The following is a 72,089-nucleotide window of genomic DNA, read 5'->3' on the forward strand; positions in this document are numbered from 1 at the left end:
TTTATAAGGGCTATTACATTTACTACCTTAATAACACTAAGGATTTATGAAACATGGAAAACCATGTATTAAAAAATCTCTTCAATGCCTAGGCAACGAGCTTCGGAAAGTTTGCAGTACCCTCTCCCCTCCTCTCTGGACTGCTCCTAAACTGCTCTTAGGATTCAGGAGAAACAGCACCTACTACAGGAGCCTCCTCTCTCCTCACCCCCCTCACTCCATATGTCTTTCTGACTCACACTCCCATACACCTGCCTATGTCCAAATTATTGTCTGCCTCCCCAGCCAGCCTAGGTTACAAGTGCTATTGAGTGCAACCATTTGTTTTACCTACTGCATAGCTTCATGTCCTAGTGCAGGACATATCTTTGGTGCCCAAGAAACATTTTTTTTTGTATAAATTGTACAATTTATATATGCTTAACATATGATATGCAAATAACGTTGGAGCAGTTGCCACACGATGTGGGAACACAGGTATAGCAATTAGTCAGAGGTTCCTTACTCTCAATCCTGGGGTCACCTGCAAGAGAGGAATTTCTTCCTCCCACCCTCACCCTCTGTCACACGCCACTGCCACGTTTTTGGCAGCTGTAACCTTGGCCATTCAATTCTGTTCCCACTTCCTTTGCCTTCCACTTCTTACCACTCACAGGAATATGATGCCTTGTCAATTACATATCACAACTCTGGCTCAATTCTTAATACATTTATAAGGTTCCCCGATATAGTTTTGGCAATAAACACACTTCTATTTCCAAATTGGAAAACCTATCTTTTATAAGAGGAATTGTGCCCCCACCCCCACATTCATCTGTTACAGGCATCACCCCCAGGACCTCAGAATATGACTGTATTTAGAGAGAGGCTTTTAAAGAAGTAATTAAGTTAAAAGGAGGCTGTTAGGATGGGCCCTACTTTAATCTGACTGGTGTCCTTATAAGAAGGGGAAATGTAAACACACAGGAAGACTCCAGGGGCTCATGCACACGGGGAAATCATGTGAAGACACAGCCAGAAGGTGGCCATCTGCAAGCCAAGGAAAGAGGCCTCAGAAGAAACCAAACCTGCCAACACCTTGATCTTGGATTTTCAGCCTCTAGAACTGTGAGAAAATAAATTTCTCTTGTTTAAGCCACAGACTGTATTGTGCTGTTATGGCAGCCCTGGCCGACTAATACATCATGAAAATTTAAAATATCTCACCTGTACTTTGGAACTGTAAATCTATCCTTATCATCATTGTTTTTCCATTGTTAACTAAGTGTTTATCTCTGAGTCTAGAAATAAATATAAATATTCAGGAAGAACCTAATAATAATAATTTATTGATCACCTAATAGTGCCAGGCACTACTATACTGGGAGTTTTATGGAATGTCAATTTATCCCCCACTTAGCAGGAAACCTAGGAATTAGCCAAGAGGAAGAGACTGCATTTAACAACCATTTGTCTAAGACAGCTGAACGTAGTGGAAACAGCAAAAGCTTTGGAATTACATGAAGTGGGTTCGAACCCAGGTGTGTCGCTAAATTTCAAAGTGTGACCTTTGGGTAGCTCACTTGTCTTCCATGAGCCTCATCTTCAACTGTAAAAAAAAAAGAATAATAATATTTACCTTGCAGGGTTGGTAAAATGATGACATTAGATAACATAGAAACAAAAACATACAAATAATCAAGAATAGTCAGCTCCTCTGTTGTAACTTGTGGAGGCAAAGCCAAGACAAGAACCCTGCCCCAATATTAGAAGAAATTGCCTTATTTATGCAGGTTTTGTTTTTGTTTTTGTTTTTGTTTTTTTGTTTCAATAAAGAAAAAAGCCTAGCCCGGCCGGCATGGCTCAGTGGTTGAGCATCAACCAGTTGGATTCCCAGTCAGGGAACATGCCCGGGTTGCAGGCTCAATCTCCAGTGTGGGGTGTACAGGAGGCAGCCAATCAATTCTTTTCTCTCATCATTGATGTTTCTATCTCTCTCTCCCTCTCCCGTCCTCTCTGAAATCAATAAAAATATATATATATAAAAAAGAAAAAAGCCTATTTCTGTATTGATTTACATGTTATTACTTAAAGATTAAAAACGCTTATGCTTACTAAGTGACTAATGTGTCTGTCTGAGCTGGGCCTGTGACTAGCTGACACTGGGATGTCTGTGCTCACTCCTGGGCACAGGGTGAAGGAAAAGCAGGCTCTGCCTTAGCAGGTCAGAACTGAGTCAACTGAGACTAGCGTGTTTGTGAAAATATATATTTGATCCAGAAATTTAATTTAAAAAAAAAAGTGCTACTCAGGAGTCAGTCATACGTTGAGTCAAAGCCACCTCCTTCAATATTAGATAAGTGACCTTGGCCCAACTCCCTCACCTCTTTAAACCTGTTTGCCTTATCTGTAAAATGACCTCAGTAAGAACTACCTCACAGTTGGGTTGTAAATGCAATTATATACGTATAGTGCTTAGTGATAATAGCATTTACATAACATTTGCTGTGTGCCAGAAACTGGTCTAAGCACTTGACTTGTATTTATTTAATTCGGTATAGTCTTCATAACACCGTTATGAAGTGGGTACTATTATCATCCTCATTTTATGGATGAGGAAGCTGAGATTCAGATAAGTGAAGTAACTTGCTCAAGGTGACACAGTTTGGAGGTGGGGGAGCTGGATTCAAACCCTGGCAGTCTCTCTGTGCCAGGCTGTGTTTTTAACCCAGGATGTCTGCTCCTGACTGTTCAACACCCAGTACCTGCAATAGCATGGCAGAAAAATAATCATCCCTCTTAATTTGTCTGTCGGTTCATTTTGCTTCATTTTATTTGTTTTTATCTTTAAAAACTTTAAACAACTAAACAAAATACAACCTGTAAATAGGAATGCTTTCACAAAATTATATATGGATGGTGGTTTGTTTCAGATTTAACTTAGTTTTAGTTAAGAATCATGTTTTTAATAACTCTAATCATGTTGAGGATAGAAATATATAACTAATGTAAATGAAACTGAGTAATGCTGTAAGAAATGTATATCAAACTCTATCTCCGAGCCCAGCTGGTGTAGCTCAGTGGTTGAGAGATGACCCATGAATCGGTTTGATTCCCAGTCAGGGCACATGCCCAGGGGGTTGCTGGCTCAGTCCCCAGTAGGGGGTGTGCAGGAGGCAGCCAATCAATGATTCTCTCTCATCATTGATGTTTCTATCTCTCTCCTTCTCCCTTCCTCTCTCTAAAACAAAAACACACAAAACCCCTTGGTGTGTGTGTGGTTGGGGGGAGAGGGGGTTAGAGATGTGTTTACTGGTATACTATACATAATGCCCTGTAGAAATTTTTAAGTCAATATGGACATTTAATATAAAATATAATAAAATGTCAAAACATTCTTCTTCATACCAATGAATTTTTTCTTTTTCTCTTTGGCATTATACTTATGATTACAGTGTTATTATAAATGATACACATAGGATGAGGTATGGGAGGGATGCAGGGCTTCTGTGCCCTCTTCATGAAGTCAGGGCATATCACTCTTCCAGCATATTGATGTGTTCACCAACCATGAAGCTCCACTGAGTTTTGGTGCCCAGGGTCCTTAGTGAGGTTTCATTATATAGGCATGATTGATTATATCATTGGCCGTGTGATTGAACTCGATCTCCAATACCACCACCACTCCCCAGAGGTAGGACTGGCCCAAAGTTTCAACCCTCTAATCATGTAGTTGGACTTTCTGGTGATCAGCCCCATCCTAGAGGTCCACCATAAGTCACATCATTAGCATAACAAAGACATCACTCAGGAAATTCCAAGGCCTTTCAGGCAGTCCATGCCAGAAATCCTGGACCAAAAGGAGACAAATTCTTTGTCATAGCACAGTTGGGAAGATTGCCTAGAAGTTCAGTAGATAGACATTCCAAGTGAGTCAACTATTTTAATATGACTGAGGAGCCACTGCCAACCCTGGCTCCAGGAATCATCTCTCCTCACTCTAGCTACCGACCTCCCTGTGAGCAAAGCATTGTCATGTGAACAAAACAAGCCCCTATTTCTCAGAGACCCTGTTAGTTGAATCTTCTGTCATATACATTTGACCCCATTCCTAATGAATATGAGGTTTCTACAGGTCTAGAATTCCAAATTCTTATTGAAGACTAATAATGTATAAAACACTGTGCACGGTGAACAAATATTGTTAAATATAGTCCTGCCTTCCAAGAATGCACAGCACTGGGAGGAGAAGAGCTCAGGATCCATGGGCATGTTGCATTCTTTGTGACGTCAGAATGGTTTGAATCCACGCTCTGTAACCTTGAATGAGCTCCTAAGCTTGGTAATCTCATTCACAAAATGGGGGAAATGATGCATTACTTATTGTGAACTGAAGTGTGGAGGGTGAAAGTTAATCTTTTCTAAATTTTATTTTTTAAATTAAATTTATTGGGGTGACATTGGTTAATAAGATTATATAGTTTTCAAATGTACATTTCTATGATATGTAATCTATATATTTCATTGTATGCCCACCAACCAAAGTCAAATCATCTTCCGTCACCATATATTTGGTCCCCTTTACCTTCCTTCTGATAACCATCATACTGTTGTCTGTGTCTATGAATTTTAGTCTTATATCCCACATATGAATGAAATCATATAGTTCTTAGCTTTTTCTGACTGACTTATTTAGCTTAGCATAATATTCACAAGGTCCATCCATGTTGTTGCAAATGGCAGTATTTCATTTTTTCTTATGTCTGAATAGTATGCCATTTGTCTTAGAGAATATTTTATGACTCTGACCCCAAAAGTAAGGAAAGTAAAGGGAAAAATAAATTAATGGGACTATATCAAACTAAAAAGCTTCTGCACAACCAAAGAGACCGATAAAAAAAAGGAAAAAAAAAAAGGGAACCAAACAAATGGGAGACAATATTTGCAAACAACAGCTCCAACAAGGGGTTAATATCCAAAATACTATATAAAGAACTCATACAACTCAACACCAAATAAACAACGCAATTAAAAAGTGGGCAGAGGACCTGAACAGACACTTCTCCCAAAATGGCCAACAGATAAATGAAAAGATGCTCAACTTCATTAGTTATTAGGGAAATGTAAATCAAAACTATGAGATGCCACCTCACACCTGTTAGAATGGCTGTGGTCAACAAGACAGATAATAGCAAGTGTTGGAGAAGTTGTGGAGAAAAAGGAACCCTCATTCACTGCTGGTAGGAATGTAAATTGGTACAACCACTATCAAAAACAGTATGATGATTCCTCAAAAAATTAAGAATAGAGTTACCATATGACCCAGCAATTCCTCTTCTGGGCACTCACATGAAAAAATTGAAAACACTTATTCGCAAGGATATATGCACCCCTATGTTCATTGCAGCATTGTTCATGTTTCTAAGACATAGAAACAACCAAAATGTCCTTCGATAGATGATTGGATAAAAAAGATGTGGTACATATATCCAATGTATTTTTTTCAACCTTACTTTTAAGTCACATTAAAAGGAACCACAGTATATAGAAAATCTCATCATCTGGTTCAAATTTTCTGACTTCTCTTGATTGAACACCCATCTCATGTTTATCTGAACTTCATTCATCAAGTACAAGCACATACTTTGAGCTGGATGCTGGAGACATCCAGAGATAAAGACACAGGTCTCCTTGCAAACACTCAAGAGATAGTGAGATAATTACAATGTGATTGGTGTATTCACTGTAGAGTTTTCCCAGCTGAGTTGGAAGACAAGTGAAGAAAGTGGGAGATGAAGGATAGTCAGGTGAGCAGATGCTGTAAGACATAGGCCTGATGCTGGGAGAGTGGGGAAGGTTTTAACCCACAGGGTTTCCCAGTGTGCAAAGAGGGGCTATGGCAAAGACATGGGCATAGAATGCCTCCCAAGTTTAAATATCTTAAGGATTTAAAAATGAAGATATCTACATGTGATCAGATCTATGTTTTAGAATATCTACTTGGAGGACTGTGGAAACTGAATTGGGTTTAAGAAATTCGGGGGTAAAAATTCAGAAGGCTAACTGCTATTGCTATCATCACAGGAAAATGTCTAAGGGTATGAATAAAGACAATGGGAGTGGAAAATGAAAAGAAAAGGTTAAGAGGTACAAACTCTGCCTTAAATTCCAGTCTTTTCTATGTGCTGAAAACAAACAAAATAAAACAAAAACAACAAACAAGCAAAACCTCTCACATTTTCCTCTATCTCATGTATTTTATATGAATCCAGAAGTAATTAGTTAGCACTAATTAATATGTACTGTGCCTTGTAAATTTACTAACACTAATTATTGTCACGAAAATTTCAAAGCATTTCTTTTCCTAGCCTTCTTTTCCTTATGTTCATCGGAGCACTTTGCATCATTAACTGCTTCTATCTTCTCAAGACTATTTTCCCCATATGTGCTGCAACCCTTTGCTATCCCAACACGTTCCTCCTGACTCTCTCTCTCTCTCTCTCTCTCTCTCTCTCTCTCTCTCTCTAAGTATGTCCATGTTCTTTTATTTTTTTTCTTTATTGATTAAGGTATTACATATGTGTCCTTATGGCCCCATTGCACCCCCCACTTTCCCCCCTCTCATGCCTTCACCCCCTGTTGTCTGTGTCCATTGGTTAGGCTTATATGCATGCATACAAGTCCTTTGGTTGATCTCTCCCTCTTACCCCCACCCTCCCCTACCTTTCCTCTGAGGTTTAACGTCTGATCGATGCTTCTCTGTCTCTGGATCTGTTTTTGTTCATCAGTTTATGTTGTTCATTATATTCCATAAATGAGCGAGATCATATGATATTTATCTTTCTCTGACTGGCTTATTTCACTTAGCATAATGCTCTCCAGTTCCATTCATGCTGTTGCAAATGGTAAGAATTCCTTCTTTTTTACCACAACATAGTATTCCATTGTGTATGTACCACAGTTTTTTAATCTACTCATCTGCCGATGGGCACTTAGGCTGTTTCCATTCTCCTGTCTCTTTTGTTAGTTCTTTCCTGACAAAGAAACTGTTCCTGTTCTTCTCCTGTGGTCTGTGCATGTGCTAGAGGTGTTGAGCTTTGTTTGTTTCCTCTTATTTCTGTCCGCTGCTGTTCCCTTTCAATCTGATACCTCAACTTACTCTTCACATTACAATTTTAATTATCATGATAGAATATAAATATCTCTCTCCTTGTCTTAATTTCTCAATATTTTTTCAAGACTCATTTTCTTACTCTTTTAAAAGAAAAATATTTTTATTGATTTCAAAAAGAAAGGGAAAGGCGGAGAGAGTTAGAAATATCAATAATGAGAGAGAATGGTTGATCAGCCGCCTCCCCCAACAGGGGCACATGCCCTGACTGGGAATTGAACCCTTGATCTCTTGGTTCCTAAGTTGAAGCTCAACCACTGAGCCACACCAGGCTGGGCAAGACCCATTTTAAAGCCACTTTGAGGACCTGCTTCAGCGGCTTACTGACAACATCCATCTCTCTTATACAGCATCCCCAGGCAGCCTTCCCCACTGAGCCAATCCCCTTCCTTCTGTCTCCTGTAAACAGCAAAAAAAGTACACAAAAGTCACCTCCCCAGCTGCTTAGATTTCTTTGTTCTTGAAAATAAATGCCAGCGGGTATTAGGCTTACGGACAATAAAACTGAAGCCTGCGGGTGATAACATGAAACAAAGGGAAAACAAAGAAAGAGAAAAAAAAAGTGACTGGCTGAGCGCATCTCAGCACACAGCTCCCACTCAAGTTCCTGGAGGACAGGGAGCCTCTGTCCCATACTTAAGTCCGAGCCCTGAAGCAAGCATGATTCAATGGGTAAGCATTCCATTGAAGCCACAATTCACCGGGCTGACAGCCACCTGGAAGTCCCGTGCAAGGGAACGATGCACATTCTTGCAGGGAGCTCTCAAGACAACGCGCAGTTGATACTGATCTGAAACAGAAGTGCCAACAGGGTTCTTAAAGAACCAGCCGTGAAATCATGGATTCAAGTTTGTCAAAAACACAACGAAAGTGAAAAACAGCGGTGTTACTGAACTCGGCTCGCCCCATCCCCGCTCCGAAGGCTCAGAATTCAGACAAAAAAAGTAGATTGGGACAAAAGAGCAACATCCTTAAACTTGTGCTTTGTTTGCCTTTTTCATTCTTTGGGGCGGAGGGGGGCAGTCGGGGAGGGGAGGCAGTAAGGGAGTGGAGAACCCGGTCGCAGGAGTGGGGAACGAAGCTCCCAAGCCTTTTCTCCCACGCCTTTTTATGAAGGTGGTCTTCAGCGCACGTTAAGGGACAGACTTTTTATTTTTATTTTATTCTTCAATGGCAGTTGACATTCAATATTATGTTGTATTCATTTCAGGCGTACAGCATAGTGGTGGACAATCATATACTTTACCACGTGTCTCCCCCTCTCCCCCAATTTCCAGTCCCCACCTGGCACCCTACATCGCCATTACAATATTAGTGATGGAGGGCAATCTTTTTCAGAAATAACCTCTCTGCTTTCCCCGTCCGCTGGCGGCCAGTAACGCAGCCAGAGGTGGAGGGAAGGCTGCGTGACCTGGGTTCAGCGAAGAGTCAGGAAGGCAAAGATCGCGCGGCTCGGCTCCTGGGAGCGCTCGGGGCAAGGTGACACAGCCCTGGGTGCCCTGGCGTTGGCTTGACAGTTTCCTCCCCGCCCACTCGCAGGAGGGCGCGGGGCCGGGGTGCAGGCGCGCGCCCGGGAACATAAAAGCTGCGGAGGCGCGGAGACGCCGAGCAGCGGCCGCACCATGCACGTGAACGGCAAAGTGGCGCTGGTGACCGGCGCGGCGCAGGGCATCGGCAGGGCCGTGGCAGAGGCGCTGCTGCACAAGGGCGCCAAGGTAAGAGCGGCGCCCGGGCCGCGGGAACGTTCTCTGCTAACCCGGAGGCTCACCTCCCACCCCCCCACCCCCACCATCCCGCCTGCCAAGCCGAGGGGGGGGGGGTCCCAGGGAGATAGGGACGTTGCGCCCCCAAGTGCCCACCGTGCCACTTCCCAAAGCTGCCGAGGCCGGTGCCCTGGAGTAGACCTCCAAAAGCGGCTGGGAGAAAATCCGACCTTGAACCTCTGAATGTCAGGTGCCAACGGGGAGCGTCCTGTTGTTTATTTACTGTTCGTCGGCGCGTCTAATTCTCGAGCAGCGCGGGACCTGGGCTCCTCTCTTCTTTCCCCGTAGGTAGCGCTGGTGGATTGGAGCTATGAAGCAGGCATCGAGTGTAAAGCTGCTCTGGATGAGCAGTTTGAACCCCAGAAAACTCTATTCATCCATTGCGATGTGTCCGACCAGGAAAAACTGAGAGGTAAGCGAGGAGATCTGTTCATCAACGCGGGACGGACGCTCCTGGAACAAGCGATAACCTGAAGGCAGCCGGTGCCAGAGAGTCCGCGTGGGGCAGGCAGCTGGAGAGCAGCTCCCTCCCAGCTCCAGGGGATAGCTTGGAGTGTTATGCTTCCTACTGACATCCCAACAGACACTAAAAACGAAGAGGGAGGGAACCCAACCCTGAGAAATCCTTTTATTTTAGTCATTTGGCAGCGCATAATGTAATCAAAATCCCTTTGTGTATTCAAAGACAGTGCTGCTAACAGTAATTATTAAATGATTGAAACTGCAGATGGAACCTGGAAAGTTAAACACAGGCTAAGGGACTGTGGCAAACAACAACTTCTCCCAGAAAGTTGGAAGACACAGATGACGAATGTGGCAGTGTTTCTCTTTTAAAAAAGTACTAGAGTGCAAGGTCGAGGGTCATCATCACAGACATGCTAGATGCTGTTAGCCACGTGTTCTCTTTGGTTTTTCCCCTATGAGATAGTAGTTTAAAAATAATAATAGCTGTGCTACAGTGTTAGAATGGCAGAAGAAAAGTTTCTATCAGACTTTCCTCAATGCTTTCCTGTTTCCGTCTACTCACTTAAAATAGAACAATCTACTTGTGAAATACGATATTGGCATATAAACGGATTTGGTCATATAGAGGTCCAATAGATATGCATGGAAAAAATGCTTTTCTGGAGAAAAAAATAGAAAAATAAATATTTGTATCTCACAAAGTTTTATTGAAACACTGAGTACAAAAACTTTCATAAAAGTCACTCTGGCCCTAGCCAATTTGGCTCAGTGGATAGAGTGTCAGCCTGAGGACTGAAGGGTCCCAGGTTCGATTCTGAGTTCAGTTGTGGTCAAGGGCACATGCCTGGTTGGCTCGATTCCCAGTGGGGGGCGTGCAGGATTCTCTCTCATCATTGATGTTTCTATCTCTCTCTCCTCCCTTCCTCTCTGAAGTCAATAAAAATATATATATTTTTAAGTCACTCTGCTACTCCTGTTCTTAAAGGAACACTGAAGTATGGCTTTCTTTGAAAATGTTGGGCTATTCTGTAAGAGATTAGAAATAAAATAGCATGTTAGAAAGGAGTGTTCCCCTACAGTTAAGGGAAATTATTTTAAAGGAAGATATGTAATTAAAATCTGAAAATGCTAATAAAGATTTATAATATGTATTACAAGCATGAGTAGAAGAGAGCTATAAACACAGTGCTGGTGGAACATATTTTGCCAGAGGATAAAGGTTTGTTGATTGCACATGACATTTTGGATCAAGAATAGAGGCATGTCAAATCTCAACATCCATGCAGGATGGAATAATCCACGGTATAGATCATCTGGAAGCTATTTCTGTCTGAATTTGTGTAGTTTCACATGTGACATTTAACCTTAATTGTTTTTGCTTTTCTGTATTTAAAATAAGTACCTTGGCTGTAAACACATTCCTTAAGGATAAGTGATTGTGGAGGAGGAAACTTAGACACATAATGAGTGACCAGGAGGAGAAGGCATGTGGTCATGAGAAATCCACATGTTGTCTGGACATCAGCACATATTTGCACTTCAGGAAAACACGGCATTGACTCTTCCAATTTCAGGATTTAGTGCTGCCTTAATTTTTCAAATGGTCTAGACATGTGGCCAAGGGAGACTTCATTGAAACCATGCAAATACAGAGGTGAAAATGTTCTTGGAGAAGAACAAGACAGAACTCATTTTATAAATGAAGAAATGCAACCCCATGGTGGTGGTGCTGGGGGGAGTAGGTAAATTATAAAGAGTACCACATCATATAAACATCACCAAGAGCTAGATTGTAAGTTGGTGGGGCCCAACATTTAGTGGTATGTCAGAAAGAAGATAGTGTATTATACATTGGTAAGGTCAGAATATAAGAAATGCAATGGAGACTAAAATGAGAAAAGAAAATTAAAAAGTAATTTGACGTACATATTTTTTGTTTGTTTTATGATAACTCTATAGACAGTTGATTTATTTTGAAAAAATTCAGTACACTATTAAAGAGTATCAATACATCTTAGGATTTTAATTTACTAACTCTCTTCATACAAAACACTGGACACTTTATACATTAGCTCAAATGATGACTAATAGACATACATATTTAACAACCTAATTTCCTATAAGGTGGATGTGGAGTTCTGAAGGGAACATTCTTAGGATGGAATGCAAAAATAAATAAACAAAAAGAAAAGTTCTTAAGTGTTTTCTACTAGAGGATCTTTCCTAGAATCAATTTGAGCTCTTAAGATTAATTGTAAAAATTCCATGAAAAAGGAAAACAGTTTTTATTTTGTTGTTTTCCATTCCAGTATGGTAAAGGGTACTGGAAAGGGCACATATTAAAAAATCTTGTCACTATTTTTGACAATTAAGTTGCATAAGGAATTATCTTTTGGGGAACTCAATATGCCTGGTGGTTGTTAACAATTCTATGATTTTACTTGGATGTACTTTTTTACAAGGAACTTATAAGTTGGCCCCAAGACCTGAAAACATATATTGTCATTTGGAAGAGCAACCACAATTGTTATTTATAGTCTCAAGTAATAGAACTACTACCAATGGTACAAGGCCCAAGGAAACAGTTTAAATCAATAGAACTATGGAAAAGTCAACACTGAGGAATGTGTTTCTCACACAAGAGTAGGAAAATCTACTATGAACTGGCTAAGGAGGGTTTGCAAGAACTGGATATGTAGTTGGACCATGGAATGAGTGACCTTCAGGCTTCAGAATCTATGCAAACTATACCTTGCTTAAACACAGTGGAGGTTTTGTGTGTGTGTTTGTGTGTGTGTGTGTGTGTGTGTGTGTGTGTGTGTGTGTGTGTTTTAAAAATATATATTTTATTGATTTCAGAAAGGAAGGAAGAGGGAGAGAAAGATAGAGATAGAAACATCAATGATAAGAGAGAATAATTAATTGGCTGCCTCCTACACACCCTACACGGGGTATGGAGTCCACAACCTGGGCATGTGCCCCGACTGGGAATTGAACCTGGAACCTCCTGGTTCATAGATTGATGCTCAATCACTGAACTATACTAGCTGGGCAAAATTAAGGTTCTTGATTCAGTAGGTCTGTGGTGGTCATAGATTCTGCCTTTCTAATAAGTTCCCAGGTGATGCTGACTGATGCTGTTGGCTCACAAGCCACACTCTGAGGAGCAAGGCATTGAGTCACTAAGAGTGTAATGTTCGCTATCAGGGTGGATACATAAAAATGCATGCCATGGCATAGGATATGACTTACATGTATATGTGGAAAGTAAGAACATAACTGTAATGTCTCTTTTTTGATATTAGATACTTTCAGAAAAGTTGTAGACTACTTTGGAAAACTGGACATTCTGGTCAATAATGCTGGAGTGAATAATGAGAAAAACTGGGAAAAAATGCTGCAAATTAACTTGGTAAGCCATCTTAGCCATGTTAATTGCCTAAAAGTGTTTAATAATGTGATTTTTCAAGAAAAATTGTTCTTATATTCATAGAAACAATACAGTGACTACAGAAATCTAGAAAAAAAGCATTTCCTTTTATAAATAGGAAGATATTTGAGATTTTTAATTATGAAAATATATGTCTTAAAATAAGAAAAGAAAATATGAAAGGGAACATAATTTATTGCATAACTTAGGAGTTGGCAGACTATGGCCCACAGGCCACACTAGCCTGCCACCTGTTTCTGTGTGACCTGCAAGCTAAAAATGGCTTTTACATTTTTAAGTGGTTGAAAAAGTGAAAAGAAATGTAAAAAAAAAAAAGATAGCTATAGTTATTCATTTACAAACTAGAGGCCTGGTGCACGAGATTTGTGCACTGGGGGGCGTAGGAGGGTCCCTCACCCCGGCCTGCACCCTCTCACAGTCCGGGACCCCTCGGGGGATGTCTGAGTACTGGCTTAAGGGTTTGGGCCTAAGCCAGCAGTCAGACATCCCTCTTGCAGTCTGGGGTTCTTGCAGTCCAGGACCCCTCACTCCTTACCACCACTGCCGCTGCACTCGCCAGCCATGACCCCAGCTTCTGGCTGAGCGGTGCTCCCCCTGTTGGAGCACACTGACCTGTATTGAGCATCTGCCCCCTGGTGGTCAGTGTGTGTCATAGCAACCGGTCGTTCCACCATTCAGTTGATTTGCATATTAAGGTTTTATTGTGTAGGAGGATTATCTCTGGCTACTTTCATGCTACAGTAGCAGAATTGAGTAATTGTGACAGAGGCCTATGATATGTAATGTCTAAAATTTTACTATCTTGCCCTTTACAGGAAAAAAAAATTGCCAGCCATGACTTAACTTATTTATTTAAAAATAAATCTTAATTTAATAAATCTTAACTTATTAAAAATAAATCTTAATCTTAATTCTAGGAATATAACAGAAAACAAAGCCAGTGACTTTTGAACTTTGTAGTTACTAATAATTTTATCCTGAAAGTTGGTGGGTGTATGCATGTGTGTGTTTGTATGTGCATGTAGTATATTGTGTAAGTTTTACAATGTTTGATGATTCTTTCACTTTTACTTAAATTATAAAAATGTAAAATTTGTTTCATCCATTGTATCACACATTTGTTGGTTATCCCATTTTATATACACACCTGACATAAGATATTGGGGTTTAATAAAACCCAAACCTTAGCTAAAGGAAAATGTCCCAGCTGAGCTGTGCATGAGGCCACCCTGGCCTTGCTAAGGTCACTCTCACTTGCTAAGTGGGTATGGGTAAAGTACAGGGAGTGTCCCCTACTTCATGATATCCAACTAGGAGATTATAAACTCCTTCAAAAAAGGAACTGAGTATTCCTCTCATAATCAGCCCAATATCTTGAAAATAGTGCTTGGTCAATAAATGTTTGACTTGAATCAACATTCCCAGAAGTAATTACTTAATTGTATTAATAATTTGATGGGTGTAATGAGAATTATACTAATTCACAAAAGAGCTGAATCTATAAGCATCACTTTGATAAGGGTACAAAGTTGCTCCCCAAATTTGATAGATGCCTGAACTCCTTTAAATGAAAACAAAAGCTTCCATTTAAAAGTACAAACACCCTCCTTGAAATTCTTTTTAAATTTTGTCTCAAGTGTTCCTGGATTATCATTATATTCAAAATAATTTAAGACCTATATATCAAATTTCCTCCAAAGTCTTTCTGGTGTGTGTGTGTGTGTGTGTGTGTGTGTGTGTGTGTGTATGTGTGTATGTAGAGATACCTAACAACTGCTTTTCCTGAATTAAGACAATTCTATGATTTTTCTTCTATTTTAAACTAGTAATCTATACTAATAAAAGGGTAATATGCTAATTAGACCGGACATCCATCCAGATGTCCTTCCGCACAAAGCCACGGTGGCAGGGGCCAAGGCAGTGGTGGTTAGGGGCAACCAGGCTGGCAGGGGAGGGCAGTTAGGGGCAATCAGGCCAGCAGGCAGGTGAACAGTTAGGAGCCAGCAGTCCTGGATTGTGAGAGGAATGTCTGACTGCCAGTTCAGGGACTGGGCCTAAATAAGCAGTCAAACATCCCCCAAGGCGTCCTGTATTGGAGAGGGTGCAGGCCGGGATGAGGAACCGCTCCCCCACCCACACGAATTTTGTGCACTGGGCCTCTAGTGTAAGTAAAATAAAATGAAATATTTTCTAATTGTGAAACATGATTATATCTCTTGGCTAAATAATGCTTTATCATGGCATATCAATGTTTAATGCACCATTGAGTTTGCTTAGTTATACCTAATTTAATTTTGTATTTGTGTCTCTACTTATACATGATTGTAGCTTATAATTTTACTTTCTTGCAATATTTCTATTTTGTTTGAGTGGCAATTATTTCTTTGCTGACTTTTATCTCTTCAATCTGTCAGTTTTTGAACAGAATGAAATCATATCTCAAAGGAGAGATGTTAATCTGCCTGCCTTTTTCAGTAATTCTGTTAGTTTGGACTTTATTTTATAAACCTATAATATTTGGAGCATAAATTGCTAGTGATTATAATTCATTGATATTTTATTTGATTTTTAAGTTGTATATCTTTTTGCAACCTATGATGTTTTGATCCATCCATATTCCATATATGAAATCAGTCATTTACCTAGACATATCACCTTGTATTACATTACTTTGAAAATATAAGTAACATTTTATGTTAAATTTGTCTCTTGCTGACAGTATAATATGAGATCTTATTTTTTAAATCCCATCTGGGAACATCTGCTTTTTGTACTTGTAAATTTAAACCACTTATATTTATTTTTATTTTTTTTAATATATTTTTATTGATTTCAGAGAAGGAGGGAGAGGGAGAGAGAGATAGAAACATCAATGATGAGAGAGAATCATTGATTGGCTGCCTCTTGCACACACCCCCACTGGAGATTGAGCCCGCAACCCAGGAATGTGCCCTTGGCCAGAATTGAACCCAGGACACTCTACCCACTGAGCCAAAATGGCTAGGGCTATTTTTACTTTTTTATTAAGATTTATTTCTTCCATTTTACTTCATATTTTATATTTACTAACTTTCCTTTTTTTTTTTTTTGTTCTTTTTCTATTTCCTTCTTAAATTCCATTGGATAGCTCTAATTTTCTTCTGCTGGTAAGAAAACTGTATGTTTTATATTTAATCTTTGGTGGTTACCCTGACTTATTATGAATTATATTTCATTGTATTCTTTGGTTGAAGGATAAAAAAAAAAGATAATACAACCAATTTAGAGCTTCATGAATTTTTAAGAATATATTTTTATGAATTTATGCTACTCTCCAGAACCACATAGTGACAAGAATTTTTATTTATTTATTTTTTTGCTTCGAGCTAACCTAATGAAAAGCACAAATCATGCTACAGCAGCTTTCTCCCTTCCAGCTCTGATCACTGGCCAGGCTGAGGAACCCCACCCATGCACAAATTTGTGCACTGGGCCTCTAGTGTATTCACAATAGGCACCTACTGTGTCTTACCTCTGAGAAAGCAAATGTCAGAAAAGTGTGCAACAATATAAGAAACATGGAAATAGTAAAGAGATTGTCACAAAGGATTCGAGTTGTCTGTCTTCATCTAGCTGAGAAAGCATGTTTGCTTGAACATAGCCTAGGTGAATAAACATCTATTCCAAGCTTGGAAGTTTCCTAAACTACCTGAAAATAGGAAATTCTGGAAGACCAAGGGCATTTTATTTGACTCCTTTAGTTACAATTCACTGTCCTGGATTCTTCCTCATTGAAATTTAGCTGGCCTGTATTTTTCTTTGGACTCTTCTAACATAAGCCACTCCTTGGCTTAACACCAGGGGCTGGTGGCATTTGTTTAATCTTACATAGAATAAGACATAACCTTTGTTACCCATATATAACTAAAAACATGTTACTGCCCCACCTACTTAAAACACTCATTGCAAGAGTAGATTAGCGTCTGACCAATCATTGTCCTTCCAACTTGATTATCTCTGTTAGTATAATGCAAATATTTGCGTGTGTTTTATATAATAATATTTTAGACACTGTTCTGAATGTAATTTGCCACACACAATTCTGTGTGTTCTTCTGTACATTTTTCTATATTCTGTCCTTGTAAGAAAGTAACCACTTAGTTAAAGAACCTTACTACATCTCTCCCTCTTCTGAAATCTCACACAACATATTTATATGATGTACCAATTTTAATTTTTTATTATTTTAATTTTTAAAAATCTTTATTGTTGAAAGTATTACATATGTCCCCTTTTTCCCCCATCAACCGCCTCCAGTCCCCCCAGGCCGTCACTGCCCCATTATCTGTGTCTATAGGTTATGCATATATTCATACAGGTCTTTGGTTGATTGCCTCCTACCCACCCACCCTATCCCACCTTCCCTCCAAGATTCCACACTCTGTTCCATGCTTCCATGTCTCTGGATCCATTTCATTCATCAGTTTATTTTGTTAAGTAGATTCCACATAAGAGTGAGATCATGTGATACTTGTCGTTCTCTGACTGACTTATTTCACTTAGCATGATACTTTCCAGGTCCCTCCATGTTGTCTCAAAGGGGAAGAGATTATTTTTTTTACTGCTGCATAGTATTCCATGGTATAAATGTATCACAGCTTTTTTATCCACTCATCTACTGATGGGCATTTGGTCAGTTTCCAGATCTTACCTATTGTAAATTGTGCTGCCATGAACATAGGGGTGCATACATTCTTTCTGATTGGTGTTTTGGATTTCTTTGATGTACCAATTTTTAAATTTTATTAAAATTATTATTTTAGAATGATTTTTATACATGTGTAATTTATGATAGTATGCTATAAATTATTCAAGGTAGAAAATTATTGATTTGTGTATGGAGTAGATATTCAATTAATATTTATTGGATAAACAAACTGCCATCCTATGATACTTTACATCCATGGATATTTAATTTTGGATTTTAATGCAATGTTTGGGTGATTTCCTAATATCTCAATATTACCAAAAAGTACTATCTGTCTTTTCACCTTGACTCCTTATCAAACTTACCCCTTCCTTATCCTTTGATCTCACCACTCTTCCCACACAGGAGGTACATTAAACCTCTTCCCAGTCTTTTGTTTCCATTAGGTTATTCTGTACTTCCTCCTTAGTCTGAAGCCAACCGCAGCAGCCTTCTGTGTAGCTGCTCAGAGCTTACTGGGAATGTTCAAAAAGAACTATTTGCATAATTATCAAAGGTTATCTTGGCAATTTGGCAAAGATAGATTTAACTTTAAATATTGATAAGGACATTCTGTAATGTACTTATTGTACATTCTGAAGCTTTGATAAACCTAAAAAATTCATCCCCACACAAGTGGGATTTATAATTTAATTTGGACATGTAACTAGCATATATTGAATCCCTTGATATACTATCTAATAAAAGAGTAATATACAAATTGACCATCACTCCAACACACAAGATGGCTGCCACAAGATGGCCAGCAGAGGAGGGCAGTTGGAGGTGACCAGGCCTGCAGGGGAGGACAGTTGTGGGGGACCAGGTCGGCAAGGGAGGAAAGTTGGGGGAGGCCAGGCCTGCAGGGGAGGGCAGTTAGGGGTGACTGGGCAGCACAGGAGGGCAGTTGGGAGCGACCAGGCTGGCAAGGGAGAGCAATTGGCGGGTGGGGGGGAACCAGGACTACAGGGGAGGGCAGTTGGGGAGGACCAGGCCTGCAGGGGAGGGCAGTTAGGGGTGGCCAGGCTGGCAAGGGAGTGAAGTTAGGGGTGACCGGGCCAGCAGGGGAGGGCAGTGAGAGGCAACCAAGCTTGCAGAGGAGGGCAGTTGGGGGCAACTAGGATGGCAGGGGAGGGCAGTTAGGGGCAACCCAGCTGGCAAGGGAGGACAGTTAGGGGTGACCAGGCCAGCAGGGGAGGGCAATTGGGGGCAACCAGGCCTGCAGGAGAGAGCAATTAGGGACAATCGGGCTGGCAGGGGAGCAGTTAGGCGTCGATCAGGCTGGCAGGGGAGTGGTTAGTAGGTGATCAGGCTGGCAGGCAGAAGTGGTTAGGGGCAATCAGCCAGCCAGGCAGGTGAGCAGTTGGGAGCCAGCAGTCCTGGATTGTGAGAGGGATGTCCCAGATTGGAGAGGGTGCAGGCTGGGCTGAGGGACACACACCCCCATGCATGAATTTCATGCACTAGGCCTCTAGTGTTTAAATAAAAATGAAACAAAATAGATGGTTACTGCTGGTGATTTTCTTTTCAGAAATACAAGATTTGAACTTGGAAAGGGTATACATTTAGAATTAGTTAAAACTACATTTTAGTCCTGAATTTGGAATTCATGAACTTTTATTTCTCTGATCTTGAATTTCCTGGTTTGTGAAAGAATAAAGATAACGTCTAGCTTAAATAAACCATGATTTGTATGAAACAACCAGCACAGTGCTACTACAAAATATTCACTCAATAAATTGCCTTTCTTCTCCAAAGTATAAAAATCTACATTTTCTTCTTTCTCGCTGTCTCATTTCTATGTGAGTTGGGTTCCTCTCTCCTACTCTACTTCAAAGTGAAGAGTTGAAGAAATGTTTAGAAACATTGTTGTCAAATGTACTCCCTTTTCTTGGTTACCAAGATGTTGATTACAAATTAAATAAGTAATGACTTTCTATTATTACTACTCTATAATTTCTAAAGATCCAGTTGAACTATTATCATAGTTAGGCAGAGCTGGCTAAATTGTAAGTAATTTCTGCAAGGGGGAAGACAATAATATTTACCCCCTAAACAAGCAAAAATGGAAAAATATTGACCATGAAAAAGGATTTCAGGGGGGGGGGGGAAAGAAAGATCATATATATTACTATATTTCTTGAGAACTGTATTGGAGAAAAGACAAGAACCTGAAAGGCAAAGCATTAGACCTTGTCATGTAGAGTTAGTCCAAGAGTGTTTCCATTTGAAAAGTTACTCAGTTCATATCCTGACAATGGATGAGAAAGTTACCCTTTGTGCTCCTCCTCCACCAAAGACGTGGAAATCAATCTTGCTTTAAAAAAAAAATTATAATAAAACTTACACATTCCCAACTTTTCTAGCTGGTTGCATCTTGTAGATGTTGAAAACACAAATGTGGGGTGTCAGCAGAGTATAAATGACAGAAAAAGCATAGTGCCAATACGCATAAACAGAAATTCTGTTCAGACATGCTGGAGACTTGGGCAAAAGCTAGCAGCATCTAACTAACTTCAGTCATTTCAGCCATCTACAGTTTCCCCTTCTTATATAAACCATTAATGTTTTGTGTGTCCATTTTAAAGGGAATCATGTGGAGATTTTACTCATTATTCCTAAGCCTACTTAATATCAAAATGACACGTGGCTTAAGTGAATAGAATCTTCAATTTACTTTTTTGTTCTAAACTCCTGTTAGGTAGAGAGGCAATTCTGAACTTTTCAAAAAACTCCCAAAGGACTTTTTAAATTAAAGGAAGGTAAACAGTAATATGTGCCCTCATTTCCAGACTCATTTTGTATCATTTTCTTTGCAGTAGTATAAGGAATGAAAAAGGTAGGCGTTAAGATCTCAAAAGAAAATTTCCACCTTTTAGAAATCTGAGTTGGAAGAGAAGTTCTTAAAAAGGAAAATAGGATTTCAAATATAAGTTTCACATCACAAATTGCTTTGAGTAGTGGTGAATTCTTAAATGTTAGAATACAACAGAAAGGGTGTCTACCTATGGCGATGAGCAGGGAAGCAGAGTAAACCAGCAAAAGCACACTTGTATGCCGTGATGAGCACAGTGAAGTGACAGACATTACTAAGACCGTGGGTCCCAAGTAACAAAAATCTCCCATTCGAACTGGGTAAAAGTTATGTGACCTCGCACAACAGGGTTGTAGCGTCAGGACTGTTTGAAGTTGCATCTCAGTGATTTCATCAGGACCCAGTTTCTTATCTACTTTTCCACCTGCCATCCTTTATTCCTTTAGTTTCATGATGAGGATGCTGCCATCGCGCCTATAGAAAGCAATGGAAAAGGAGTAATATAATCATTTCTTTCTGGTTTTCTTAAAAGAAACAAACATTTTTCCATGAGCATCTTCTCCTACCACCCTTCCCCAACCCAACTCCTTCACTCCCCTCTAGCCAACTGCCCCCACCTCAGGTCTTACTGGCCAAATATGGGTCACATGCCATCTCCAAAACTAGTCTCTGGCAAAGAGAATGGGATTTCCATGACTGAATTAGGTTAATCAGTGTCTACACTAGAGCTGGGAGATCACCTTCCTCTGTATTACCTGGGGGGAAAGTAGATACAAGTGCAAAATAGAGTTTTTATTTTCTTAGATCTTGTAATATATAATAGTGGAAATTAAGGGAATTCACTATTATATATTGCAAGATCCAAGGGAATTAAACAGAGCAGATGAATGCAGACTCCCCAGGCATGAGGACCATATGCCTCTAATAAGGGTAAATGAATTTTGTATCCAATCTTTAGAAAAGAAAAAGAATATATAGAATTCTTGATGATGCTGAACATTGAGTTAAAGTTGACAAAACACCATAGGGTTACAATCTTTATCATAAACTCTCAGATTGGGTAACTAAGTGAAGTTTTGCAGAGATGTGATAAGCTCCACAACTTTACGCAAACAAGAGAATCCAGGTCAATGCAATTTCAAAACCCTTCATTGATAACAGTTGTTGAACTCTGCCTGGGATAGTAATAAATACAATAATGTATGATTATATGACAGCGTGTAATGTCTGTGTTGCTTTTCCCATTCATTACCCTGGGTTAGGTTTCTGTTATCAGTGGAACCTATCTTGGCTTGGATTACATGAGTAAGCAAAATGGAGGTGAAGGCGGCATCATTATCAACATGGCATCTTTGGCAGGTAAGGACACTTGTTTTGCTAATAATAATTTCTTATTGGTGATTTGGACCACAGAAGTAAATCTTCAAACTACATTTATTGTCATCTCGGGTTTGAAATTGAAACTTTGTTTAATTTTTGTTTGTTTTATTAGTGGCTCTATGGAATTTTCTATTGCATATCAAACGTTTGAACTATATATTTACTTCTATTATTTTTAATCGTGACTTCTTAAGTTATCTTACTGAAGTACTCTATAAACACACACACGTGTATTTTCCCAGAGTTACTGTTTGTCAATGGTTATCGTGAGATTCAGTAATACATGTGAAAGCACCTTTGGCAAAGTGAAAAGTACAGAAATACGTAAGGTATCTCTACGTGATTTTAATAAGAACATGGAGTTTTAAAATATGGCAGAAGTAGTGGTTGGGATATGCTGTCGGGAGGCCAAACTTTACCTCTACTTTCTTAGGGTCTCTAGCTAGGCATGAAAATTAAGCTGACATGAAATAGATTCACTGGAGAAAAACATACAGATTTTTACAGGTACATGGGAACCTCCAATGGAAAACGAAGAGCCAAAGTAGTGGCTAGTCCTAAGCATTTATAAACGAGGTTGAACAAAGGATATCAATTGTGGACAAGTAACTAAAATATACAGGAAGACTAGAGGAAGATAACAGTTATTTTATTTTAACAAGGTCTGCTTGTAAAGATTTCTCTTGGCTTTGATTCCTGGTCTCCGGTGATAAAAATGTTTCTTTCTTTCTTGTTTAGACAGGGCATTTTTACATTAGGTTTTTAACTCCTGTTTTCTGGAAGAAAGGGGAGGCCCAAATGCCTTTCGTGCACCTGCTGTTTTTCAAGTCTTTTAACCTCAAAATAATCCTTATGCCCAAGTGGCATACTTGGGGGTGGCCTAGCCTGCCACCCTTCAATGCTAATGTGTTATAATAAATAGACTGAAGCACGTAATGCCTAAATATAGGATACTCAGCCCGGGGTGAGGTTCTTGTTGCAGGGAACCTCTGCTGGAGGCAGTCATTTGGAAAACAAGGCTGGCAGACGCTCTGTCTTCACTATGGAGCCTTCAGGGTTACTGTGGCATTGGTGGACTCCTCTCCAATAGAAAGAGAACACCGAGAAGGCATAGCTGCTCTTTTGAACCCCTCTCCCTCATGACCACCCCCCCCACACCACCACCACCACCACCCAGTGATGGCAAACTTCACTCTTGCTCACATTCCAGTCTGGATTTGCTCTCATGGCTCATCTAACTACAAGAGAGTCTGGGAAATGCAGTCTAGCTGTGTGCCTGAGGAAAAGTAGATTCCAGTAGACAGTTAATGGTCTCTACCACCACATGCAATCCAAACTGCTCCACTCAGGGCAGTAGGATCTACTATCAGCTGGTATCATGTTACTCAAAAGTAGCTATCAACTGTCAGCCAGAGCTTTTGGAGCTACTTAGCCAGATCCCTTACTTTTAAAATTCTAGAAAAGAAATGAATGGTTCTTAACTAGTTCAAGGGATATTATGAAGTTTTAGAAGTCTGATCAATAGTGACAGCAAGTCTAAACTATTCATGTCTACAAATAGTGAGACTCTCTTAAATTATCTGGTTGGTTTCCGTTAGTGTGGTCATTTCACAGTAGGTGCCCTCCGACCTTGTCCCCACCTCCCAGCTCCAATAATATCTGGGTAGTCAGGTTTGGAGGTACCTATGACCACACCTGTGTCTGATGGTCAGCATTTTCCTCATTCCTCTGGGAATAGACGGTCCTTAAACCACCAAAACCTGCCACCAGTGGAGACTTAGGAATCTCCTTTAGAAGTTTTTAAGGAAACAAAAAAACTGTTGTTTAAAGACAAAATGGCATCCCTAAAGTTATTATAGACCTAATTCTATAATTTGTTCAGGTTAATCTGGCTGTTATTCCTAATATGACATCTACTAATTTCAATTCTAAGGCTAGATTAAGAGGTAAGAGCATGGGCCATATGTAAAATATTTGACCTCAAAAAGGACCAAATTTCAGTTTCTGGGAGGCTAAAACCTTAAAGGTAAATTGTCAAGGTTTAATCTACATGATTTAAAAATAAAGCCATAAGAAAGAAATACATAAATGATAGGAAAATTAACAAAAAATATTTAATTTTTATTTAAAATGTAAATGTGAATAAACCTGTTGGTGGTCAAGAAACAATTGCATGGACTTTCTCTCTACAGCTGGGAGGGTTAACAAAGCTTGAACCAGGAGCACTATCCAGGAAGCCCCTTGCCCTGTGTTGCTGGAGGCACTGATTGCTTCTTAGGAAGGCTGGAAGGCCTCGTGTTGGATCAATTTAGGACTCTCTGGAAGACATTCTGTACCATAAGAGGAGGTTTCCTTCCCTAAAGACCATAAATAGAGAAATGCAATGTATACTGCTTTTTATCCAATAAGAACATTCATTGAGCACTCACTGTTTCCATGATACTAGTTTAAATATTGTGTATGCATTTACCTCATTAATATTCACAACAACCCCATGAGGTAGATTTCATAATCTCCACTTGGTGGATAAGAAAACCTCAGCAGGAGAGTTTAAGTTCCTTGCAATAGAGTTTAACATCAAGGAAGCGGTAGAACTGGAATTCATGTGTAAGCAGCCTGATAAAAGACCTCACGTCTTATCTGAATTATCTAATTCTTCTCTCTATGGTGTATCTGTTAATCTCTCTAACCACGTCCATCTTAACCCATGAAATAAAAAAATAAAAAAATTAAATAATTCTTACAATGTGATTAAGCCAGTGTAATTTGCTAGTGTCTTCAGGCCTCTTGGGCACTGCTTTAATATATTTTTAATGCATTTGATTGATATATTGGTGAGATATATTTATTAACAAGAAAAATACCGTAGCTTTCTTGAGGTCTACGGATCTTTCTTGTGGAGCAAATATTTCAGATTAAAAATAAAAAATTATTAATATATAATGAGTTAATATAACTGATAATAAACCTCTATATTTTAAATTAGGTGGGCAAAAACATAAACCTACAATTCACAGAACAGATAGAACAAAATGGCTAATAAACAGGAATAGATGGTCAGTCTCATGAGTAATCATGATGATGCAAATGAAAACAAAAATAAAATTTAATGTGTTCGCTATCAGATCAAATAGTCCTGACTGGCCAGAATGTGGTGAACAAGGATTGTCAAATACTGCTAGTGTTTGTGAGCCACTGCTTTCATCTTACAATTATGTTACTAAACCTTCAGTGGAATCTTAAATTTTTTTCCCCATTTTACACACAGAGTAAAGCCCTGAAAATATTTGGGGAGCTTACCAAAGCCTCAAGTCAAAACATGCCATTTGAGAAGAGCAATTTGGGGATTACAATTAGAGTTCCATTTGGCTTTCTTGGCTAACAGCTTGGTTTATCATACTACCCATCCCTGGGTGTTAATTCTCTTCTTACCTATCTAAGAGCCAATGTTTGAAACCATAATAAACAGTATCTTTTTCTCTTCTGCTTGATTCAGTACCTTCATCAGTATGAAGGGAGACACCCTCCCTTCTGGATGCTTGGCGTCCACACCCGGTGCATTTACACTGTTTCCTATTGCTAGGGGCCAACCTGGACAGCCTCTGCTACCTCTCTGCTCACCCAGGGCTGTGTCACTAGGTGCCCTCATCTCAGAGAGAATATTAAAATGTATTATCTTGTATTTTGTCCACTCACCAAGAGCTTCTATTCTTTCCATAATGAGATTAGTTTGACAAAAATTCAGAATGTTATAATAGTAGAAGATAAATGTGTGGACCGCTCTGGCTGCACACTTTTCTCAGAAATATTATCAACATTTTATACCCTTGAAGTCATAGCATGTTGGTAGAGGTCAGCCAATCAAAGGTCTTTGAGAAGTTCTAGAGTCAAACTATTTTTCACCCAGCTTTATTGAGGTATAATTGACAAAATTGTAGAAAAAGTATTTCCAATGTTTGCTTCCTTTTGTTTTCCAAACTTTCCTTCCTCACAGATTTGTCCTGTGCCCATCCTTATGCCCTTCCTCCCCTCCCCCATTCCCACTCCCCGCTCACTCAATTAAAGGCATAGCTGTGGGTTACATTCAACTCAACCAGTCTATCATTATGATCTGTTGCATAGATTGAGTGGAGTCCTTCACTGTCATAGTATAAACCTTGACACACTGGTTTGGGCAGAGAAGTTAATGAGTAATAACCACTGACGCAGAGTAAACCGAGTATCAAATGCAATTAATAAGTTTAACAAACAGAGGAGTAAAGTGGAGAGTGATTCCTCAGCATGTTGAGGGAAGGGTGTGCTCCAGTCGGGAGGCCCAGAAGTTGTTCTGATCATTGTCAAACACATAGACATTTCATATGAATTTTTATTTGTAAACATAATATATAAACCTGCACTCATTTTGCCACATTCATCCTTAACTATCAAAAGAGAAAGAGTTGGAAGGAACAACAGAAAAGAGTGAAGCTGGTTTAATGAGATAATTAAATGTCTGTGTTCCCATAAAACATCCCATAAGAGTCAAATATGTTTCTTAAGTACTTAGTTGCTAAAAATGGTATGAAGGACAAAGTAGTTGTCACAGGAAGAAGACTCTATAAACCTGCTTTCATCTGCCTACATACTCAGCTACTGAGGTCTTGGTATTTGTGGGGCATCCTCTGTGCCTCTAAGTCATGAAGTGGCATTTTGTGGGAGATCCCATGAGAGTCTTATTTACTCTGAGCTGAAACATTAGAATCTCAAGAAAACAGTTGAAAATCATATATTTTTTAGCATGTCTTAAATATCAATCCAGGGACATACCTGCTTGTGCTATAAGTTTTACCTAAAACTAGAGGCCCGATGCATGAAATTTATGCAAGAGTAGGCCTTCCTCCCCCTCCCACCCCCCCACCCCCACACCCCTGCCCACTGCCGGTACTGGCTTCTCTCTGGCACCCAGGACCAGGCTTCCCTCACAGCCCCAGCTTCCTCTGGAAGGACGTCCAGAAGGACGTCCAATCTAATTAGAATATTATGCTTTTATTATTATAGATAATATCATTAACTTGCAGTTTGTGTTAAGGTGGAAGTGCTGAAGTTACTACTTTAAGTAACAAATTCAAGTTAATCAAACGTATGTTGAGTATTTACAGAAAAAAAAAAAAAGGAGGTGGGGACACAAAATAAGTAGGCAAAGTTTCCACACCAAAAGCTATGTAATCAGTATCTTGTATCAATATGGCAGGACGAAATCGAATAGCACAGGCCATTTAAAGAGAAACAGGACATTGAGTTGCAAGGTCCTGGGACCCTCATAGCCTGAAGAGCAGTGGTTGAACTGAAATGTCACAACAAGACCAGAGTTTTCAGGCAAAAAACATTGATCACCTTCCTTCATCTCTAGGCTAAAAATAAAAATATCATGTGGTTCCACCTCTGAATATATGCTTGATACAAGGCACAGGGCCTAACAGAGTTAGCAACTGCCAAGTCCCAGGCTTTATGATAAACGATTGGCTCTGTGATATCACATTTAACTTTTCAAGACCCTTTAATAGAGATCAATTTAAAAATCTTCAATATAAAGTTGAACAACTAATATCAAACAAGCTTCATAACTTGGAAAATGTGGTGAAAATTAGCAGTAGTAATAAAAGTAACTTTATTTGCTATATTTTAGTGTATATCATGGATGAATAAGCCTATATTTCTGGATCTTAATTGGTCAGATGCCAACGGCTATGAATATGTGAGCTATCTTTCTTGCTTAGTCCTGGCACAGTTCTCCATGGTGTTCACTTTGTAGTCTTATGGCATAAAATCATTAAGAAAACAGACTAGAAGGAATAAGTAAGAATGATTAAATAGTTATAAATTGACCTTTTGAGGAATGGATAAATGTTATGGTTTCCTAGCCTGGGGAATGAAAAGACTACTAGGTAATATCTTCTAGGATTTACCCTGCATAGATAGTACCTAAGGACTTGGTTTGTATGCAGATTCTGACTCATTAGGTCTGGGAGAGGGTCCTAAAATTCTACTCCTGAAATTCTGATTCTGGTCCTTGAACCACACTTTGAAGAGCCAGCCTCCAATTTGCAGAGGGATCTTCTTTGAGGGGCTAGGAAGCTCATCTCAGCATAGGCAGTGACTGAATTTTTAGGAAGGTGGATTTTGGTGGAACATGAGGAACAATTTTCAGGGGGTTAATAATGTTAATTCTTAAAGTTACCTTTCTGGAAAGATTTTCATTATAGAAATGTAGCTTTATGAAAGCTTATGTCACTTTTTATGTCAAGTCACACTTCAGACCTTATGGTATTTGTGATGGTAAACATGAGATTGAGGGTAAAAGTAGCATCAGATAACATGTCCTGTTATGTGGGAAAAATCACATAATGGGGAAGTCCAGCAGTTACTTTGGTCAGCTTTCTGCACGAACATTGATGAGTAGATTTTCAGTAGTTCTCCTTTTTTCCTCGTGTTAGAGAAGTGATGGTTAAAAACAGAAAGGTGGGTAGACCGTTTTGTGTTTGTGGGAGGGTGTTTTGGACGGTAAAGAAATGTGAGGAATTCAGATTTCTGCTTTCTGGCACTGCTGCTGAGTTTGAGTTGTCAGGGAAAGATCATTATCCTTAGATTCTCAACTTATTTTTCTAAGTTGAATTTCTTTTGCACTTCTGTATAGTCTATTTTACAGGGCTTCTCTTTATTTAAAAGAAAATGATGATATAGTACACTTGCCCTATCTGAGCAGATGCCAGTTTTTAAGATAATTTTTTGAGCTTTTTATCTCCTATAAGATGTAGGGATTAAAGTTATCTCTTTTAAATGTGGGTAGAAAGAATATTAAAGATGAAAAAACAAATATGGAAATTATGTTTTATTTTTCAAAATGACTTCCTTATTTCTCCTATAATTACACATGTAATTTCCAGGCATTTATTTTTTTATAATTATCTCATCAGTCTGTGGCCATTTGATGTTACTATCTTGAGTGGTTATAGAAAATATGTCTCTGTCTTATGGGTAGATTCTCTCCCTCTATTGATATTGTTTTTCTAAATCTATAGTTATGATTGACATACACCTGTTACTAATTAGACATGTTATAGTTTGAAAGCCTTTATACAATTCTGTAAGTAAACTTGCACAATGGTGGGCCTAGAATAAGTATTGAAAAATGTGTACTTTCAAAATGTAAGTTATTCATTTTTAAGCGCAAATAAAAGATTTCTCACAACATTAAACAAATTTATATTTCTTTAGAGACTACTTCCTCATTGTCACAATCCTTTGCTTTGTTGTTACTCTTAAGTCCTTTAACAGTAAGACAAATAAGTTCCCTGTGCATATGGGAATTAATTTGCAAGATTTTAAAAACCCAAATTAATTCCAGCAACTAATTTGTCCTGTGTCATTCTACTGGCAAACCTTCCCTAAAATTGGATAGGGTTGATCTGGCTGTTCTATCAATGAAGTGCTACTCTACCCCTGTACCTGGAGTCCTCCCATTGGTGATACACATTTCAATAGAGTATATTTAAATACTACTTCATTATACTTTGTACTTGAAAGGTACTATACATAGATCTTAGATAAATGCACTTCTATAAATCCTTTTGAACTAGGATTAGCAACAGTCCACAGCTTGCCAAAATCCAGAAATTATTCCAAGTTAGGATTCTCTACCAGATTTTAGTGGCATTTAATTAATATTTTTTTAAAAGAATAGCAAATAGTAATGCTTATTATTTGCCAGGCCCTGATTTCCGAATTTTATGTAAATTATCTCAAGCAAGACTCAACAGTAATTACTATTCCTATTCCAGTTCACAGAAGTAAAACACAGTGTTACACAGCAGTTACCCTTCCAAAGCTAACATAGCTCATTATGGTGGATTCAGGATTTGAACTCAGCCAGTTTGACACCCAAAGTCCAAAACCACTGTGCTGTAATCCCTCTTGATAAACTTGACTAAGAGGACATTTTTAAATGATTAAATATTATAAGAAGTAACACTCTGGTGAAATTTATTGGGGTGACATTGGTTAATAAAAGTATATAGGTTTCAAAATATATAATTCTATAATACATCATATATATATTGAATTGGGTGTTCACTACCCAAAGTCAAGTTTCTTTCTGTTACTGTTTATCCCCCTTTACTCTCTTCTACCTCCCGCCATCCCTCTTTTCCTTCTGGTAATCACCATACTGTTGTCTGTGTCTATGAGGTGGGTTTTTTTCTTTCTTTCTTTCTTAATCCCTTCACATTTCTCAGTCTCTTTTGCTTGGTCATTTTCCTCTACCATAGAGGACTGCTCTGTATAGTTGTGTAGGTTGTAAACTGCACACATTAGGGGGTGCTGTTTATGCAAACTACCACATGAATGGTGTCCCCAGAATCCACACCATGCACACTTGGCACACTTAGCACAGTTCTCCGTGTTGACCCTTATTACCAACATCAGAACACATTTTGTTTGAAGCACATAAAAACATTATATTTTGGTGTGTGGGTTTAAGGTAAATAATAGAAGTATGGTTAACCAATACTGAAACTAAACCACAATAGCAATAATGCTATGCTTATAAAGAAAAAAATGTGTCTTAAGAACCAATAGAAAATGTTAGATTTCTGAAAATTTTTCACCTAACTAAAATTTTGGATACGGTTGATCTGGCTTGAAAAAGAGTTTTTCTTCCTCCATTTAATATACCTTTTCAAAGCAGCAGACTGAGGTAGATAGTAAATCTCTCTATTGAAAGTCAATTGAGCTGCTTGAACCTTTCACCTTCCTCCCCAAACAACATGAGCTTCAGCACCTGCTCCAGCTTCTCCACAAACTGCTGGACCCTGAGCTCTGTGCAGTTAGTTGCCAAGCCATCGAGCCCAGCCAGCCAGCAGCCTGTCCAGTGTCTATGCAGGTGCTGGGGGCTGGGGCTCCCGGATTTCTATGTCCCACTCCACCAGCGTGTGGGGCGGCTGGGGGCCTGGAAGGTTGGCTTCGGGGATGTCCAGGGATCTGGAGGGTTATAGGGGTCATCCAGAGTGAGAAGGAGACTATGCAAAATGCCTGAATGATCACCCGGCCTCCTAGCTGGAGAGGGTGAGGAGTCTGAAGGCTGATAATCAGAGACTAGAGAGCAAAATCTGGGAACACTTGGAAAAGAAGGGACCCCAAGTCAGAGCCTGGGGGCATTATTTCAAGACCATCGAGGACCTGAGGGCTCAGATCTTTGCAAGTTCAGTGAACTGAGCCCACATCACTCTCCAGATTGACAATGCCCGTCTTGCTGCTGATGACTTCAGACTCAAGTATGAGATGGAGTTGGCCATGCACTGGTCTATGGAGAGTGACATCAATGGGCTTCAAAGGCAGTGTGATTGATGATGCCAATATCACTCAGCTGCAGCTGGAGACAGAGATCGAGGCTCTCAAGGAGCAGCTACTCTTCATGAAGAAGAACCACAAGGAGGAAGTAAATGGTCTACAAAACCAGATTGACAACTCTGGGTTGACCATGGAGTTGGATGCTCCAAATCTTAGGATCTCAGCAAGATCATGGTAGATATCTGGGCCCAGTATGAAGAGCTGGCTCAGAAGAATCAAGAGGATCCAATCTGGTCCCAGCAGATTGAGGTGAGCATCACAGTGGTACCTTGCAGACCACTGACTTAGGTGCTGCTGAGATGATAGTCACAGAGCTGAGACATATGGTCCAGTCCTTGGAGGTCAACCTGGACTCGATAGGAAATCTGAAAACCAGCTGGGAGAACAGCCTGAGGGAGGTGGAGACGGGCTATGCCATGCAGATGGACAGCTCACTGGGATCCTGCTGCAGCTGGAGTCAGACCTGGCCCAGCCACGGGCAGAGGGGCAGCACCAGGCCCAGGAGTATGAGGCCCTGCTATACAAGGTCAAGCTGGAGGCCAAGATCACCACCAACCAGTGCCTGCTGAAAGAAGAGAAGGACTTCAATCTTGGTGATTCCCTGGGCAATAGCAACTCTACACAATTCCATCCAAAAGACCACCACCCACGGGATTGTGGGTGGCAAAGTGGTGTCTGAGGTCAAGGACACCAAAGTTCTGAGGTGTTAAGGCAGCAGACGTGGGGCACCCCTTAGGGGAGCAGGAGGCCAAGAAGAAGTTTATATTATTGGGAAGTGGGAAAGAAAGTTATTTGGCAAGTTGGGGAAAAAACATTGCAGATCACTAACCCATCCTACCTATTGGACATATAAGAAGCAACAGCTAATATCTACATGTATTGTGGAGATAAAGAAAAGCTCTCTATTTAACTAAATTAATTGCAACTTGCCTAAATAAAATAATTGAAAAATATAATTCTTTTTGTTTGTCATATCCCCAAACTGGAAAGATCCCACATATCTATCAGCAGGTGAACGTATATACAATTGATAAGTTTAACTTTACAGTGAAATACTATTCAGAAAAGAAAAATGCCCTATTGATACACACTACCACATGGATGAATCTCAAAATTATTATCCTGAGTGAAAGAAGTCAGACAAAAAAGAGTTTCACTATATGATCACATTTATATAAACTTCCAGAAAAAGCAAACTAATCTATTGTGACACAAAGCAGCAGATCGGCGGTGGCCTGGGGGGAGGGGAAAGGCAGGAGAAAGATGACAAAGGGACATCAGGAAACTAAGGGAATGGGTATGTATGTCTATTATCTTGATTGTGGGTGTGGTTTCATGGGTGTACACATATGTCAAAACTTATATTGTATGTCAATTATACCTCAATAAAGCTGTAAAAAATATAAAGAGAAAAGGATGCACAATTTCTGCACATCTGAAATTAATTTATGCAGCTTTTGATCTGTATAATATCGAAAAGTGAAACAACGCAAGAGTAAACGTCTTTGCAGGATAGCAGTGAAAATGTCATCGAAATGTTACAACAAGATTCATAAAACCAGGTGGCATTTTAAAAATGCAAACAAATTCCTTCTCTTTCTGGCTGCATGCTCAGTTCTACCTTTAAAGGAAAGTATATGTCTTGTGCTTGCTTGCTTCTTAAACAGAAACAACACAACAGTATTTAACATATTGTCCGTTTGTGACTCTTTGAACTAGCTTGGGTTCAGAAGTTCAGTGCCTCCACTTACGTAACAAGAATTCATTCCAAATTCAACTTTGACAACACTTAGGAACAGCATCCCTGTGCTTTTTGTGGCTGTGTCAACTAGCTTATCTCTGATGCAGGTTCACGCTGCATTTCCTGCAGCCCGTGACCACCATCTCACAACCACACTGCCTTTGTCTGAGAAACACTTAAGGAGAGGGTACAACAGCAACTAACTTCAAAGAACAAGAAGCGGCAACGCCTGGTGCAACTATTTATTGCCTTCATCTCAACTCCTAATACACCTGTGTACACGGTGCAGGCATCGTGACTTCTTGTCGACTGATATCGCCGAACTTAAGTAACTTACACATTTACTTAACCTACAAACAAAACAAAACAAGGAGGGAACCACCTGTTACAGTACTTAGAGATCACTGGGCGGACGCACAGTGTGTGAATTATCATTCTAGGGATTTAAATTGCTCTTGGCGGGCGCCCAGGGAGTGGTTAAGGTCTGCATTTATTGCTGAACTTTGGCACAACATGCTCAACTGATTGGTGGTGCTCTGGGACTAGTTAGCTGGGTGGAGATGAGCACGCCTCAAGCAGAATAATTGAGCATTATTAGCATGACTTTTGATAGTAATGTCATTAGAGTAACCAGGGATCGCTGCTTCTTGACTCAGAAATCATGAATTTTAAAAATGTGAAAATGAGTTTCTTCAAGGAATTAGATAAAAAATGAAATTAACAATTGGTTGTAGTTAAAAGTCTTACTGTTGATTAGATGGAGAATTGACAATGATGAGAGATAGGCTTGATAGTAATAGTTACTATAGTAAAATGAGTTTTTCTTGCTGTTTTTTTTTTTTGGGGGGGGGGAGAATTGGACTAGAAGGTAGGGGAGAAAAGATGCTATACATACATGCTACAGTATTGCTTTTTCTCCAGACCATGAATTTAATTATATTTTTGATTAGTTCCTATTGCCTACATGTGGAAAGTTAAGCAAATTCTAATATTGTTTGAATTCTGTACATGATTATGAAAGGAAATGAATTAAAACCATAGATTCTCTAAATTCCACTTAAGCAATTTAAGCCTCTTCAGCCATTTGGAAACCTTTAAAAATGTAGACTATGTACTTTTGAAAATCCAGACTTAAAGATTGAAAATGAGATGGTAATTTACTGGATTTAAAGATGATTCTCTCTAAGTTTTAGATAACATTGACTTCTCTTGACAGAAAGTCAGGGAGACAGAAAAAGTTATATATTGCTTTTGATTGCATCCCTCAGCTGTAACTTACCTACAGTGCATTCTGGGCAGTGCAGTAGATAGAGATCATGGAAGGAGTGACCATGCTAAGACGAGTGAGTTCTACAAAGCTGTCTGCTGATTATTTCAGTGTATTTTCTAGATTAATTTTAAAATGAACAGGCACAAATTATTCATTTGTAAAGCAATTATTGGGTTTCATCTGCTTATTGTTTAATAAAATTGTTTAAATTTGTTGTTTGTTTTAGGACTCATGCCAGTTGCACAACAGCCTGTTTATTGCGCTTCAAAGCATGGCATCATTGGATTCACACGCTCAGCAGCGGTGAGGATGTAACAACCACAATATCTCTTTTTCTCTCTGTATATATGTGTAGCATGCATTCTACACAGTCGAGGGGAATAACTTCAGAATTCAGTGCATCTGAGTAAAGCAAGAATATTATAGTTCAGTCTTTATTATTAAAAAAAAAAAAACTAGAGGCCCGGTGCACGAAATTCATGCACTCAGGGGGTCCCTCAGGCCAGCCTGTGCCCTCTCACAGTCCAGGAGCCCTCAGGGGATGTCTGATTGACAGCTTAGCACTGCCGTGGAGGCTGGAGAGGTGCCCACCACCACTGCTGTGCTCACCAGCCATGAGCCCAGCTTCTGTCTGAGCAGCGCTCCCCCTGTGTGAGCACACTGACCACCTAGGGGCAGCTCCTGCGTTGAGCAGTGCACGTCATAGCAACAAGTCATTCTGCCGTTCAGTCGATTTGCGTATTCACCTTTTATTATATAGGATAGTTTTAGATCACATAAAGGACCAAATAAAGAGTAGATCATTTTATTTTTTTTAACATTTTTATTGATTTCAAAGAGGAAGGGAGAGGGAGAGAGAGAAACATCAATGATGAGAGAGAATCATTAATTGGCCACCTCCTGCACACCCCTTACTGGGGATCGACCTGCAATCTGGGCATGTGCCCCTGGCCAGAATCGAACCTGGGACCTTTCAGTATGCACAGCAGCACTCTATCCACTGAGCCAAACCAGTTAGGGTAAGAATAGATGATTTTAAAATGAAGTAGATTCTGAATGTAGATGTGTTATTGAAAAATATTCTAAGACTAAATAATGGGAAGATAGTTTTTAATTTTAAAATTTACTCCAAATCTAAAAAGTATTAACTTCAACTTTCCTTAAAGAGAATTTGCAGTATGCTCCAGCCATTACCTGTCACTGAGTGAGAGCATAGGGGCAGGCAAAAGGGGTGGGGCAGGAATTCACTGGGTAGTCAAGGAGGATGTCTCCATGGAGCCCTAGCGTGTAAAGTGTGCACAGCTTTAAAAAAAAAATTTTAGACCTAATTGACCACGTGCATTGATAATGTAAAAGGGGCCCAGCTGGCATGGCTTAGTGGTTGAGCATCGACCTATGAACCAGGAGGTCATGGTTTGATTCCCAGTCAGGGCATATGCCTGGGTGTGGACTCAATCTCCAGTTTGGGGCCTGCAGGAGGCAGCCGATCAATGATTCTCTCTCATCATTGATGTTTCAATCTCTCTCTCCCTCTCCCTTCCTCTCTGAAATAAAATTTTTTAAAAAGATAATGTAAAATGCCTTTCATAATAACTGGAAAAAAAGGTAGCTTGGATGAAGCTATATAAGCAAGGGAAAGTAGGATGAGAAATGACTAAAGATGTAAGCAAGAGCCAGATCAAGAGGGGTTTATGGGTTGTAGTAATGAGCTTAGATTTTATTGAATGTGAAACCATCAATGTATTTTTTACACATAGGAGTGACAAGATCAGATTTCCATTTCAACAAGACCACTCTGACTGCTATTTAGAAAATATGTTGAGAGGACAAATGTAGGAGACGAGGAAATTGGGAGGTCTCTGCAGTGGTTAGTCTAGATGAGATATAGAGAGAGTCCAGACAGATGAAGAGGGAAATATTAACAACAGAAGAAATACTAGGATAAAGAAAACAGATGTGTGACCAGTAAATGTTCAATCAGAAAAGATAAGAAGCTCTCACAATCTTAATTTAAATTCACTGGAAATTTAATTTGCCAGGCTTAATCTTTAACTCAACTTTGAATGAACACATAAAAGTATTAAAAATCAAAATAAACCTCAAAGACCAGAAATCTCATATTTACAATTACAATACTGGGAACTTACACAGTCAACTCTTATTTCTGATAGTTATGGTCTATACAGTCACTTTTAAACACTGAATTAGAATTTCCTTGGAGCCTCTGGTCACAACATTTTGGTCAATTAATACATATGTGAATTTCTGTGTAAAGTTTTATGTGAATTTCTGTTTAAAGATACCTTATTTAATATGTATTTTATTGATGTTGAACTCATGGCCAATAGCACCTATACCTCACGCTTGAGTGAAGCTTATCTAACACACGTATTTTCTCTATAAGGCCTGCTTGGGAACTAGACATCGATTCAGCACTATGCTTGGGCGAAGGGGCATTTTAAATAGCAAAATCACAAACAAAATAAGAAAACATGGACTAAATGCACTGTGAAAGGGAAACTTGTTTATAGTTAGAAGAACTGAAACAAGAAAACAGAGTATTATTTGGTTGAACCTCAGTTGGAACATTGGCATTGGGTAACTCAAGTTTCTCACTGCTCTGTGGCTTGTCCACAAAGGACCCTAAAAGCCCCAGGGAATTTGGGGGTTACAGATTAATTTTACCAAGTAAGCAAATGGAATCCCCAAATAATCAACTACATTTGGTTTTACAGCTAGTTCCAATAAATCAATGGGGTGGAAATTAAGCCAAAGATTGTCAGTCTGAAAATACTTAAATTTGTCTTCTAGATAATTAAGAGTATCTTTAGAATCAATCAAAGTCTTAAAACTTTCCACTAACAGTATTATTTAAGCAACTATTCTGTTATACAACCCTAATCTTTGAAAGAAGCAGTGTTCACTAGATAAGAGCAGTTTAGATAATTAAGTATTTTCAAGAGTTTTCCAGTAATATTCATTTAAAAAATTTAATTAGGTGAGGCTTTCTGGAATTAATTCAACACTTTAGATACATATTCTTTTACTTTCTGCTATGAACCAACTTTAATATTGTCATTGTTATAAAGCCAGAAGGATATCTGACTAGTATTTTTCACATCAGAGCCTTTGAATAGCTTTAATTATCAGTTTGTCCTATGCTGTGCATTTGCAAGACTAACGAAAACTGACACTTTCTTCTTCAAATTGGCAGATGGCTGCTAATCTTATGAACAGTGGTGTGAGAATGAATGCCATTTGCCCAGGCTTTGTCAATACGCCCATCCTTGAAACCATTGAAAAAGAAGAAAACATGGGACAATATATGGAATATGCATGCCATATCAAGGATATGATGAAATACTATGGGGTTTTGGAGTGAGTAAAGCTATACCTTTTTTTTATTTGATGGAGCAAAGCACTATCTATACTAATAAAAGGGTAATATGCAAATTGGTCAGGACGCCCTCACATTAACAACTGAACAGCAGGCTATGTGGGGCAACAAGGCCGGCAGGGGGGTTAGTGAGGGATAACCAAATGACTGAACAGCAGGTTGCGTGGGGCGACCAGGCCAGCAGGGGGGTGAGGGCAGGGGCAGTTGGGGGCAACCAGGCTGGCAGAGGGGGACTGCGAGGGGTGACCAGGTTGGCAGAGGGTGGCATTGAGGGGCAGTCAGGCCAGCAGAGGGAGGCAGTGAGGGGCAACCAGGCCAGCAGGGAGGGCAGTTGGGGATGACCAGACCAGCGGGGGGGCCATGAGGGGCAACCAGACCAGTGGGGATGGAGGCAATTAGGAGCCAGCAGTCCCGGATTGTGAGAGGGATGTCCGACTGCCAATTTAGGCCTGATCCCCGGGATTGGGTCTAAACTGGCAGTCGGACACCCCCAAGGGGTTCTGGATTGGAGAGGGTCCAAACTGGGCTGAGGCCCCCCCCATGCACAAATTTCATGCACCAGGCCTCTAGTCTACATATAAACAATAAAAAGGGAGAGGGGGAATAAAGTTTTAAAGTTGAGAAACTAATGCAAACTTCAAAGTTTGGTTTTGGCATACTCTGTGAAAGAAAATATCTTTTCTGGGTTTCTGAATAGAATGTGTTTATACATTATGAATTTTGCTTAAAGATATAGACAATGCATTATTAATACCTTTAGCCACAATCAGGCATAGTGTGAAAAGGTGATGTTTAGTTATCTTTGGAAGCAGTGATCTCTTATCTGCCTAAATTCCAAGCCATATTTACTTATACCCTTTGTGAAATTTCATATGGCCCCCTAACTTGAATCATTTCTATACTAAACAATGGATCAACACATGTGTTTGGTGAACAATGTCTGAATTAAAGCAGTCAGATTTCATAGTCATAGCTATCATGCTGATGGAATCAGACCATCTGGGATCAGATCCCAACTCCACTTCTGACCATGAACTTCTCCATCAAGCTCAGTTTTTTCACATGTAAAATGGGGATAATATTAAAACCAACTTAGGGGACTTTTGAAAGTTCACAAATAAGTTGATCCATGTAAAGTACTTAAAACAGCAACAGAATCAACAGACATGCAATAAATGTTACTATAATTCTTTCTATTTTTACTCTAATAACATTTCTGTCTGATAAGTCTAAGATGTACCAGTAGGATAAAGATGAGAAAATAATAATTTTGTCAATGTAAATAATAAATATAAGTCCATAAATTCTTCCTATCAAAATGATAGCAGGTTAGGCTTGGAAATCTACTAGTTAATTTATCATATAACTTAGTTAATATCTAATGGAATAAAAAATAAAAAATGTTTATCAGCTCTTTGATAAATATTTCCCTATTACATTTTAAAGGTAGTAAATTATTCAAAAGTAACTAAAAAATAAAGTGAAAATTATGCCTTCATCTTTAGTTTAAAACACCAGCATTCCTTTCCTTTTAGCCCATCAACGATTGCCGATGGATTAATAACACTCATTGAAGATGATGCTTTAAATGGCGCTATTATGAAGATCACATATTCTAAGGGAGTTCATTTTCAAGACTATGAAGCAACTCCACTTCCTGTAAAAACTCAGTGAACATCTTATGTATCAGCCATAACTGAAAATAAGCACAAGTGACTTATATTCAGACCATATCTTCATTTGAATGTAACTTTCAAAGTGAAATGTTATTGTAGGACACTTTCCTTCATGCATTTGATGTTTATTTTTTTTCTAAATGATTATTTAAATATATAGATAAAAAATTAGGAACTGTCAAAAATATGATGTGAACCAAAGCTAGATTTTGATCCTATGGTCTAGAGGTAATGATTAAAACAAAGGATATTCAAGGAATATTCTGCTTTTCAAAAAATGTATTTAAATTTGTGGTTCATAAATATTGTTTTTCAGAACATCATGTTAAAGGGGATATTTGAATTGTTATTTAAATCAAACCAGATGTAAAAAACACGCCTCGTTTTGTTTCAATATTAGCATTTTAAAAGAGGGAGGCTACTGACAATGGCAAATTTTTAGTAACAATAACTTATACACCAGCTTTCAGCTGAACATGTCAGCTTTTAAAGTTGCGGCATATTTGGCAGCAGTAGTTAAGGAATAAATTACAGTGTGCATACAATCCTAAATGAAAATCTGATGTATAGGAAAATGACAGAATGTAACTGGCTGAGTTGTTGATCCACAGTTCAGCTTCCCATCTGGGAAAAGCGTTTTTTTCCTCCTTGCTTACTTTTAAAACTTTAATTGAGTCCAAAAATCTCAGGAATGAAATTTGTAATAGCTACAGCAGAAAAAATAGTTAGTGCTCCTAAAGTGTTATATTTAAGATACACTTATTAAGAAAACAAATACAGATGTAATTTTTTTTCAGATTACTTCTCATTTATTTTTACTAATTTCAAAAGTGCCTTCCTTTCAATGAAACTTTTTTCCTCTCTCATCTCCAGAAGTTACGTAGTGTTCTATGTATAGCTATGCAGAAGAAGCCAATTTGTTGCAGCTTCAACTGTAAATGTTTTTGTATGCTCAGAGCCATAATCACAAGAGGTAAAAATAGCTGTGGTGTATTTCTGTTTTCCCTGTCAGGTCTTTTAAGATGGGGTCATTAAGTGCACCTGCTTTGGGTAATCCTATTTATAAGCAATAATTAAAGCTAACAATAGTGAAAGCATAAGATTTCTAATTCAATCCTTTCCTCTTATAACTTACACAAAATACAAAATGTAAATGTTGTATAAGTGATTCACTGTGTCTGCTAACTCCAGAGCTCCCAGCTTGGAAAAAAATGTATCCACTTGAGATTAATAAATATTTCCTAGAGATCCTGAAGTGTTGCCATATCCTGCTCTGTTTAAATTCTTCCATAGAGAACAAGTGGCCTTCACTTTTAAAAGGGAATTTGAATATGAGTAACTGTTGTCTAGATCTTCACATAATGTATTTTAAAAACCACCAAGAAATGAACATCAGTGAATGTCTAATAGAGATAAATTGTATAATTAGCACAACTTTGTTTGTACATTATGGCAGTGACCAATCAGTGAATAACGTGGGTACTATATGTGGTGTGTCACTTATTGTATGTATTTTTCCACTGTAATGTTTAAAACTGTAGCTTAAGCTTTCCATTTATGGAAAATTCTTTGTATTGGCAGCCTTCAGTATACTTTGTACTTTGATTTTTAATTTTTTTCAAATTAATAAACTATGAAGACATTTACAATGGAGTAGAACTAAAAAAAATGTGATTTATATTTTAAAAAGTTCTTTTACATTAAAATTTATCTTCTATAAGTAGCTTTAAATAAATCGATAATGTTATATGATATCTCTATATGCTGGTCGAGAAAAAAAGTAAATATTAAATTGGGGGGAGGTTTAGTTCCCTTAATTGTATTTTTCAGTGAAAATCCTAATGTGACTAATATGTGTTTTTCAAATGTCTTTTTCCTATAAATGAAGTAGGGCTCGCAAAGCAGCAAAACTAAAAAAGTGTGGGCACTGAAAAAAGATTGAGATTTGCTATTGACATTGAAATGTCCAACAAACTTCTTTTTTCAATATAACAATACTCTTAGATATTTATAGTACCATTTAAGACACAAGTGATGATGTAAATGATTTCCATCTATGCTTTATTTATTCATAAATTTAGGACACAGAAGAGGTCTGAAAATGTACATCCTACCTAATAAAATAGTAATATGCAAATTGAACGCACCTTCGCTACGCCCAAGCCACACCCACCAGCCAAAGCCACACCCACCAGCCAAAGCCACACCCACCAGCCAATTAGGGCAAGTATGCAAATTACCCAACAAAGATGGTGGTTAATTTGCATACGCTGAGGGAAGGAGGAGTGAAGACTGAAGACAACTTAGAAGGAAGAGGGAGGAAAAGTGGAAAGCAAGGTGGCTGGCTGCCAGAGGGAAAGCCCAGGCGGGGCGGGGCGGGCGGCAGTGACGCGTGGGTGCAGGCGCAGAGGCCAATGGAGGCAGCAGCGGCCGCGCATGCGGCCGCAGAGGCCGCTTGCAGGATTCTTCCTGCAAATGGGCTACTAGTTTTTAATAAAATCTAAAGTCATTCACATACTAAATATCATTTGATGGGTAGCTTTTTTCTTACATTAGAATTTCAAAAGGCGCATTTACTGGTGCACTGGAAAAGGTGATTGGATCTAAGGTCACAAGTGATGTCATCCGTCCTCCATCTCTGTCCTCTTGTTGGCTTCCCTCCTAGGCAGCTTTCTTCATACGATGCTTCCAGGAGCTACAGCCTGAACCTCTCCAACCTCCAAACTGGCAAAACAAGAGCTTGTTTGGCAACAGAGCTCATTTGCCTTTCTTAGCTATGTGCAGATTGCTGAGACATTCCGTGTAGTCGGAGAGATACCAAATGACATGCCTTCCCCAGAGCTGGTAGAATTGGAGGGTGCTGGCGGACACGAAACATGGGCAGGAAACTGACTTGCATCCTATGGTCTAAGAAAAGGAGAGGGATAATTTTCAAGAGGAAAATCATGCTGCCATTACCAGAACAAAAACCAGAGATAGCCTCTGTAGAGGAAGACAGAGTGAACAACGAATTTGTTATGCCTTAATCCTTTAGATAAATTTTCACAGACTATCGTGGTTCCTATAACATGCCTAGATCCGTATGTATCACGTTGGATAAGATATTTCAGAAGAAAATGAATAAAAAATGCAGCAGGCATATATGTTCGTGCTCATGCATATATGTTCGTGTTTATTCTCAATGTAAAATATATTTCTTATTGTGGGCCCAAGCGAAAAGGGTTCAAAAACTACTTGTTTTAACATTGACTGCAATCACTGCCTCTAGACATCCTTCATTTCTGAATTTCTGACTGTTACCATTTTAATCCTATAGTTCCATTCAAACTTATTAGCACCACTTCTAATTCTTCTTACTAAAATTACATCATCAGCATGTAGTTACACTAAATTTTAATAGGGCTTTGTAAGTTTAACTTTGAATCATTAAACTATTCCCCATCCTCAGTTTTCAAATAACACTGACACACATATATTCACTCATTCAACAAATAAATTACTGAGCAATTTGGGGGCAAAATTTATATACACAAGTTTTAGTATAGGGTGTCTTATGTAAATATTAGTGCAGACACATATTGATTAAGGTCTGATCTGGAAAATGGCACTGAAGTCTGAAAGAATCTATTGGTTACAAAAGTATTAGAGCCTGGCCAGTGTGGCTCAGTGATTGAGCATTGACCCATGAAACAAGAGAGCCCTGGTTTGATTCCCCATCAGGGCACATTCCCCGGTTGCAGGCTCAGTCCCCAGAAGGGGATGTGCAGGAGGCAGCCAGTCTATGTTTCTCTCTCATTGATGTTTCTACATCTCTAGCCCTCTCCCTTCCTCTCTCTCTCAAATCAATTTAAAAACATTTTTAAAAAGTATTAGAAGAGAACTAAAGAGCCAAACATGGAATGATGGTAGAATCCAGTGTCAACTGGGAAACAGAAATAACTAGGTATTTCATCACTGAAAATGATTTATTCAGGAAAAACAGGAAAAACAAAGGATTGCAATCCAGGACATGCAGACATGGTGAGCCACTTGCACACACTGCCCCCGGACAAAGATGCAGAAGGAACCTATAGAAAGGAAAAGAAAACTGAGAAGAGGGGCGGTTACCGCCACAGAGCTCTGTTGTAAACATTGAGTTCTTCCTTTACAGTTCTCATGATGACATAGACTGCTTTTATTTGAAATTGTACAGGATGGTCTGTTAAGTGCAATCAGGAAATGAAAGGAAATGGCAATGTGAAAATTGGAAAGGAAAAACACTATCATTATTTTCAGTGGATGAGACTATGAATATATAGAGTGCCCCCCCCCAAAATTGTATACACACTTTGAATGATTATAAAGTCAGTGTTTATTAACATACAGTTCGTTTTCAAAATTTAAAATAATCTACAGAAATGAGTGAATTTTTTTTTTTTTTTTTTGGTCAATGCCTGCTTTCAAATCAATGACCATTCTGGTCCAGGCCCTGCTGGTAATGTGAAGCAATGGAATTGCAAACATCAACCATCATTTTGTTTGGTATTTGTGGGCCCTCAATTCGTCAGCTATAGTTGGTTTTGTACCATAAGCTTTACCGTTTATGTATTCCCCTAAAATCGTCTAGTGGATAAATTTTCTTTGTTCAAAGCTTAGTCTGGCTTCAGCCATTATTTAAATCAGTTAAATCTGAAACGGAGTGAAAATTGAGTTATCAGCTTTTAAGGTGTGTATACATTTTGGGAGTGTTCCCCCCAAAAAAATGTATACATACTTTGAATAAATATAAAGGCAGTGTTTGTACTTCAACTGCATTTTCAAACTTCCAGTAGCATTTTAGGATAAATCTCCTTTGTTCAAAGGTTAGTCTGGCTGAAAAGAAAGAAACATCAATTGAGCCATCAGCTGTGAAAGTGTGTATATATGTTTTGAGGACACCCTGTACAAAAGTACAAGAGATTTAATATTAGGACTCATGACGACTTCAGCAAGTGTTATAGATTAAAAATATGATAACCATTCTTTTTAATTTCTCCAAACAAGAGGTGGAGTCTATTTCTCCTTCTCTTGAATATGGGCTGGCCTTGTGACCTCCTTTGTCAAAACAATGCAGGAGAATCAATATTGTGTGGTTTCCAAAGAAGCTTTTGTATGCGTGTGTCTGCTTTTGTGCTTGAAATCCTGCCACCTCATGAACAAGCATGAGGAGAGCCTGCTGATGGATGAGAGGCCACATAGAGAAAAACCAAAACACTTTTTAATTGCCAGTTCCTAGCCAACCCAGCAGCCAGCAGCAGAGATTGAGGGAGCCCCCTAGGAGATTAGCCAAGGCTGACTCACAGCAACAGAACTAAAGTCTCAGCGGAGCCCAGCCCAAATTGCCAACCCACAGAGTTGTGAGATAAATAGTTGTCTTAACCCACTATTGTATGGGTTCTTTATAATGCAGCAATTGCTAACTAACGCAGGAAGGCTCTGAACACAAAGATATTACAGGAAAAAGGTGAAAATCCTAAAAGATAAAAAAAGACATTTAAAATAGAGCATCGCTGAAACTGGTTTGGCTCAGTGGATAGAGCGTTGGCCTGCGGACTGAGAGGTCCCAGGTTCGATTCCGGTCAAGGGCATGTACCTTGGTTGCGGGCACATCTCCAGTAGGAGGTGTGCAGGAGGCAGCCGATCAATGTTTCTCTCTCATCGATGTTTCTAATTCTCTATCCCTTTCCCTTCCTCTCTGTAAAAAATCAATAAAATATATTTTTAAAAAATAAATAAAAATAAAATAGAGCATGTTTAATAACAAAAATTATTAAGTAGCTTCTGGCTTTCTTGGGAGGAAAGGAAGGGAAGGGAAGGGAGAGAGAAGGAGAGAAGAAGAAAAGGAAGGAAGGGATAAAAACAAACCTAAAAAAGCTTGGTCAATGCAAAACATCTCATTGATGGCATAGGAAAGCCACCCAGGCAATCAGAATTTGAGAGACCAAGACATTGGCGAAAAGAGAAGCTCACTAAAATGATTGTGGTGTTTTTGGTACTTTTCCACTGAGGCCAATTTTTAAATTCACGGAGATGATGAGAAACTAGCATAGCATGGCAACTAAATTGCAGAGAGGTAGAATAAAACAGTATTAAAGTGTTACATGGCTGGAGGTGGGGATTGGAGTTTAGGACTACTAAAATATCAGAATTTGAGAGGAAAATATTATATAGAGAAAAGAACTACAGAAAAGAAAGATCTGGACCAGTTTCACTACAAGCCATTCAACACTAAGTATAAGGTGGCCGCTAAGAGACAGGAAAAACTAAGCACAGCTCTCATCAGATTACATGTGAGGGTGAAAAATAATTACGTGTTCTTTATGATTGTGAGGCAATAGAAAATCCCCCAGGCTTTCATTTTGTGGCCCACAAAAAGCTGTACTTTACAGGTAAGGGCAAACCAGAGATAGAGACCAGGCTTTCCAGAAACTGAAACCCAGGCTCAAATGAACTTAATTCCTTATTAGATTTAAGTGATGTACCACTATTTTACTTGTCTGCCATAAGCCAATGAAACCTTCTCTGGAGAAAAATTATCATCCAAAATTTTCATCTAATTTTTATACACAATTCCTAGCATTAAATTTAAATATCTAGACTGAAACAAAAAGAAAAGGGAGATGGACAATACAGAAAAACAGCATGAGAGGAATATGAAACTCAAAACAGTCTAACAGAGGTACAAGTAGAGTTTTAGAAAAGAAGAAAAGAACAATAAAGGCAGAAGCAAAATTTGGAAGTAATGTTCTAGAATTTTCCAAATGTGATCCAAGCTACTGATTTAAGAAACAATACAAATAACAAGAAGAAAAGCACACCTTGCCAAATGATAGTAAAAACTACAGAAAACCAGTGACCAGACCAAAACAAACAAACAGCAAAGGGAAAAAAAGCCAGAGGAAAAAAAAAAAAGACAAATTATCTTTAAAGTAACAAAAATAAAATTGGCAAGTGCCCTCATAACAGAAGCTACATAAGTCAGAAGACAATGAAATATTTCAAAATTCCAGAACAAATAAATAATAAGCCCAGAATTCTACACATGCAGAAGAAAAACTTTTTAAATTAAGGGTACAATAAAGAAGATGTTTAAAAAAAAAAACACCAGAAAATTTGTTACAACAGATCTACATTCAAAGAAATGCAAACAAGGAGTTTTTCAGGCACCAAAAAGGATCCCCGGATGGAGGAAGAGAGATGAAGGGAGGTATAAAGGGTCATGGAAAAGGAAAAGGTGTGAGGAAATAAGATTTCTTGTATGAAGCAATGAAAATCACTACTTCTAGGATTAGAAATATATGAAAACACAAAAGTCAAGAGGGAGCAAATAGAAAAGTGTTCTAAATTATTTATATTTTCTGGGACTTGGTAAAAACCACTAAGTAATGTTAGCTATTAAGAAATCAACAGTGTTTAATGTAATATATAAAATAATGTATAAACCAGTCAGAGAAAGACAAATACCATATGACCTCACTTATATGTGAATCTAATGAACAAAATAAACTGATGAACAAAACAGAACCAGAGGATGGATACATGGAACAGACTAAAAGATGTCAGAGGAGAGGCGAGTGGGTTGGACTGGATGAAAGAAGATGAAGGGATTAGCCAAAGAACATACATGCATAGCCCAGGGACACAGTCAGTGTGGTCAGGGCCAGAGTGGCGGGAGACCAGGGCTGGGTGGAGGGGGGCAAAGAAGGAGGGAATGGGAGACATCTGTAAGAGTGTCAACAATGAAAATAAATTAAGGAAATTCACATAATAGTTGTTAAGTCTAAAGAATAGAAAGAAGAAAAAAAATCAGTATGTATAATGAGAGACCCAATAGAAAACAAATAGGTGCGTAAGTAATGAAATTGTAAATGCAATCATCTTTACCTCTCTCCACAACCCTCAATGGTTTCCCATTGCAGTTGGAATAAAATCTCACCTGTTTTCACTCCCCTTCTGTCTGATTTCTCTCTAGGCTCAGGAGCTTTGCTGACCCTCGTATGTGTCAAACTTTCTCTCCCCTCCAGGCCCTTGTGCTCACTCTTCTAACTAGATGGATGTTGTCCCACATATTATTGGCTCTAATATAACCTCAGTATGACCTCCTATTACCACTACTCTAAATTAACCTATTTAGCAATTCTACCCTAGGCCCGTGGTCGGCAAACTGCGGCTCTCGAGCCACATGCGGCTCTTTGGCCCCTTGAGTGTAGCTCTTCCACAAAATACCACGGCCTGGGCGAGTCTATTTTGAAGAAGTGGCATTAGAAGTTTAAGTTTAAAAAACTTGGCTCTCAAAAGAAATTTCAATCATTGTACTGTTGATATTTGGCTCTGTTGACTAATGAGTTTGCCGACCACTGCCCTAGGCTATCACATGGCTCTTGTTTTTATTTTTATCTTTATAAGATTGATTCTCTGTGAATTTATCTCTGCTATTTTTTTTAACGTCATATGGTTTTTCTACTCTGCCACAATATAAGCTCTATAGAAACAAAGACTTCATCTGTTTCAATTCATAGAACATGGTGTGCATGAAGTAAAACGAATGAGTAAATGAATGAATGAATTGTTAAATGAATGAGTGAGTGAATGAATGAATAAATGAAATATCTGTTAAAAGACTAAAGCATCCTAAGCTGCCTTAAAAAATATAAGTTCCCTGCCTGACTGGTGTGGCTTAGAGGTTGAGTGTTGACCTATGAACCAGGAGGTCACAATTTGATTCCTAGTCAGGATATATGCCAGGGTTGTAGGCTTGATCCCCAGTGGGGGGCATGCAGGAGGCAGCTGATTAATGATTCTCTCTTATCATTGATGTTTTTATTTCTCTCTCCCTTCCTCTCTGAAATCAATAAAAGCATTATATATATATATATATATACACTCCCCCAAACCAGATGTTAATATTTCCACTCTTCTTTGTATTGATCAGATGACTTCTGCAATATTATGTTTGAGTTTAAGTATCACATTTTAAGAGGGCTTAACTATCTGGAGTTTACGTTTTGTCTTAAGTGCAATGGGAGAAGTATACAAAACTTCAAATTTTGGAGTTGTTGTAAAGAAGACAGAATGGACATAGTTTTCTCCAGAGAATAGAATTATTAGTAATTGGAGATACAAGGAATGTGGTAGAGGTACCATCAGAATTAGGATACTCTAAATGACATTACATTTGCCCTGGAAGCAGAAAATTCATTGATCATTGAAATGGTTGAGGCTGACAGCCACCTATTGGGGATATTGTACCAGTCAGTACACAGCATATCTGTGTAAGTGGAAAGTTGGACCAAAGGGCTTTAAATTACTTTTAATTTTGTTTCTATTCTATAGTACTATATAATGGTCCTTGCAGTTAAGTTTATATCAAGTTAATAGCATTCATAGTAATTTTTCCCATAATCAGAAAAGGCCAGTGTGGTTTTCATTCACTATTTTGCTTTTTTCTAACCTTTGTTAATATCCAGTTTCTCCTACTTATTTAATAGCAGGGATATTTGGTAGAAGGCTTTTCAGAACTGTGTGGACCTACTTTGCTGCTTCTGCACTTGCTACCCTATCTTGTACAGCCACCTAGGTATGAACTTCCAGCCTCTGGCAAAAACGTCTTTAAATGAGTCACAGAGGCCACCCAATTTTGGATCAGTCCAGTGCTTATTTTATTTAGATTTTGTGTCAAAGAGCTTACATTATGGTAGTTGATGAATGGTCTGGGCCATTCTTCCTGTCCATGGGAATGGGTGTGGGGAGATTTCCTTGGTAAGGAGGATGTTTGGAGAATAAGTTTTCTTAAGTAAATTTTATCATTCCTATCTGATGGCCCTTAAAGTGTTATCATAAGATTTATCTTTTCTTTTCTGTCTTCTCTTCCTATATCTTATTTACAAAGGATTTTGTAAATGTACAGGAGTGATACAAGCAGACACCTATGGTTTTATGGAGGCAAACATGCCGCTATTTATGAAATTGAGTCAGAAAATTACATCTTTCTTGCCTGAAATCTTTTATTCGTCCTTGCACTTTTTCTCTGAGCCATTCCAAAGTCAAGTTCTCACAACATCTTACATGTGCTAATGTATTTTGATTTTTATCATAACTGCTCTCCAACTCCCAGCATCTGTCCTGGTCAATTAACCCTAAATACTATGTTGGTGTTATCTAACACATGCCTCTAAGTGGGTCAGTCCCCAACTCCAAACCTTCTGCCTCCTATTTCCAAAGGCACAAAGTCCAGCCCTCCAGACAATCATTCCATGCCTTATACAATTAAACCACAATTCACCAGCCCCGCCTTATCTGGACTAATCCTTATCAAATTACAGGATCCCCAAATTCCAGCTCTAGATTTTTCTTACTTTATCCCTCTTTTATCTTTATCTGTAAATTTTCTTGGGAGAGAATAGGAAAAAGTGCAAGGGGGATGGGTAGGATAGAAATCCTGCACATGGAAGAAAATTAATATTAGGGGTGGGGTAGGGGGGTGATGGGCCTTTTAGGGTAAAGATAGTAGGAAGAAACTTGGGTGAATTTCAGGGAAATATGTTTTTCATATTTAGCCTAGTATAAACGCATAAGGAATACATTTTTTGAATTTAATTGTATGCGTACAGATGTTTGCAATCATTGTTGATTTGGACTCAATGGAACAATGAATACATTTTTCATATGATAATCATAGTACCTAACACAGAACAGCAGACCTTTCCAGGTTGCCAATAGCTCATTGGTGCATAGTAAGTGCTTACTTATTACTTGCTGGTTGATTTGAACTGTTTTGGGGTGTGTGTGTGTGTGTGTGTGTGTGTGTGTGTGTGTGGCAGGGGAGGGTATCAGCCATAATTCCAGCCAGTTCTTTTTACTTGTGTTCTAAAACATCACACATCAGGCCCCAAGGTTGCTGGGTTTCTGGGTTGCTCTGTGTCTCTCAATATCATTTTATGCACAATACAACAGAGCAGTGATTGATCTCTGCTTTCCATTATCTTTTTTCATCTTATTACAAGTTGTGGTGAGTGACTAATGAGGAATGCTGAACTCCAAACAGTTCTGTTTCTTGTCATTGCTGTAAAATATTCAAAACTTTAAAAACTAAGCAGAATAACTCTATTTGGAGAGCTCTTCGCACACGTAGACAAACACAAAAACATAACTTGATGAGTAGAAAGCCAGGCAATCTCCAATAAAACTTTCTTTTTTAAAAGGCTACTCATTTTTTTGAGGTTTCTAAGGCAAATGTTAGTGTCTCTTTTCATTACCTCCTCTTGGCTACTTGAGCATTTTGTAGTAGAGAGAAAAGGCTGAATCATCCCCACAGTCATTTTCAATCATGAGCTTCACTGAATCCATCCCTATTGGTGTTCTTCCCCTTTAACATGGAAACAGACAGTAAGAAATGGGGAAACTAGCCCTTCTTTAAACTCCACCTTACTTTAATATAGTCAATCAACACTTGTATTTCAGCTTATGTATGACAAATCAAATTTTAATGATGTATTAAACTGCATGTTAAAAACGAAAGTAATGAAAAACTTTTTTATTCTTCCCTGCCCCACTATCTAAGGAGACAAACTTGTTTTACTTTAATTTAGTGCTCTTATAATCTAAAACAGTCATTTCCCCCAATAGAAGGAAATTTTGTGAGAAAACTTAATTTTCTTGAAGCTCTTATGCAGGGTATTTACTGAGTGAAGTTTTAAATTTGATTTAGTTTTAAATTTCAATTACATTTAATATTATAAGTTCTAAGGATACCAATAGTTCTACCTTTGATTTCCCATACAGTACAGATATTGAATAGCCATCTTGTGCCAAGCACAGTACTAGACACCAACGAATTAATGATGAAATAGTCACAGGCCTGCCTTCAAGAGGCTCACAATCATGTTTGGGAAACAAATATGTACAGGGGGAAAAAGTCATCATTCCATGTTATAAAGATTGTAAAAGATTTATGGGTAAGGATGATGGGAAAAGTATAATGGAAACTCTGCTTGAGGGGGGTTAAGGAAGGAAAAGGCTTCATAAAAAGGAGACACTTGAGCCCAGTCTTGAAAGATGTTTAGGAATTTGGGGGGAAGGTGTTCCAGGGAGAGGAAAAATGTATAATTAGTTCAACAAATGATAATTATCAGTTCCCTAAGAGTTCACTATACAACTTAGGGTTGAAGTTGTCTGAAGCTTTATAAGAGGTTTGCACTTTGTTGGCCAATAGGGAAACTTCCATGGACATTGATAAGAAGTAATATGAACAGGTTGGTGTTTGAGAATATAATCTTGGGGTGAGTTCAGAATGGAGTAGGTAAGGGCTGGCCTGAAAGTCTGGATAAGTCAGTGGAGAAATGTTCCAAAATTCCATAGGAGAGATGGTGGAGGCCTCAATAAATGCAGTAATAATGGAGATGAAGAGGTAAACATGGACAGGACACAATTAGGAATCAGAATCAGCAGTGTCACATGGACAATGAGCAGAGAAAAGGAGGGACCATTCACAGGTTTTCTAGATGCCACGTACCAAGTTTTACAGCAGCAGCATCAATAACATTTATTGAGGGCTTACTTTGTTCTGGACAGCAAGGCAAGAACTACCTTCCAAATCTTGTAACAATCTTATAAGACAGACACCATTATTACCCCAATACTACAAATAAATGAAGTGTAAACTGCTTTGGGGAGATTATTGAAATGTAACTGCAATTCTAGCAACCTTGAACTAGAATTATTTTCAAAAATGTTCGAAGTTCATTATTTATTTTCTCCATATCCACATGAGGCAGGGGTCAAATAGAAAATCCACTTTGTTTTAATAAATGGGGAAGTTGGCCTATCTGGGGGGGGGGGGGGATGATGGCAGCTCAGGAATGAAACTCAGTCTCCTCACATCCATGCTGGAAAGCTTCTCTGGCTCTTCTAGAATGACTATGACTAGAGAAGGTATTGTCTCCAGTTTGCAATTCACAAATTACATTTCTGCAGAAGAGATTCTAGGAAAAACGTAGATGAGTTCAGGCTCTTGGTTTCAAGTGCAAGAAACTATGACACCAAGGTGACTTACAGAACTCAAGGGACAGAAATGCAGCTAATGGCAGAAACAAGTGGACCCAGAATCTCCAGAAGTGTCAGCACTGCAGTTGCTTCTCTTCTATTTGACTATTTTCTCCCGGGACTCCGATTTCCTCCCACATCCCAACGATATGCATGTGAGGGGAACTGGTGTGTCTATATTGCCCTAGTCTGAGTGCGTACGGTGGGTCTGAGTGGCCCTTAGATCAAAGGGCGTGCTGTCCAAGGAGAGTGCTTGTCTTGTCCCCTGAGCTGCTGGGAAAGGCTCTGGTCACCTGTAAACATGAAATGAGGGGGTTGGAAAATAATAATCTTACTTGTTTTGATTGATCTTTCTTTAAATGTATGTAGAACTCACATTACTGATTAATATTGAAATGGGGTCTTTATTTCAAAGACTGGTGATGATTTTGTAGCAGAAATATGCCATAGGAACTTCTTTTGTTCATATTATTAGCCTGGTAAAATTGGTTTCATTTGACACCATTTTGCTTAACGTAGTCATTTCCAAGAATCTATCTACAATGTTAAGTGAAGATTTGTTATACTAAAGTATTGATTTGATGCTGTATTTCATTTTAAATCTTTTCAGGAAGGCAATTTTGTTATTCAAAGAAAAACTGGTATTGACATCTCAGTGTGTTAAATTACTTTTGATCTATGATTTGGGGCCAGGATGAAAGACGTGGGACTGTAGACATACAGATTGATACTGCTCCTGCCTCGGACAACAGGATTCAAGACAATTTCTTTTTCTAATATTTTCATCTGATTTGAATAAATGGAATTCTGCCACCAGAGATTTTACCTGACAGTTTTCACCACTTAACTGGATTTTGTATTTTTTTAATGTTTCCTTTTAGATTTAGGTAACATCTATTGGAGCTTGCATCTCTTTCATGTCTTTGTTTGATTTAAATATCACACTAGTTTCTGCATTCTGACTTGTCCTATCCACAGAGTAAAATACACGGCCACTAATGGCTTCCACACTTTTACCTTTGTACCCATATTCCTGACATACTGACAGATATTTACTTTCATTGTAAAACTCTTACAAGGATTCCAGTTGATCCAGGTGAGTTATGGTGTCCTTTTGTGAACAGAACAGTGACAGGAGAAAGGAATTATAGAGCAGGCTTGATAGTACCCATGAGAATGAAGGGTGCTGAGCAGACAATTCTGAAAAATTTCTAATACATAGGGATTAAAACTCATGGGATGCAATATTTACATTGCTGTGAGTTGATGAACAGAAAATATTTAAATTATCAGCCCAAACAATGAAATATTTCATAGTAGTAGTCTTCCCAACTCCTTACCCAGCTGGTCCTTCTCCTTAAGGGCCACTCTTATACACTCATACCCCCGGCTTCTCCACAGCAATGTCTCACCATGCCTGCTCTCTTAGGGCAGCAAACAGAGCTACATATCTTTCTCCTTTCACCACATGTAGGTGAAAAAGACATGCAGCCAAGGCTGGAAGGGCAAGAGCCAAGCATTTCACATTCCAAGCTTGACACGGTGATTTAACCTGCATATTAGTAGCATGTTTTTCTATGCACGCTGTATTAAGCATTCTAAAAAGTAACTTGTCCAGACAAGGTTTAAATGCAAATCAGGAATGATCCCACAGATAAAAATTCTAGGCACCAGAGGAAGGTAAGGAGATATTTTTGGATAGGGAGACTCTGGTAGAAATCAAGTTGGGTGTCAGAACAGGGCTGCCACAGGCCCATATGTCAATACCAAGCAGAAAAGTAAGTATTTGCTACTTTCTGTCAATGGGATTGTCCTTAAATATTTGAACATGATGATCTGAAAGTGAAGAAATTTGAAGATAGATTTCTTCTTTCTTTTCCCTTCATTTATTTAAAAGAAAACAACACCCTTTTTCTTTTGAGATGAAATAGGAGCTATCATAAGGACACCAAATTAAAATTTCTAAGGGGTTTTCTTTTAAATAAATGATTGTTAGAAAATATAGCAGCCACAGAACCAAGAAGAGAGATGAGGATCAAGAAAATTGATTCCTAGCTAACCCTTTAAGTGCTAACTTGGTTCTTTCCTCAGAATTCTAGTTTCATAAACTAGATATTCATACATGCCCTGTCTTCAGTTGTAAACCTTACACCAGACCATGTGGAACTCACACCTTTGGCTGGTACCATCTTGGCCATTTTCCTCATAAGTTAATTGTATGTGGTCTCTTAGAACTCCTCCACATGTCTTGGGGCTAAAAGTGCCATTGAATTATATAGTACTTAAAATCTCTCACATGGTTAGATATGTATATTCATTCTAAGAAATGAGTCAATATCTGGTTACTATAGACTAGAAAGGGACTTTCTTTGCCAAACTAAATACGAGTCACATACAATTTTCCTGTTTGGCAAACAAACCTCTGTATCAATGTTTTACTACACTTTTTTTCAAATATTGAAAGAATAGACTCCACATAGAGGAACTTTGTGAATAATAGTTGGTTATGTGCTCAGAATTTATTTCACTTTTACTAACTGCGCTTAGATTTTTCCTTTGCAAACACCCCTCACCCCCTGTGCAATAGCCAGGAATTTTGAATGGATTGACTCCATCCAGGTCCCAAGCTATATTATTTTTTTCCCTATTTAAAACAAAAGAATTGGTCCATTAGGGGCTTTCACACAAGCCCAGATCTATCAGCATTTGGTTTCTTTCTGGCCACAGTGATTGGTCTAATCGGAATAAATCTTGAGACTTTTGTTAAATGGTTATAGAAAGTGACAATCTCTCTCCCCTTGGGTATGAATCATGTAACATGTTGCTCTTGTTGCTACTGGCAGCCATTTTATGACCATGATCAAGTCAACCTGGGGATGAAGCCAGACTACTAGAGGAAGGTACAGCCAAGAGAATCATAGAAAACTGGGAGATCATCTTAATCAAAACATGCAAGGACTTTTCAGATATGTGAGCCAATAAATCTGATTTATTACTTATGCTAATTTGAGTTGAGGTTTAGTTACTTGCAACCAAAAATAGCCCGACTAATATATGAAGCATCTACAACGGTGGGCTTATCCAGGAAATGAACACAAGGATACAGTGAAGGTTAAGCAGAGCACTACTGTTTATTTCCATTCACGGTAGCATTTTATGAACTCAGGAATTTCAGATGGAAAAAATGCAGTTAATTAGGACCAAACACTCTTCTTATATTGTATAATATGTAGTAGTCAATTCAAGTGCTTTTTAATGATGCCAACTTTGAAAGTCCAGTTGCTTCCTCTAAAATTTTCTCTCTACTAATAAGCTGCTCTATTGCATAAAATGGCCAACATTAGTCATGCTTACAAGATAAGACTTTGAAAGATCTTACTATTCAAAATTATAATCTTAGATGGGCAAGGTAAGAGCACTCATTTATTATTAAACAACTCAGCAGGCATTAGTTTATCAGACAAGCTCCAGCAGAGAACTAACCCTCAGGAAATCAAACACAAATTGTACTAGGTGGAGAAAGAAAGAGTTCTGGACCATGATAATCTACAGAAGAAAGTAGGTCTGAGTGGAGACCAGATCATAATGATGGTTAGGGAAAGAATAGAAAAGTGATAAACATTATTTAAAAATCAGCCTCACTTAGTTTAATTTACTCCAGAGCCAGTCTATGTAGAAATGTTAATAAATTATATCCTAATGTTTGGGCTACTTATTTATATGAGCATGAACCCTGACACCAACAATTGGCAAAGTAATAGGAACATTCCATAGAACTAGAAGAGGGTTCAAGCCAGCAACCTGCTACAAACAAATGAAATAGGTGCCACATATTAAGCCTTAAAATTTGCCTTCTTAGTTCCTTTCCATACCCACCTCACCTTCCCCAATCCTGCCAGTCAATGCTTTCTTGGTAGTCTGTCCTTACAAGATATTTTCATGATTTCTCTGCTATACTTTACATCCAAAATGAAAATGACCTAGCTTTGAGAAAAATTTCTACTTGTCTCACTGGGAGAAAGCAATGATTAACCACTAGACTTGCATCCAGATAGAACTGAAGCTGGTTCTGTTCTTATTTAATAAACTTTGCATTTCTAAAAGAAATGGAGTTGTTTTTTTCCTTCTATTCTGCTATCTATGTGCTACATCTTTAATTGCCTTTTCTCTAACACATCAAATAAAAGGTTATTTGATTTGAGAGGGGTTTCCAAATATATATGGAGTTTCTTGAAAGAAAAATCTTTATAAAACCACTTTGGAAAATACTTTTTTATTAAAAAAAAAGACAACATAAAAATATGCTTTGATTTCTTCTAACAGAGAGTGAGAGAGAGAGAAAGAGAGGGAGGGGGTATTATATTACTAGAGGCCCAGTGCATGATTAAATAATGCATGTGTAGGGTTCCCTAGGTCTAACCTGCCATCCTGGTGCTGGAGCGGACAGGCACCCAGCCCCCCCCGCTTTTGATGGTCCGCTGCAGGACGTGGGCTCGCTGCCCCCAGAGGCCCCTTCTGTGCCATAGCACAGCCATGGCGCAGACGCTGAGCTCGTGCCGTCGCTGGCGACGCGAGCTCAGCGTCCTGCCGGCCCAATCAGCCACCCTGGCCACCCCGAGTCCCGCCCCCCCCCCCCCCGCGCCTCCTGGCCAATCGTGGGCATAGCAAAGGTACGGTCAATTTGCATATTTGTCTATTATTAGGTGGGATTAAGGAGTAAAACTACCACTTGACTGCTTGGTATTGAGTTAATATTTTATAAAAATTTATAATACTAAGAAAACTCTTTGGTGTGTAAAATTGCAATCTTTAGAAAAACTAATGCCATGTACTATTGTTTTGAAGAACAAAATCTTGCTCTGTCTATCTGGTTATGGTATGCTTTCAGGGGATAAAACGTCATTTAAGCCTCATTTAGATCCCTCATGGTGCAGTGGGGTTCACAACAAGCCAGCCCAAGATGTACCTCAGTGGGATGTAGATTATTTTATGCTAAAGGCAACTGAAACCCTGTGGGCTCAAAAGAAACTTCTGGCCCCTCCTCCAATATCTAGAATTTGAATGAGGAGCCTTGCTCATAATAAGAGATTATCAGAGATAATCTTTTTTGCCTACATGTATGGCAGGGCAAAATACTAATTACTGAACATGTGCTCTCCCTGCAATGACCTTCTGAAGCCAAGGTGCATTAGCTCACCCCTAGCTCAGAATGGTTTACTAGTATATACCTCATTTTCCCTTTCTGCCTCAGAACTCTCATGTATGTGGGGGTCTCTGACTCTCTCTTGCATGCGGTGCTCCTGTGAGTACAAAGTTAACTTTGATTTTTTTTGTGTGTGTGACTATGTCTCTTGATTTGATTATTTAGCCAGCCAAAGAACCAGAGGAGGCAAAGTGGAATTTTTCCCCTTCCCTCCAGTACCAGTTTACCAGTGGATGAATGCCAAAACTTCCCGTTTTTTGATATTCTAACCTTTTACTTTTATTTTGTTTTATCGGGAAATATTTAAAATTACAGTTTATTTTAGGTTTATGAATTTCACACCAGCTCATTTGCCAGCAGCTGTCCTTCTCTCTATATGGGGCTTTGGCAGAAGTAGACTAAGACGGGTAGAATATCAAAGCTTCTCAAACCACAGCATCTACAATGTCTTAATTTTCCTCATTACTCCCCATCCCACACACCCAGTCCCACCCTAGAAATTAGTAATACAATCCAGAAAGGAACCTGCAGTTACTAAATCAAATAGAGTGTAGCAGAGAATCCTAGACTTAGAAGAAAGGTCAATTTAAATTTGTTTACAAATTTATAATCCAACATTTATAAGTATGATGCCAAAAACTTAAAATTCAGAAAGTCCACTTACATATCATTCTCACTATGGCCCTCATGATGAGTTGATAATTATACACTATTCTTACAGCCAAAGAATCTGAATCCAATTTCCAGAAAATATGTAAAGTACTTATAAAAAAAATTCTTGAAAAAAAATGGCATGAGGCAAATTCAGGAACTTATTTTTTAATTTCCTCTGAAAATCTCTACCTCAAAGATAGAATCTTTACATGTCTAAATGAAAGCTTGAGAATATGGCTATATTTTCTAAAAGTCTTTTTAAGTTAAATTTATTGGGGTAATATTGCTTTATAACATTTTATAAGTTTCAGGTGTGCATCTTAATAATACATCATCTGTATATTCCATTATGTGCTTACCACCCAGAGTCTAGTTAAAATCTTAAAAAATTAAATTCTCAATATGATTTCTAACCTTAAGTGTACTGGCATATTTTCAAGAGGAAAAACAACCAAAACAAAACTACAGAAGCCACCAGATTCTATGTGAACCAAATACTGAATATATTTATATTTTTATAAAATCAATATTTTCAACAAAAGTATTTACCATAACTTATTATTCTTACTTTCCTAGGTAAGAATAATTATTATTCTAAGAATAATAACCCACCAGCATTTCTCTTATATTTTACATTTGCAATCTAAAACTTGCAGTTGAGTCACATATCCTATATAATAAAAGTGTAGTATGCAAATTGTACCCTCTACCAGGAGTTCCTCCGGGAGTTTGACCAGGGGGCGGAGCCAGCCAGAGGAAGGGAGGGAGACCCGGCCAGCCACCACCAGCCACTAGGGACCCTACTGGTGCACAGATTTTGGGCACTGGGCCTCTAGTATTATATATAATATTATTTTAGATTTAGAAGTTGTCTAATAATGTTTCATTTTCCTACTTTGGACCCATGGACCTACCTCCTCTATTTCTTCTCTGCCTCTCCCACACATTTTCAAGGAAATGGGCCAAAACATTCATTCAATATTTGGAAAATTAAGCTCCAGCTGAAATATTTTAAGATTGTCCTAGCCAGTGTTGCTCAGTGGTTTAAGTGTCATCTATGCACCAAAGGGTCACAGGTTTGATTCCTAGTCAAGGGCAGGTACCTGGGTTGCAGGTTCCATCCCTGACCCCAGATGGAACAGTTCTCTCACATTGATGTTTCTCTCTCTCTCTTTCTCTCTTCCCTCTCTTCCACTCTAAAATAAATAAATAAATAAATAAATAAATAAATAAATAAATAAAAGTAAACAATATCCTTGGGTGAGGATTAACAAAAAAACAAAACCACAAAAAATATTTTAGGACTATAGCAATGAATTTTATTTTTGATGATAATATCTTGAATTTAAATGTCTTTCTTTCAAAGCATTTGAGCATATTGCTTTTGTTTTTATTATTAATAGATTACCTAATGCTCCTGTGTCATACTTAAAGGCACCTGACTCACTGGCAGAGCTAAGACTATAACCTGAACCTCCCACTAATGTTTAATGTTTACTCCACTAGATTATATATTGGCCAATTCATAAGGTACCCACTTCAATGACAGAGTCCAAAGGCCTCAAAATAAAGAAGGAGGTCATACCAATTAAGGTTACTTTCCCTCTGAGAGTGATCTCTGTTCCTTTGTGGTAGAGCTCACTTTTATTTTTAAAATCAGCTCCTTGCTTTTTCTTCAATAATTACTACCTAAGGAAAGACCTATCTGAGGTGCTGCCTTTGAGTCTAGCTATATACACATACTTTTGTTAAAATATAGTCAAGAGGTTTTAAAAATACTAAACTTTACACTGGAAAGGCACATCTTAATTGATTTTTTACGGAGAGGGAGAGAGAGTTAGAAACATCGATGAAAGAGAAACATCAATCAGCTGCCTCCTGCACACCCCCTACTGGGTATGTGCCCGCAACCAAGGTACATGCCCTTGACCGGAATCGAACCTGGGACCCTTGAGTCCGCAGGCTGACGCTCTATCCACTGAGCCAAACCAGTTCAGGCTGTTTCTTTTTTCTTATAGCTTAAACTTTAAATATGGCCTTTTTGTTGTATTTTATAGCAAAGACTCTAGAGCACGAGCTGTTTGCAACTATATTGGATTTGAGATGACCTCAGGGGCTAGAGCTCCATATAATTCAGACTGTGGTAAATCAAATAAACATTTCAGCCTTTGTTTAAAAGAAGTCACTTTTATTACATGTCTTTTTTCTTTTTTTCTGGGCAGAGTGCCTTTACCTGCCCTATTTTCTTCTGTTTTATCAGTCTTCTTTATTTACATAATAGTTTCCTTCAACTTTACAACTTACAATTGATTTGACATGAAGCTGGTTCTTTCTGGATCAGAAAAAAGAAAATATGTCATGTAGTATTATCCTTCTTTTAATCAAGCCATCTGGACATCTGGAAGCAGAGTCCAAACCTGTCAACTTCTTAGGATATAAAGCAAATGGGCGTTATCCTATGGAAGAAACTAAAACAAAGGTGCTCTTTTCTCATCTCTCCACCTCATGGAAAAAAGTTTAATTTATGGGGATTTCTGTGGAGAGCGGTCTGTGCCAGAGAGGAACTGTCTAGCAATCCCCACCCCCACCCCCCAAAAAAACAGAGTTTCATCAAAACACTCCCAGATCTTTGAAAGTTTGTTCAAACTTTATTTAATTTTTGACAGAGGCTTTAGATACATAGGAAGAGCAGGAGAAGCTTCCAAGCCAAAATGTTCTCAATGGATGGCAACCACGGAGGAAACAATGGTGTGATGCTTCCTCAGCCACTCAGCCAAGTTTGTGTTGTAAGACTTCATCAACAAGGAGTGTTTACAGCATACTGTGACTGTGAGAGGAGCCAGGTGGCGTGTTAAATACCATCATACCTAGCTAAGGTGTTTCACTTCCTAATTCATCCTCTCAAAATAACAGGGTTACACCCTGGGTAATGCCTCTGAGCAATTAAGAGCGATAGATGACACTGTGAAGGCAATAGGATTTAACCTGGTTCCGTGTTTTCAGTCAGCTGCTTTTACACAACCGAAAGAATGCATTTCTGGGTAATAAGAGACTTAAAGGGACATAATATGCATTAAGGGTTTGGACCACTAAATCCACAGCTCAATTATCAAAGCTTCAAAGGATCAGTAATAGAAGCTGAAACATAAGTGACTTTCCTTCTCTATTCTAACAAAGAATTATTCTCCACCGAATAATCACATACAACATCCAAAACACAGATTTTTTTATATAAAGCTAATATCTCCACCTCACCAACATTTTCATAAACAATAAAACAGAAGAGTTTTACATTGCACAAAGCAATCTGTCTATAAAGCATTCATATCCACAATGTAAATGCATAGACAATGTCATTACACCCTATTCATCTGGACAATTCTAGGATTCTCAGAGTTGAGTCAGAATTTTTATACTAGTCACTTGTACAGAATCAAAACACACACCAAAACACTCCTTGAAGATACTATCTTACTTTTATTCATCTCTGTGGACTGATGCTCTCTTTTCCACTCCTGTACAGCTTCTTCTCCCTCCAACCATTTCTAGGATCTAAGGTGTGTTTGGGATTCTCTGAGGACCCATTCTACAGATTTGTCTGTTGTATATCACTTTTCACTTGTAAGGGGCCTCCAGGCTGCTGCTCATGCTATAAAAACAAGACTCGGGTTTAGGAGAGTCTGTACACATGCTCAACTTTCTCTCACCGATGTTTACAAAACCCCCTCATTGCTATAGCTTTCCCTGATAGCTGGGCCCAGGCCCTGAATGACAGGTTAAGTCTTGTCGATCGCTGAGATTTTTAGACTCCCCCAGGCTAGATTTCTAGAACTTGGAAGCAACTTGGAAAGAGCAATTTCAATCCTTTGCTCTAAGGAAGTACAGAGTTTCCCATTATAACTATTCCAAAGTGCATCTTTAAAGAACCAAAGCCAACTGATTTTCATCCAAGTCAAAGAAAATATCGCTGCTTTTCAAAAATCCATCACAGTTCCTTTACAGCTCAACTCTTTTCATTAGCAAAGAAAAGCTACTTAATTCTCTGGATTGTATCTGGAACCGGCATAGACAGACTTTTAAATCATAGGTTGGCTGTTTTAATTTAAGTGAAGACTTCCCACATATGCTATAAAACAAGATTTATAATTCTCATTGAATCTTTGTACCTGAAAATAAACTTTATTTTAAGCCACACCTTTCTGTGAGGTTTGACAAAAGAAGGCAGCCAGATTTGGGAGGTTATGAATTCTGTGATGGAACTTGATTCATGGCTTCTAATAAAGACATTTTAATGTTCCTGCCAAGTTCAGCATCAAGGCTTGCCAGAACATAGAATCTTTAGTAAGCCTACCCCTTAATTTTGTGTGAGAGAACAGGCCCAACAGCAACCGGACTGGATATGAGCTCATGTCATATCCCAGTGAAGACCAGCTGTACTAGCAAGAAGCAGCACATCAATAATACCTGGTAGTATTCAGAGCCATCAGCAAGAAGAGAGGGTTTCTGATCAATCGAGTACCTATTTACATAGGAAAACCCCTCGTTTGAATTACCTATTGAAATATGTTTGTTTTCCCCATTACACAGAGACAGCTTTTGATTATTCAACAATTGGAGTGAGAAGGAAAGGTGGGGGGTGGGGGGTGGAGACAGGACCAATCAAAGTGACAAGCAATTAAAAAATTCAACAGTGGTTGGCCTTCAATTTTGTTTTTGTACTTGTAATGGAATATGGGTATGCTTGACATTCTGGGAATTTGCATTTCAAAGTAATACATTTAGACCATAGAGACCTGACTCAGAAAAGCTAGAAAGTCATTTTAGCTCTTCCTCTCCTCAATATCTGGTCATCTCCATTCCCAGGGATGGACATGTCCACATCTCCAGTTACCACTGATTTTACTAAGTGGAGTGGCATGTTTCTCATTTCTTAACCAGAAAATGCAAGCATGGTTTTCCAAGGAATGAGGCTATGAAAACTTGAGCAACAGATATTTTACTGCTTCCTAAGAAAATTAATAAATTACAGTTAACTTGCTTCTTAGGAAATTATAACCTGTCATAGATTTCAGAGATATTTAGCCTAATGTACTTGATAATTGCATACATTTTGCAAAATGAGATTGTTTTTGGAACTTTTACTTACCTCATCTCATCCCCACCTCACCGCCCACACCTCCCTACACACACATCCCTGAGACTGACTGAGAAATGAGACAAACATCAGGTAGTGGCGCAGAACAGAAATCCAGGAAATACCAAAGGACATTTGTCCTCTAGCAATGGGCCATCGAGAGATGACATAAGAACATTCTTCATCTGAAGAGAAAACCCTCCCCAATGCTGGGTTAGAAATATTACAAAACAAAGAATATTTAAAAATTTATTGAACCTATACATTCTTCCATTTTCAAAGGGATAAAATAAGCATTTATATATTTGGCAGGTGGGATATACTAAGTGCTCACTTGTAGAGATACTGCCATTTCTGTGGCTTTTTAATTTTTTAAAATATATTTTTATTGATTTCAGAGAGGAAAGGAGAGGGAGAGATGGAAACATTAATGATAAGAGAGAATCAGGGATTGGCTGCCTCCTGCACACCCTCCACTGGGAATGGAGCCCACAACCCGGGCATGTGCCCTGACTGAGAATCAAACCGTGACCTCCTGGTTCATAGAACTGTAACCTCCTGGTTCCTTGTTCAGTGCTCAGCCACTGAGACATACCAGCCGGGCTCTGGCCTTTTTAAAAAGTAAGTTTTAGCACATGATTTTGATGTTTTACAGTCATTTCCCTATTGCCAAATCCTTTGAATTACTCTTTGTAATTAAACAAATAGAGTGTACAGATGCCTTAAAGCTGGGAAAATTGTTCACCAGAAAATGTTTCATTTTAGTCAGAGTTGTCTCAGGAGGACAGATATCTCTAAACAATGCTAATTCAGGGACCTGGCTAACATACTGGGTATGGAAAGTACTGCTTTATTGCCAAGTTTGGGAGATGTTTGCACAATATCTAGATTGAATCATATACATGGCTAATCAAAGAGACAAATATCAGTAATATAAGTTAAATTTGTAATGGTATCTAATGATAGGACGTTTAAATTAAAAATTAGGAATTCATCCCTTTTCTAAAATAAAAGTGAAAAAATTAGCATTTCTTGTTTTATCAATCTATGCAGAAGCAAGTAATATAAAATATTGTTAAATTGGTAAACTATTCATTTTATGTTTGATGCTTTTGACTAAAATCTTCATTATTGGGACTTGTATGTGTTAGTCAAGCACTCATGAGATTATCAGTAAAATGCAGCTTACCTCAACCTGGCACTTTTACTCAATGTAAAAACATTTTGTTCTGGGAAAAAAACAACAACACAACAGATAAAGAAACAACAGAAATGGTGAAATGCAATTGCATATTCATAAGCCAACATTAGATTAGAAATAAACAAAAAGAAATCCAAATGCTCTTTGACATAGTTGGCATAAATAATGCCTGAAGCATGAGTCATAAGTACACAGTCAAGATAGATGGGAGAGTTTGTAGAAAAAAGAGCAATATTTCTTTTATAATGCTTCTAGAACTTACTGTGATAGACTATAGAGAAATATGTTACAAATAAAAAGAAAAAAATGGGTATTATTTTTCAATGGATTTGAGCTTACTCAACGGGTGATGCACAAACTACAGAATATATATTATCTTTTTTTTTTAAAGATACCAATTTAGATTATTCTTTCTTAGATTCTTCAGCATCATTACTTTGGAATAGCTGCACTGAGGCTATAAATTTATACAGTAATAAAGCAATCAGAGCCACAGATAATTTTGAACAACTTGCTCAGGACTTTGTAATTTTTTATAAGGCTTTCAGCAGGTTCACAATCCTCATTCAGCTTTGTATGTACAAAAAAAGGTTGTGTACAAAGTCAGAGATCAGTAGCAGGAAAGGAATTCCAATGTTCCATTTCTGGCTTGAAGATGGAGGGGTAATGTGTCAAGAAATGTGAACAGGCTCTAAATGCACAGAGCAGACCTTGACTCTCAGCCAGCAAGGAATCAACGACCACAGTTCTATAACCACAACAAACTGAATTCTGCCAACAACAAAAATGAACTTGGAAGGTGGATTTCCCCCCCCCCCCCTCAGAACCTCCAGATGACAATTCAGCCCAGTCCACACTTTGATTTCAGTCTTGTGATACCCTAAGAAGAGAATCTAGCCATGCCATACTAGACTGTTGACTTGTAGAACTGTGCTGGCCGTGGTCTTTCTACTCTGTTATCACCCAGGGGAGTCAACTGGTCATTTAAGCATCACATCAATTCACAAACCTGGGCAGCAGAGAGTTCTTGTCACGTCAACGTTGAGAAGAAGCAATGAAAGACTGGGGCCTGCCTCTGAGGCTATAACATTTTTTTTTTTATCTACTTGCATAATGAAATACTAACACATTTGCATTAAGTTTGAAAACTGACTTGGTGCTTCAAGTATTAAATTGAAGTTGTTGCATGACTGGTGTGGCCCAGTAGTTGAGTGTCAACCTATGAACCAGGAGGTCACTGTTCCAGTCCCCATCATGGCACATGCCCGGGGGGTAGGCTGGGTTCTCAGTAGAGGGCGTGCAGGAGGCAGCCGATCAATGATTCTCTCTCAGCATTGATGTTTCTCTCTCTCTCGGCCTCTTTCTTCCTCTCTGAGATGAATAAAAATATATTCATTTAAAATTTATGTTTTTAAATGAATATATTTTTAAAATATATTTTTAAAAATATTGACGTTTATGAGGAAAATTTAAATGAAGAGTTGCAGAACAGAGCTAAGAAGGAAAAAAAAGCACAGCAAAAATAAAAGAGAGGGAATAGGCTCCCAATGAGCATAACTGAAGAGACCTGAGGATGGACCGGGTGTTTATGGTCTTTAGAAATTAGAGGTGCTTCCTCCTTTCACAGTCAGCAGTGCTGTTATTGTGCTATTATTAGGAGCTTAATGTGTAAAATAGCCTGTGGCATATGCAAACTGCAATTCTTCCCTCACTAACAACCGGACTCTGGGTTTAATTCAAATATTTTCAAAGTTAGAGAAATGAAATTTGAAATATTAGGTTAAACCATATGAAACTGCATATATAACCATTTGTGGTCTATAAAAATGGCAGTTTCATATGGTTCAACTTAATAGATTGTTAGGAGAATATTAAAAACATGACATGGATATAGCCACATAATTATCTTGGTGAAGAGAAAAGAGCAGTGACTGAACAACCAGTAGGTCTCTTCACTGGGGACATTAAAGGAAAAATTGGGCTTTGCCTTTAAGAGAAATTACTTTTAAAGTTCACTTTTGTAATAAAGAATATCTCTCTGAGAGTGGGGATGCTGTTGACTGTAATTAGCTACCTCTCTTGAAGGTTTGAGGCATGATTTAATATTTTTGTGTGGAACAGAATATTTTAAAGTAAAGAACATTTATTTGTAGTAAAAAAAAATATATAAGATTATATGATTGAGGCACACATTAAGTCACAAGAGACAAACCTGAACACTTACCCCACAGGTACGACATCTCAGAGAATCTCCTCTAAGCTCTTCTTATGTCCTTTTGTACCTTGGTGCCATTTTATTGTCTCAGGCTAGACTTCATGGTAAGTCATTTCATTGATGTCCAAAAATCCCCCTAGAGTCCTCTGTTACCCTTAAATTTTGTCATGCCAGCAGCGAGAATTCCCTATCTTGGATTAATCCCAGGGTTTCCATCATTCTTATACCCACTACCAAGGATTGGACCCATTCAAAGTATCTTTATCTTCACTATTTCCCCTGAGGATAGTTTAAATAATTTCCACAGTCCTCAAATTCCTAATACTTCCTCTACATCCAAACCCAGGGACTATATCATTAAAAAGATTTAAGCCATTAACAGTAAACTTTCATTTCTTTGTTTTCTAAAAGTTTATCTTATTTCCTCATACCCACTCCTTCAATTTTGTCACAAAGAAATATTTTGCTTCCATTTTGAAAACTAACCCCTTTCCCTATCCTAAGATTCTTGTTTTCACCTGCCTCCTCTTTATCCTTATTTTGTAAGTTATTGCTTGAATCTTAAATGAATTCTTCCCTGATGACTTGATTGCAAGCAACCTCACTGTTTTCCTTTTATTCTCTTTAACTGGTATTCCTCAATCTCCTGTATAAGCTTCACTTTTATAATTTTGACACATCAATGAGAGCTGGCTTTCTGAGGAGATTTTGTTTGTATTGTTATCGCTCCACATTCTCTACCTTGGTGACTTCATGTCTAAATACCTCTCTGTTTTATTGTTTCACATAAATTGCTATGGCTTTTACATTGAACTTTGCTAAGAAAACAACTTTGCTGCAAGGAAGAATTGGAAAGACCTAAAGTACCATCTCAGCCTGAGGTAACTTTAAAGACTACTATTTAGATTTTCTACTTCATCTTGTGTTCGTTTTGGTAATTTGTATCATTCAAGGAATGTGTCCATTTAATTAAAATTATCAAATGTATTGACACCACATTGTATTATTTTATTATTCTTTAAATGTTGCTAGAGTGATGGCGCCTCTGTTATTCCTCATGTCATCAATTTATGTCTTCTTTCTTTTTTACTGATATTCTTAATGAGGCCTTTCCACTCTAGCTATTTGGAACTTGATAGACTCTCAGTCTGGTGTGAGTTCTGAAACTTGATAGATTCTCAGTCCTGTATGAGTTCTCTGCCTGGCCTCATGGAGTTTCACTGTATCAATGCACAACTTAGGATTCAACAATAAAATCGAGAGAGTCGGTACACACAAATTTCTGTAGCTCTTTTTCTGCGTCCTCACTGCTATTTTGCCACATAAATCGAAGCCCCTCATCCTCCATTAAATCTGAATCTATCTCCTCAGTGGACTCTTTGAAACCACTTCCTCTGCTTGATTCCTCTTCATGTGAAGCAATACAGAAAAGGTCTACAGGCAGAAAACAAAGGTAATTGCTGAGTTCACCTTATTTGTACCTTTTCTCTCAAAGATTATTGTCCTGTGCTGCCTGTTTCCAATGTGTAAACTCAGTTGGTTAATATTTTTTTCCAATGGAAGGGCAAGATCATGGTCAATTACTTGATGGAGGGCAGAATTAGAATTTCTTTGATGTGGGGTTTCTTTTGGATGTGCTCATTTTATCACCTATGTCCTCCTTGGTGCCATGTGCATCTCCCCTATTATCAGAATCTAGCTACAGTTGTGCTCTGGAACTCCTGCCTTGACAGTTTGTCTTAATTTTTTTTTTAATGGGACTCAGTAGTCTTTACTAACAGTCATTCATTCAATGAAATATCCTATATTTTGAAATAATAATGGTAATTCAAGTACTTATTTTTTGACCAGTCTTCTATTCTTGCATGACAGTGGTAGAATGGAATGTTAAGGTGCCACCTTGTAAATGGCAAATTCTCCAGGAATTGTAATACAATTCTTTGATTCTTCATTTTCAAAGAGATGGCCAAGTAGCTTTCCTTCCACGGAGGGGACAGATAGCATCAGACCATTAGACATGGAGGAAAATATCACAGAAAAGGGAGAAATCATCTCACTCTAAAGCTAGTTCCACATGACTTTTTCTGTCTGTGGAACAAACCAGCTTTCTGTCCTTGCCCCGTCACTTAGAGGTCAACTGGGCTTCTCATCTTCCAGGAAGCCATGTAGGGCCAGAGGGTCTTCTTCCCCTTTGGGAAAGAAGTGTGGCTCACGCAGAAATTTGAAAGGTAGAATATGATTTGGAGTAGGGATAAATTACTTTTATAAGCAGTTTTTTTAAAAAAAGGGAAATTATAGAAAATAGTAAATTATTATTTCTAGTTACAGAATAGAGATAAGCAGATTGGACAATGGCGTCCCTAAAATATATGAAGCCATGTTATTCTAGTTCTGAGAATTGTTAGCACCTATTATGCTAAAAAAATGAGTTTATTGTTCAATCAGAAAACTAAGATAGACATGTGATTTTGCTTCTCAGGACCCTTAATAACATATGTTCATGATAAATCTCTAAAAAGAAACTATATTACTAGTAAGTATACTTGACCTGTAATATATTGGATTGGGCTATTAGCTTATAAAAGCAACTGGTAATTTTACAAATTTTGAGTCAGTAAACACAGCCATTATAAAAATTAAATTACATAAACTTATAATTAAATAAATTATATTAAGAGCTAAGGTAATTTATACTCAAAATTCATAACTTTATAATTATGTTATGAATGGATACCTCAAAATATACCCCTTTGGCATATTGATTATTTTGAACTGTTGGTACTTGAAAAAAAAAGCAAATACAGTGAGAACCTTTATCTGCTTAAAGACAGGTCCTCCAGCCCAGCTGGTGTGACTCAGTGGTTGAGCCAGGAAATCACGGTTCAATTCCAGGTCAGGGCACATGCCTGGGTTGCAGGCTTGATCCCCAGGTCGGGGGGAGGGAGGGAGGGGGTCTTCGGGAGCCAACCAATCAATGATTCTCTTTCATCATTGATGTTTCTATCTCTCTTTCCCTTTATCTCTGAAATCATCTCTAAAATCCATAAAAATATTTTTTTTTTTAAAAAAAGACAGGCCCTCCAAAAGGAACTCAATTGTCATAAATTCTCTTCCCAAGAGTTTTATCCACCAGGGAGGATTGACTCTTGTCAGGAGAGGAGAGGAGAAGTAGATACTGCAGCCAGACAAATTTTGTCACAAGTAGTTGTACCTCCCATTTATGCTTCTCAGGGCCCATTCATCTTTCCTAAAAATAATTTCCTCTCCCCAAATAATCCTACATGCTTCCTCTTCTTTCCCTATTAATATGGCGTTTAATCCTGAATTCTAAGCACCTCAGAAGTTACTCATCTTTTCTTGGTTATCTCCCATGTACACAAACAGTTAATAAACTGTTTTACTCTTGTTGATTGTGTTTTATTACTCAGAAGGTAGAGGGAAAATTATTTTTCTGCCTATACTGTTACTACATGTTACTATTGTCTAAATTCTTGAAAATATTTGTCTATTGTATCTGAAATACTATTAAATGGTTTGCTACTCTGCATCACTTCCCAACAAATGCTACAAATTAGAACTTTTAATTTTTTTCAATAGACATTTACCAGCACACTACTTCCCATAGAAAACTATTTTCTCTGACTAAGCAAGCCCAGTGACCTCAGAACACACTTTCAGAAATGCTGACATAGAGAAAAAAAAAATTCTTTCCAGCTCAGTCTCCTAACAGTTCCCACATTTATTTTTTGCCACAGCAGTATTTAGCGTACCTGTTTTCCTCAACTTCTACTGATTCTCATAAGCCTCAGCTCAGACATTGTCCTTTCATGAAACCTCTGATCTATGCCAAATCAAGAGATCCTAACTGTCTCCATTGAAGATCGAATATTAGAATACTATTGTCCTACCTATAATCCAGTGATTAATTCAACAAATATGCATTCTGCCCCTATATGTATCAAGCATTGGACTAGATGTTGGGAATAACATTGAATTTAGAGCCATGGTCCATTCCCTGATGAAGAAGATAAAATCAAACAACTACCATTTTGACAAGTGCTCAAAAGAAAATTATAATTGTCTATATGTCTATTTAATCATTATTAAAGATTCTTTTCTCTCATCTTCCTCTTCTTAATATCAAGTGCCTCACAGAACATATGTGTTAAACAAATTTACTGAGATAGAGAATACACAAGGAGGGGGAAAGACTTGCTTGTAGGTTGTTTGTATACTGATATTAAAGGACCTTGAAATATATATGAAATATATATATATATTGCAGATTCATATATGTGTGTGTGTGTGCGCGCGCATTTTTTTTTCTTATTGCTCAATATATATTAACTCACAGGAGAAAAGATCATGGAAAGAAAAAGGAAAGGTAAGGCATTTGGAGACATAATAGCAGTAGAGATAAAATGGAGTTAAGACTACACTGTGATTGTGGAAATGAAAAGAGAGAAATCTAGAAAACATCAGCATGAAGCATGCGTTGCAAATGGTGATGGAGGTAGAAGGTAAGAACAGTAGTAAAAGAGACAGAGCTACCTCTGACAATCTAGAATATCATGACCTTAGAGCAATGGCCTCATCTTTACACTGATCCAATAACTGGCAACGTTCTTGCCTAGAAAGAGCTGTTTCAGGGCATTTGCATTGGAATGTGCACATAAGACAGTCTGGGGCTAAAAAGAAAAAAATAACTTGAGAATCATTCAATCTGTCCCTGACCTCCAGCTAGCTCACTATTCATTTCATTAAATCCTCCAAATAACAAATCATTATATTTTTCCATGATGAGAATTCCCTAGCTTACTAAAAACAGATATAATCCAAGTGTCCTGTTGGCAAACACCCACTGAGAATAATATAAGCATTCAAACACTTTGAGGAAACTCCCTTCATTACTGCCAAATCTTCTCCCTCGCCACCTCCCCCGCCCCCCCCCCCCCAAAAAAAAAGTCAAATACAACTCCTGGAATAATTGAATAATTTCAACATGATACACACAACTGACTTTGCAACCAAAAACATGAGCATAATATATTGGGATCTCAACCAAATTTGTCTTCTTAGGAGCATTTAAGTTTAAACATTAACATATTGTGAGACGTTAGAGCACTCACATGTCTGCAAAACAAATGACTCAACAACTTCTCAGGCTTTCTCACTAAGGACATGTAGACATCTAACCTGAGATAAGAATAAACAAAGAGACTTAAAAGGACTAGCATTCAAGACATAGATGTGACAATATCATGAACTGCCCTCTTGTGTTTATTCACATTCCTCTGAAGATTGGCTTTGGGGCTATTTGTTTTGAAATCCTATAACCATTAGCACTTGACAATTACACTGGAGAAGTATTTTTTCTTATTTCGTACCACATTTAATTCTGAAAT

At 38.3% G+C, this 72,089-nt stretch overlaps 1 protein-coding gene and 1 pseudogene across 2 annotated transcripts; both read left to right on the top strand.

Moving 5' to 3' along the window:
- Positions 1 to 8,640: 8,640 nt before the first annotated feature.
- HPGD (15-hydroxyprostaglandin dehydrogenase) lies at positions 8,641 to 42,261 on the top strand. The gene is made up of 7 exons (XM_079773288.1): positions 8,641 to 8,865; positions 9,202 to 9,325; positions 12,684 to 12,790; positions 21,633 to 21,729; positions 34,372 to 34,448; positions 37,360 to 37,523; positions 39,078 to 42,261. The coding sequence occupies exons 1-7, from the start codon at positions 8,773 to 8,775 to the stop codon at positions 39,214 to 39,216; spliced, it is 801 nt and encodes a 266-aa protein (XP_079629414.1). The 5' UTR covers positions 8,641 to 8,772; the 3' UTR covers positions 39,217 to 42,261.
- Positions 30,420 to 31,844, top strand: LOC307100259 (keratin, type I cytoskeletal 18-like; annotated as a pseudogene). The gene has a single exon. The product of its transcript is annotated as a keratin, type I cytoskeletal 18-like (transcript).
- Positions 42,262 to 72,089: the final 29,828 nt, after the last annotated feature.

This window comes from Cnephaeus nilssonii (genome assembly GCF_951640355.1).
Source record: "Cnephaeus nilssonii genome assembly, chromosome: 5".
Taxonomy (NCBI): Eukaryota; Metazoa; Chordata; class Mammalia; order Chiroptera; family Vespertilionidae; genus Cnephaeus; species Cnephaeus nilssonii.

Excerpts from the sequence above, each read along its gene's own strand:
- HPGD (XM_079773288.1), top strand. The coding sequence starts at position 8,773 with ATGCACGTGAACGGCAAAGTGGCGCTGGTGACCGGCGCGGCGCAGGGC. Across the intron at positions 12,791-21,632 it reads AAATGCTGCAAATTAACTTG|GTTTCTGTTATCAGTGGAAC; the intron begins GTAAGCCATCTT and ends ACCCTGGGTTAG. Across the intron at positions 37,524-39,077 it reads AAATACTATGGGGTTTTGGA|CCCATCAACGATTGCCGATG; the intron begins GTGAGTAAAGCT and ends CTTTCCTTTTAG.